This window comes from Bubalus kerabau, chromosome 1 (assembly GCF_029407905.1).
Source record: "Bubalus kerabau isolate K-KA32 ecotype Philippines breed swamp buffalo chromosome 1, PCC_UOA_SB_1v2, whole genome shotgun sequence".
NCBI classification, from domain to species: Eukaryota; Metazoa; Chordata; class Mammalia; order Artiodactyla; family Bovidae; genus Bubalus; species Bubalus kerabau.
In genome coordinates, this window is record NC_073624.1 from 167554170 (window position 1) to 167626258 (window position 72089).

The 72089-nt window shown below is 39.6% G+C and overlaps 3 protein-coding genes and 1 pseudogene across 3 annotated transcripts; 3 read left to right on the top strand and 1 right to left on the bottom strand.

Moving 5' to 3' along the window:
- The first annotated feature begins 8565 nt into the window (after window positions 1–8565).
- LOC129641875 (olfactory receptor 13A1) lies at window positions 8566–9551 on the top strand. The gene is given in 2 exon segments (XM_055566459.1): window positions 8566–8608; window positions 8611–9551. Coding segments are annotated over 2 exon segments (984 nt in total).
- Window positions 9552–22760: 13209 nt separating this feature from the next.
- LOC129641876 (olfactory receptor 6C2-like) lies at window positions 22761–23691 on the top strand (annotated as a pseudogene).
- A 22762-nt stretch (window positions 23692–46453) lies between these two features.
- Window positions 46454–47338, bottom strand: LOC129641877 (olfactory receptor 6C74-like). Its single transcript, XM_055566460.1, has one exon. The coding sequence runs from the start codon at window positions 47336–47338 to the stop codon at window positions 46454–46456; it is 885 nt and encodes a 294-aa protein (XP_055422435.1).
- A 5017-nt stretch (window positions 47339–52355) lies between these two features.
- LOC129641878 (olfactory receptor 49-like) lies at window positions 52356–55072 on the top strand. Its single transcript, XM_055566461.1, has 3 exons — window positions 52356–52421; window positions 52980–53039; window positions 53531–55072. Exons 2-3 carry the CDS (start codon window positions 53037–53039, stop codon window positions 54509–54511), a joined length of 984 nt encoding a protein of 327 aa, XP_055422436.1. The 5' UTR covers window positions 52356–52421; window positions 52980–53036; the 3' UTR covers window positions 54512–55072.
- Window positions 55073–72089: the final 17017 nt, after the last annotated feature.

The window sequence follows — 72089 nt, forward strand, 5'->3', positions numbered from 1 at the left end:
TCCATTCTGTATAAAAATCCTTTACCAGGAATGTGATTTAAACATATTTTATCTCAGTCTGGGATTTATCTTTAACAGTTTTTTGTTTTTCGAAGAGCAAAACTTATATAGTTTTGATGAAGCACAATTTATTAATTCTTTTTCTTTTATGGATCATACTTTGGATATTGCATTTAAGAAATCTTTGTCTAATCAAAAAAATTAAAAAACATTTTCCTGTATTTTCTTCTAGAAGTTCTATAGTTTTAGGTTTTTATACATTTGAGCCTCTGATTCATTTTGAGTTGATTTTTATATATAAAGTGTGGTATGAATCAAAGTTCATTTCTTTGCCTATAGATGTCCAGGTTATCCAATACCACTATGCTTGAAATGACTATCCTTTCTCGACTAGACTGCCTTTGCACATTTGGCCAAAGTCAATTGCCTGTATATGTGGTATAATTCTTCCATTCTATTGATTTATGTATTTATCTTTTCACCAATAGCACATTTTCTAAGTTGCTGAAGCTTTACAATAAGTCTTGAAGTAAGGTGGTGGTAGTTCTCTAACTTTGTTCCTTTTCAAAATTCTCTGGCAATCCTAGGTTGTTTGTAGATTTGTGTACATTTTAGATCTTATTGAGAAATATCTACAAAAACAGCCTGCTGGACCTTTGATTGGGATTATTTTAATCTGTAGATCACTTTGCAGAGAATGAATCAACACTACAGAATCTTTTTTAATCCACAAATAGCATATCTCTTCGTTTTATATTTTAAGCAATATTTTGTATTTTGGTGTATATATATATTGCATGCCTTTTGTCAGATTGATTTCTATATATTTTATATATTTAGGAAAATTATTAATTTTAATTTCTAGCTGTTCATGGCTAGCACATTGAAATACAATTAATTTGTATATACTGATCTGGTACCTGCAACACCCCTAAACTCACTTATTAATTCTAGAAGGGTTTTTATTTGCTTTCAGATCTGTAGGATTGTTTCCACATGCATTCAACTTGTCTGTGAAGGCACATATGTTTTTGTCTTTTTCCTGGTCTTCAGAGGAAAGTATATAGTCTTTCACCATTAAGTGTGATTTTAGTTGTAGGAATTTCATAGAATTCCTTTATCAGAATGAGGGTGTTTCCTTCTATTCCTTGTTTGCTGTGAGTTTTCATCACAAGTGGATGCTTCATATATTGGATTTTGTCCATTTTTTTCCTGCATCTATTGAGATGATCATGGTTTTTCTTTTTTAATTTGCTTATATGGTGAATGACACTGATTAATTTTTATTTGTTAGGACAATCCTGCATTTCTGGGATAAACCCTACCTGGTCATGATGTACCATACTGTTAATATATTGGTAGTATTTGATTGACTAAACTTTTATTTTACTTAGAATTGTTATACCTATTGTGCTTTGGGTTTACTGAACATATTAGGTCTGTGAGTTTATATTTTTCATTAAGTTTGGAGAAAATGTAGCCATTATTAATTCAAGTTTTTTACATTCTATCCTACTTTTCATCTACTTATGGGAAGTCGCTCAGTCGTGTCCGACTCATTGCGACCCCATGGACTGGAGCCCACCAGGCTCCTCCGTCCATGGGATTCTCCAGGCAAGAACACTGGAGTGGGTTGCCATTTCCTTCTCCAGCAGATTTTCCCGATCCAGAGATTGAACCCTGGTCTCCCGCGTTGCAGGCAGTCACTTTACCGTCTGAGTAAGTCCCTTATCTACTTACGGGGTTTAATCAAATACATATGAGTTTGTGTGAAGTTTTTTTTTTTTTTTTAATAACTAACTGTTGCACTAATCTTAGTCCCTGCCCCCTGATTTGTGCTTAATTTTGGTAGATTCTACTGTTAATTTTTTCAGTTCATTAATCTTTTCTCCCGTAATACCTACTATGCTGTCAATTCTATTCATTGTATTATTGATTTCTGATATTTTAGTTTACATCTCTAGAAATAAATTTGTGTCTTTTTTTACATCTATGTCTCCAGATAGTATGCTTTTCTCTAGCTTCTTGAACATATGGAATGCACTTTTAATTGTTTTAATATCTTTGTCTACTAATTTTTGTCATTTCTGAACTGATTTTGGTATGTTTTCTTTACTATGTAACCAAAAGTGGGGTCTGGCTGCTCATTTCTCAAAAGCCAATAGAGAGGCTAGGTTGGTGGAAGGGAAAGTTTGCTTTATTTTGGATGCCAGCAACCGGGGGATGGGTGGCTGCTGATGCTAAGTCGCTTCAGTCGTGTCTGACTCTGTGTGACCCCATAGATGGCAGCCCACCAGGCTCCCCCATCCTTGGGATTCTCCAGGCAAGAACACTGGAGTGGGTTGCCATTTCCTTCTCCAATGCATGAAAGTGAAAAGTGAAAGTGAAGTCCCTCAGTCGTGTCCGACTTTTCGCGACCCCATGGACTGCAGCCTACCAGGGTTCTCCGTCCATGGGATTTTCCAGGCAAGAGTACTGGAGTGGGGTGCCATTGCCTTCTCCAGGGGGATGGGTGGACACCTCTCCAAAGACTGACTCCCTGCTACTACAACCAGTGGACAAGAGCTTTTATAGGCTGAGGGAGGGGGCTACCTGCAGAAACAGCATAGTCAGTTCTGACAGTCACCTTGAAGTTAGTCATCGATGGTCTGTTCCGTTTCATCGTGATTGTTTTAAATATAGTTAATCTTCAGTTCCCGGGTCAGTTTGTTCCCATTTCCTTGAGGCCAGTTGGAATTGAGGCAGCTGATGTCATGGCTGTGATCTGGGCACCATGTAGCTAACTTCTTCCACCTGGTGGGTGTTTCAGTATCTATAAGACAGCTCCCGGGGTATGGCTCAGAATAGTAGCTATAGCCCTTGAGAAAGGACTAAATGTCCTTAACTATGGTTAATGACTAAGCTATTATTATCTAGTTTTGTTGGACTGTTTTCCTTAGTTTCTGCATTTTATTACTTCTCTGATTAAACTCATTCTTTGGCTAAAGTTTTTCCACAGACAAAAGACAGGCAGAAGACATGGAAGGCAAGGACCATAGAGTCCTGCTCCATTTCAGGAATGGGTACATGTCCCTACTTCTTGGAGTATTTGGTATGCAAATTATGACTGAGATGAGAATTATTTTAAGATTCTATGGAAATCTTTAAAAATTAACAATATTTGTCATTTTATTCTAGGGGAAAATGAGCCTTTCTTGATTCTTCGGCTGGTTTTTCATAGAACCTTGACAGAGGACAGGATTCAACAAAGACTGAGGATTAAAATGCAGAAAGATTTCAAAGTGGGAAGGAGTCTCTGCTAGGATGGAATTTCTCTTCTCAGGAAAATACGAGGCAGTAGTTGTATGGGAGGGAAAAGCAGAAGAGGAAGGACTTGAAGAGCATGAAAGGTGCTCAGGGCTATGGCTGGGTGATAAGGAATCAACCAAAAGTTAAAAATTGTATTGTTTTAAGAGCTGGTCCAACCTGAGGTTAGGCAGTGGTATTGCCAGGCAGGACTCCTCATGATGTTCTGTAGATCCCTAAGTTTGCATGAGTTTCTAAGCGTCTGCTTGGTCAGAAGGCTCCCCTGGCTACTGTCTCATAGCACAGATCCTGTTCTCATTTAGTCAGACATGCCGCACTTCTGCTTGACACTCTTCTCTATCAGATGGCAACTTCAGGAGGTCCTGCTTCACGTTTCATCACTCTAGGACTCATTCTGGATCCTGCATAAGGATGTTAGAACTACTGCATTCGCTTTCTTACTCTCCTAACTTTCATTGTGGATCCTTTGCCTCTCTACTTTCTTCACTTTTGTCCTCCTTCCTGAGTGACTGTCTAATCATTCGTTTTTCCTGTTTTCAACCTCTGTTTAGAGAGTAACATAAAATTCACTCTGACTGCCAGTCTGTTTTATAAATTTGCTATTTTCTGTCTTCTCTTGCTTATTTGTGGCAATTGTTAATTTTATACAAAAATTTATTCTCCTTTTTTTTCTGTACATATGACTTCCGAGCTTTGGCTACATTTCCCAGCTACCCTTGCAGCTAGATGAGCAAGTTACTAAATTTCTGCCAGTAAAGTGTGGCCAGAAGTTATGAGTGCAACATCTTCCTTACTTGCTTAAAATAAATTACTTTCCCTAGGCTGCCTATCTTTTCCCTTACTTCAAGCTGACTTGTAGAGGTTATGGCAACTTTCATTATAGTGAAGGGGATAACAGCTTAGGAGGTTAAGAATTATTGACCTGTGGGTCCCTTAATGACTTAATGGAGCAAGGCTACCCCATCAGTATGGAAACCACCCCATCATTCATGCACACTTCAGATTGTTGAGTGAAAGAGAAAAAATTAGGCCACCACATATTTGGGTCTCTTCATTGTAGCAGTTTACCCCTTAACTAATACACATTTATTCCCGAATGGTAGTATATCAGTAACATCATAGGAAAGGGATTCTTTGTTTATATATCTTTATTATTATTGTTATCTCTTTTTGAACATTTGAATCAGAAGTCTGAATTGGCCCTTGTATGAACAGTGATGACAGCCAAGTACCCAGCAAAGAGACATTTAATGTAATTGCTCCTTCAGGGTCCACTTAGAGAAATAACTGGGAACATCTGTCTCCAATGTCTCCCACAGGCAGTGACAAACTTTGCTAATGAATCACAAAGTCTTGCCAATATCAGCTTAAGTAGGGAAAGAAAGCTTTCATTCTGTCTAGACTGCCCTTGACTCAGATTACACACTGCCTCAGGGTTACCATGCTTCCAACCTTGATTGCAGTTGACAGAGAAGGGACACCTGTACTTAAAATCCACAAAGCTGAAAGAATTTTTTCACAATAATTCACAATATTCTGAAGGTGGTTCATTCTGCTCATAGTAAGTCTGCTTAGTTTGAATCATTAACAATGTAAAAGATCTAATTTTTTGTTCAGCTGATCCAGAGTCAGTAACATTTGTGGATTTCTCACTGTGTATAAATACCACTGAATCAATAAGTGAAATAATGGAGCAAATAGTTTGACAAAACTGGCTGAGCGTTTAGGGTTTGCATTTCCATGCCTTGCTTATAATAAATTGTCATATACATGGTTGGTTGATTTTTCTTGACTTTTTTTTTGACATTTGGCAAGATTGGATTCAGCAGGGCAACTAACAAATTACATAGCAAAAAATTCTATGCTAGAATTCCAAAGCCCTGTACTGGATATCAACTTCATCACTGCTACTCTGTGTGACTAGGATACGTCACTTAGACGCCTTTGTGATTTTATAGTAAATAGGTTGAACTGGGTCATCTTCAAACTAGCTTTCAGATTTAAACCTGAACATGTGAGATTTTGACATTTTCTGATTTTTAGTTTCTGTTCTTGGAATATGTTTATAATAAGAATATTTACCTTCCTATGTAATAGGACATTGGATTAATTATATGGTGTCTGTGAACATCTTTAAACTCCTTCAGAGATGAAAATGATGGAAATAGTCAATTTACTCTTTGTTAGTTAAATATCTTAAAATAGTAATAACTCTCCATTTGTAAAATTAAAAATAGTAAATTGAAACTAAAAGTTCACTAAAAATAAATTGCCTTCCACAGAAAATTCAATGTACCTTTTTGCTAACCCCCGCACCCCTCCCCCCAAAAAAAAAAACCTCAATGAAGTAAGTTTTTAATTTCAGGAATTCTGAGGACACTGCATACTGTTTCTTTAAAGTGATTAAATCATCCAAGATGAATTTATATTTTCATTGAAAATGGAGTGCCAAGTGGCCTGGTGAGTGTGGAAAATGACCACTGTTTAAAAGCCCTATCACCTTGCGTTTGGGGACCCATGCTGTCTGAATGTAGAATGTGTGAAAACTTGACTGCTGGTACCTGAAATCTGCTTTTCCCCTTGCATCTTTGTAATAATCTTGTGATGCTTGATGAGAATTAAAGCCAATGCCCTACGAACCTCAGGAGAGAAAAGTTTCCAGGAGAGGAAATGACCAGCTGAGGTCCAATAGAGATTTTAAGGTCATTTTCACAGAGAGAGTCTTGGTGCCCTGACTCTTTGATCTTTCTGTTAATCAGTTGGATGGAGAGGTGTCCACCTGCCTTGGAAATTACAGTAAAAGGGCAATTATCTGAGATGTCATTCGTTCTTTGAATGTGAATCAGTTTTTTTGAAACTTCCTTGTACTCAGTACCTGTTCAAAACTTCCATTTATATTGTAGTTTATTTAAATTTTTGAAATCTTGATTCTGGAGCCGAGTTCAGAGAAGGAACAGGTTTAAAGTTTCCTTCATGGTTGGCTCTCTTGGTGCTCCGCTGACGGTGTGTGATAGGCCTGCACACTGCTGCTCCATGTCTGTCTCCCCCTAGGTGTGGCCACAGCATCTTGAGTCTCTGGTTTGTGGTCTGTACTGTGGAGTGACTGAAAGTGATAACTGGAGGCATCAGATGGTTAGAATTCTAGGGAGGACACTAGTGGGAAATGCAGAAACCTTGTCTAGTGACATCCATGGGGGCAAACCCAGCGCTGTTCCTTTTCAGCCTGGATCAGCTTTTCGGGCTCATAGGAGTCCCTGGACTTAAACAGGAATCACTCACCAGATTGGTGCGGAGCAAAAACAGTTTCAGAGGAAGCAAATATTATCTCCAGATCCTCAACACAAACTGGGCAAAAGTAGTATATATTATTTTTTTGTCCCAAGAAAAAATGAAGTAAGCTGAATCACATTGTGTTTATTATATCCACCAAGCTGGTTAACTGACAGGGTACTTTGCTGCAGAGAAGAAGAGGGTGGTGCTCCATCATTTGCATCTGCTTTGAACAGACTCCACACTAGCTTAGCCTATTGCGCTGAGTCAGAGGAATTTTATTCTCGTCTTGAAAAAAGCAGTTTTCACCTTACAAAGATGGTGATATGATTCAACTGTAGGTGATATTTAGTTATTTCGTGTAAACCTTTCAATGCTTCAGAGATAATTGCATTCATTGAATTTTGATAAAAAACAGAACACTGAATTGAAAGTGAGCATCTTCCTTTAATTAACTATTTTAATGAATAAAAAGTTGAAAACAAGGAAGAAACAAATGTGGTTATACATTTCATGTTAAACAATACAGAAGGTACCCAATGTTGAGAATAGAAAGGATTCTGCTTTTACTTATACTTAACTATGTACTCAGTCACTCAGTCGTGGCTAACTCTTTGCAACCCCATGCCTGTAGCCTGCCAGGCTTCCCTGTCCATAGGATTTTCCAGGCAAGAATACTGGACTAGGTTGCCATTTCCTTCTCCATACTAGACTATTCTTCAACATTATTTCAACAAACATATCAGAGGGCCCACCTGTTCCATGCCAGGCATTGGGTTGAGTGCCCCAAAAGGATGCCCAGAGAGAAATGAGGCAGATATACCTACCATAGGGCAGATATTTGGATACCTTGATCACGCAGTGACTTGTAATGGACTCTGCAATAGAAGTGAGTTCTGGATCCTGAAGGGCTACGAAGGAGAAAATGGTCCTTTGTTTCTAGGGAAGGGATATTTGAAAAGTGTGGGGTGCTGGTAAAAGAGCTGGCTCATGAGAAGGAGGGCATTCCTGGCTGAGTGGGTTGCAAGGATGAACGCACAAAAGCCTGGTGTGGTTCATGCATTGACAGGGCTGGGAGCTGTGAGCGTGGTTGGGCTTTGAGGGGTGAGACCACTGGGAAGACATTGGCTGAAGAGGAGGTGGATCCAGGAGTAGCAGGTGGGAGCCTTTTCTCTGTCAGTGATGGGGAGCTACAGAAGAATTGTTAGAAAGAGAATTCCATGATATACATGCCTTTTAGAAATGTTAGTAAATGGAAAAATCAGAAAATACAGAGCAGCAAAAACAAGGACAGGAAATCAACTGCAATCCATCCTCACTGTTCAAATTCTAGTCTATCACTCACAAGCTGTTTTTTTTCTACAGGTACGTATACAGACATGCTTTTTTAAAACTCAAAATGATCAAAAGTTGTACACACTTATTTTGAACTTTTTTCATTTATTTTCACAAGCATCAGAGTTTCATAAGCATTCTAAAGCTTCATTCTGATAAGTACACTGCAATATCAGTGTATCATACAGACTCATCTTTAAGAGTATAGGTTACTTTAAAATTTTCGCTATTATAAATAATGCTGTAATGACAACTTGAAGATCCTCTTATTTCTTTAGGATAAATTCCCAGAAGTGAATGTTGTGGCTCAAATGAAATATGAATTGTAAGAGGCTGATATCTTGGCACCTGTGCTAATGTTAGTCAATATCATGCATTCTAATTTTGCCAAATCATGGCTGATAAAGAGTGGATTATTTATTTAGCATGCATTTCTTTGAGGTTGAGTGATGCTTCATGAGTTCAGTTGGACATTTTTACCTGATTTTTATGAATGGAATGTTCTACCCTTTGCCCATTGTTATATTTTTGTGTTTATCTTGACTGAGTCTTAATACATCTATTAATATTGCTGTGCATCATGTTGGGTATGAATGAAACGGGATAGCAGCTTTCCTCAGGACACCTTGCTTCTCTCTCTAGCCCTGAAATCACATGAAGCTGTGGTTGGAGATTCACCTCATGGTCCCGGAACCCCTTTCAGCCTGAGGACCATGAGTAACCAGACCCTGGTAACAAAGTTTGTCCTGCAGGGTTTCTCAGAGCACCCAGAGTACCATGTGCTCTTGTTCAGCTGTTTCCTCTCCCTCTACTCTGTGGCACTCACAGGAAATATTCTTATCATTTTGGCTATCGCCTTAAACCCCAGGCTCCGTACCCCCATGTACTTTTTCCTCTTCAACTTGGCAACTATGGATATTATCTGTACATCTTCCATCATGCCCAAGGCACTGGAGGGTCTAGTATTAGAGGAGAACTCCATCTCCTATGGGGGCTGCATGGCCCAGCTTTACTTCCTCACGTGGGCTGCATCTTCCGAGCTGCTCCTCCTCTCGGTCATGGCCTATGACCGGTATGCAGCCATCTGCCACCCGCTGCACTATAGCACCGTAATGAGCAAGGCATTCTGTGGCACGCTGGCCGCAGGTGTATGGGCACTGTGTGCCTTCAACACGGCCATCCACGCTGGGCTGATGCTGCGCTTGGATTTCTGTGGCCCCAATGTTGTTGCCCATTTCTTCTGTGAGGTACCTCCTCTGCTACTTCTCTCCTGTAGCTCCACCTATGTGAACAGCATCATGATTGTCCTGGCTGATGCCTTTTATGGTATATTGAACTTCCTGATGACCATCGTGTCATATGGCTTCATCATCTCCAGCATCCTAAAGATGCAGACAGCGGAGGGGAAGAAGAAAGCCTTTTCTACCTGCTCCTCACACCTTATTGTGGTGTGCATGTACTACACTGCCGTCTTCTGCGCCTACATAAGCCCTGTCTCCAGCTACAGCGCAGAGAAGAGCAAGTTGGCTGGTGTACTATACACCATGTTGAGTCCTACTCTCAACCCCCTCATCTACACTTTGAGAAACAAGGAGGTCAAAGCAGCTCTCAGGAAGCTTTTCCCCTTCTTCAGAAATTAACCTGTGTCTTTTGAAGCTCTTGTTTGAGACTGAAGTTTAAGTGAGAATTGACCTTTCTATGAAGGATCTGGTGAGTGAGCTTCTGGCCTGGAAAGTAAGTAAATTTGTCTCTTCTACCCAAAAGAATGGATGAGCTTCCAATTCTGGGGCCCTTAGGCTGGCTGACATGAAGACTGTGGTTGGATGTGAGCCTCCAGTACGTGGGGTCTCATGGTCTGACCCCGAAGTAATGATGTTACTAAGTTGGCAGGGAAACTAAGATTTCCCGGAGAAGAGAAGGCGCCTTGTCTTGTAGAATTACAGCTGTACGGAAATGTTTTCCTTTTTCTTTTTCTTTTGTTTGTACCATGTTCAGACTGTAAATCTTGCAACGACACCAAAGCTTTAGGTTTGTGGACCTTAAAAGAGTTAGGCAGCGCATGTGGGCCTTCTAGCACTTGGAGAATTTCCAGGCTGAAGAATTTCTTAAAGGTGACCACCTGCTCCTAAGGAACCTACTCCTGCTATCTCACCCCAAGTATTTCCTTCGGAGCCAATTAGACTTTAAAACAGTTTCTGATTCTAATGAAAACTGTTGCTGTTGTTTTTGTTTCTCTCTTTTCTTCTCAGTAACACTCAAAGTGAAACACACTATTCGGATCGTCACTTTGTTTCGACAGCTTTGTTGAGATATAATTTATATACAAAAACGGTGCACGCTACGATGTATACAGTTTGATGAGTATGACACACGCAATCACTACTTTGTTTTGAACGTAGAAATTTCAGCTTTAAAATCTGAGCTAAGCATTTAGAAAAATGCCTGTGATTTCTTATTCTTTCTTGTCTTTGTTCTCAAATCATGAGTACCTGACCTACCTCATTGACCTGGAGTGGGGACTACTGCTATGGTTTAGCTTTAAAAGTTACACAGCTTTGCAAGAAGGCAATGCTACCCTCCTATTGTTGCAGAATACTACTGGGTGGAAAAATCCTCTGTGTCTAATGGGACTGAAAGATCGATTCTCTCTTTTGTGCCCCATTAAAAACGATAGGAGCAAGTCATGACTATTTAGCTGAATCCTTGGGATTGAAGAAAAACACATATTTTTTGCTATTGTATATGGAGACTGAGAGTAGAATTTGATGTTGATTTATAAGGAATGAGTTGTCCATGATTCTTCATCCAGTTATTCTCATTGGCATTCAACAGAAGCACAGTGATGTGGGGCATGAAATTCAAGAATTTGATAAACCATAGGCCGACTGAAGCATTGGTACATAGGTTGGTAGGGACTGAGTCTAATCACCTCTAATGGAATTCTGACACCCAAATAGCATGTTCAGGCCCTCAGTGACTTTGCAATGAATCGGGCCTTGAAAACTACCACTAATGCCTCAGGGTGTTCACTGATTTTCAACATGCATCAAAGAACATATGTTGTGTTTTTCATCTTGGTTGCTTATTTTCTACATTTTGTAATGGATTAAAAAGCAAATTAAATGCTTAGACACTTATTGAGTGTTTAACAGAGCATTACTCATTTGACAAACAGCAATATGAGACCTGACTTACATCCTTAGAAAACTGGTAACCTAATTAAGAAGACACTAGTACCCATATTGATGAATATAAAAAGAAAAGGCGTGAAGAAAGCTGCATTACAGGGTGTAGTGTAATGGTGCTGAAGATGCACAGAGATGTGTGTCATGTAGAAAGAGCCTTGACCTGGGAGGAAGAAGATTTGGGTTCATATTCAGGCTCTTTCAGATCACTCAGTCCATCCGAGCTCTAGTTTACTTGTAAGAATAATGAGGACAATAAGTCAACCTAGAGATGGAGCCGAGACTGAATGAGAGAACTTAAGCCAGAGGTATTAAGTCCTATGTGAGTTTAAAATGTTGCTATTGATGAATGACCACCAAGGATAGGAGCGGCCAAGGAAGTCTGGATGTCACAGCTCCTCACCCCTGCCTGTCTCAGAGTGATGTTTGCAGTGGTTAGCTGGGAAGGGTGAGTGGGGGCTAAGTGGCGTGGGACCAGACAGAGAGGGGCCACTGGGCCTGCAGAGGATTTGACTGTGAAAATGACCTGGTGAGGAGAAGCAGTTGGGACGGATGAATGAGAAACCATTCAGTGGTCCCCGATGTAAAGTGGATCCTGTTTATCTCAGGAAGCCTCAGTCTCCTGAGGGACACCACCCCTACTCAGGAAAGGCCAAAAAATGGAGCTCCTTGATGGAGATAGATCAGCAACCTTTCTTTAGTCCTAGATTCTCTCCCAGCTCCCAAAGCCCATCTTCTTTCAGACCCAGTTTTTTTTTTTTTTCCTGCTCTTTAAATTCAACAGGTCCATTTTTTGTTTTCAGGCAAACTTTTCACTTTCCTGTTGAGTTGAGTCCTCTGTCTTAGGTTCTGTTATCTTATCTGTCTGAGCAACTGATCCTTCTCTCTATAGCCCTTCTGGTACAGGTAGCACATCCCTCCCTGCTGAGTGTTGTCTTGCTTGGAGTTTGCCTTCTCAGAACAAAGGATTCTTCTTCTTCTTTTTTTTTTAAACTGACCCTGCAACTGAGACTTTGTTCTTTTTGTGAGAACTGGCACCAATGTGAGAGCTTCCCAGGTGGTGCCAGTGGTAAAGGACCCACCTGCCAATGCAGGAGACATAGGTTCAATCCCTGAGTCAGGAAGATCCCCTGGAGGAGGGCATCGCAACCCACTCCAGTATCCTTGCCTGGAGAATCTCATGGACAGAGGAGCCTGTCTGGCTCTGGTGCAGAGGGTCGCAAAGAGTCGGACATGACTGAAGCAACTTAGCATGCATGCATGACACCGATGTACCTCACTTAGCTGATACAGAGAAGTGGTTCTCGCTTTCATGTGTTGTCTCTTAAAATTATTAGTCTTCGTGATTTGATGCAGATAAACTCATGATCCCACAGGCATCCAGCAGGCAAGCCCTTTCTATGACTTCACAGTATCAGTCCTTTGAAGAGTCACAGAGAGGAACTGATAGACATTGCACATCTTCCCTTTTCTCTGCTTTTTGTCTTCGATAATAAACATCAGTCAGGGGAAAAGGAGACCATGTCCTTCTTAAAAATGATTCACCAACCACGAGCCCTTGCCTTTTTGGTTTCCCCGACTCAAGCAAACCTCCTGCAAGTGATAGGAATCGGACTGGCCTACCAGCACCAGCAACCACAAAGGAGGGTCTGCTGATGAAAATAAGATATGGGCCTGTGGTCCATCCAGCTCCCTCTCTGTGGAGGCTGCTTCAGGAACTTCAGTCTGAGCCACATTCCTGACCTCTGAGCCAAGACAATATGGTAGGCACATGGTTGTGTTTTAGGTGGCTTTCATTTTTCTTTGGGGTTTGTCAACCTCAACACGATGGGCATTTGAGCTGGATCATTGCTGTGGTGGTTCTCGTGTGTGTTGTAGGATATTTAGCAACATGGCCTCTACCACCTAGATGCCAGTAAGACAAACCCCAGGCTAAGACAATTAAGAGTGTCTTTAGAGATGCCAAATCTCCTTGGGAGGTGAGCGGGGAGGAAGAAAAATTGTCCCTGGGTGAGAACCACTGAACTACAGCCAACCAGAGATGTCCTCTCTCACACTGGAAGCATTCATGACTGCTGCTCTGCTGCTTTTGCCACTATGACGACTGCAGCCAACTAATGTGAGAGTCTCTGTATGTCTGATCTGGGATGAGCTTCTCCCACAATTTGTCTCTGGTTTTCCAGCAATGCTGTAAGAGGCTAGGTAACATGGCCAAGTCACAAAATGAATGGGTGTTGGAGATAGGATTTGAAAGGAAGCTCCATGAATTAAGAGCATAAGCTCCTAAACATCAACATATATTATAGCTTATCCTGGACTCCAGCTTCTGGTACTGTCCTTGGTTGTGACAATAAGGTGTTAATAAGTAGAAAACCTATTGAAGCTCCTGGCCAACCTGACCAATGGTCCTGGAAGAGCAACCTTTTTGAAAGTTTTTGGAAAATGCTACTACACTAGCTTCTGCAAAGGACACAAGATTCAGAGCCTACTAGCTTTTGTCAGATGTATTGAGTTGGTACAGTGCTGTCTGCCACTCAGTTAACAGAGACAGCATACCTGAGCCACTTTCCCAAATGTGGATTTCTTAGAGCTCTGTGCAGCAGGAGCAGGCATTTGTTTACAGAGAAAGGGCACTCCAAAAGACTGGAGAAGTCCTATCACAGTTAATTTTCATTGCATGAAACAGATTCTTAGTTTATCTTTTCCATTTACTCTGAGAACCCCTCTTCTCTTGGAAAAGGAGGCTGGAGGGATTACTTTTATCAAAGGCAAGCAAAAGGTATTTGGCCCACTCCTCCTGGAAGAGGACAAAACCCAGAAGAATGGCTAGACCTTAGTCCACCACTGCCAGCTAGGGTGAGCCCAGTACTCTCCTCAGAGGAGAGCTCTACCCATCAACCAGCCACCACAGCTGGATTGTACTATCCGGGCAGCCTGGCTAGAGTGCTCCTGGTATTTTTTAGAGAATCATACTTGGAGGAGGGGATTTGGGCTCCTGAGAACAACATTCTTTACACTGGCTCCATGTCACATTCAAGAACTAAGTCGTGATTCTGTCTTGCTTTGTTCCTTTTGAGGGGTGAGCAAGCCTCCTGCTTTTAGCATGCTGTTATTCCATGCATCTGAGTCTCAACATGTTGGTGTTGTGACACCGAGTTGATCTGCCTCTGTGTGCTCCTATATGCTTTCTTTTCCTTTTTAAACACTTGTGCTCAGACTATGATCGACTAGTCAGAAAATTGAGGACTTTTAGAATGCTTCATTTTCCTGAATTGTAATGAATTATAATCAACAGAGACTTTCTTTTCCTTCTTTCCTTCCCTTCTTCCTTTCCTTATTTCTTTCTCTTCCTTGAATGCAGGGAGTTAACACCTTCTTCAGTTCATGAAGCATTATCATTATTCATCCATGCAAAAACTCTGTTACATTTTTTATTTATCAATATACTCAGTTTTATCCCCTTTTAGTGCATCCTTTCTCTCTTCCATATACAACCATTTTAATATAGATTTTAAAATATTTGTGTTCTTGTGAAAAGATATATTTGTTTTTTATGTATATATTATTAATTTGTGTAAATGATATTTTATTTTTCTCATTTCTTTTTTCACTTGGCACTATTTTTAATATAGTCTTGGAAATCCATAACATAGCAATCAGAGAAGAAAAAGAAATAAAATAAATCCAAATTAGAAAGGAAGAAGTAAATTGTCACTGTTTGCAGATGACATGATACTATACATAGAAAATCCTGAAGACACCAACAGAAAACTAGAGCTTATCAATGAATTCTATAAATTTTCAGAATACAAAATTAATATACAGAAATCTGTTGCATTTCTATACACTAACAATGAAATATCAGAAAGAAAAATTAAGGAAACAATTATGTTTACCATCACATCAAAAATAATAAAATACCTAGAAATGAACCTCCCTAAGGAGGCAAAAGACCTGTACTCTGAAAATTATAAGACACTGATGAGAGAAATTGAATACAACACAGACAGAAAGATATATCATGTTCTTAGACTGGAAGAATCAATATTGTTAAAATGGCCATACAACCTAAGGCAATCTACAGATTCATGCAATCTTTATCAAAATACCAATGGCATTTTTCACAGACCTAGAAAAAAGAATTTTAAATTTTGTATGGAAACACGAAGACCCAGATTAACCAAAAAAAATCTCGAAAGGGAAGAACAGAGCTGGAGAAATCATGCTCCCTGACCTCAGGCTGTTCTACAAAGCTACAATAATCAAAATAGTATGGTACTGACACAAAAATAGACATACAGATGAATGTAATATGATAGAGAACCCATAAATAAATCCATGCACTTATGGTCACTTAATCTACAACAGTTAGAACCAGACATCAAACAACAGACTGGTTCAGAATTGGGAAAGGAGTACGTCAAAGCTGTACATTGTCACCTGCTCCTTTAACTTATATGTATGGTATGTCATGTAAAATTCAGGGCTGGATGACTCACAAGCTGGAATCAAGATTCCTCGGAGAAATATCAATAACCTCAGATTCACAGATGATACTACTCTAATGACAGAAATCAAAGAAGAACTAAAGAGTCTCTTGATGAGAGTGAAAGAGGAGAGTGAAAAAGCTGGCTCAACACTCAACATTCAGAAAACTAAGATTATGGCATCCAGTTCCATCATTTAATGGCAAATAGATGGGGAAAAAGTGGAAACAGTGGCAGATTTTATTTTCTTGGGCTCCAAAATTACTGCGGATGGTGACTGCAGCCACAAAATTAAGGCTCTTGCTCCTTGGAGGAAAAGCTGTGACAAATCTAGACAGCATATTAGAAAGCAGAGACATCACTTTGCTGGCAAAGGTCCATGTAGTCAAAGCTATGGCTTTTCCAGTAGTCATGTATGGATGTGAGAGTTGGACCATAAAGAAGGCTGAGTGATGGGAAATTGATGGTTTTGAATTGTGGTGCTGGAGAAGACTCTTAAGAGTCCCTTGGGCAGCAAGGAGATCAAAGCAGTCAACCCAAAAGGAAATAAACCCTGAATATTCATTGGAAGGACTGATGCTGAAGCTGAAGCTCTAATAGTTTGGCCACCAGATGCGAAGAGCCAACTCATTAGAAAAGACCCTAATGCTGGGAAAGATTGAGGGCAGGAGGAGAAGGGAGTGACTGAGGATAAGATAGTTGGATGGCATCACTGACTCAATGAACATGAGTTTGAGCAAACTCCGGGAGATAGTGAAGGACAGGGAAGCCTGGCATGCTGCAGTTTATGGGGTCGAAAAGAGTTGGACATAACTTAGTAATTGGACAAGAGTCTACAACAAAAGAAGGAATTTATAATGGAGAAAAGACAGTTTTTTCAATAAGTGGAGCTGGGAAAATGGGACAGCTACATGTAAAAGAATGAAATTGGAACATTCTCTAATACCATATACAAAAATAAACCCAAAACGAATTAAAGACCTAAATGTAAGACTGAACACTATGTAACTCTTAGAGGAAAACATAGGCAAAACACTCTTCTGACATAAATAACAATATTTTTTGATTCATCTCCAAAAGTAAAGGAAACAAAAATAAACATATGGGACCTAAATAAAAACTTTTGCATAGTAGAGGAAACCATTGAAAAAATGAAAAGACAACCTACTGAATGGAAGAAGACATTTGCAAATGATATAACTGATATCCAACATATATAACTGCCGGGAGCCGGCATGAGGACCTCCACCCGTGGCAAAGGTCATGAGGAAGGAGGCTCGACATACACAAAGGCAGGATGGAGCCTCAGGAGTCCCCCTGGAAATTCTCGAGCATCTACCCCCAAAACCAGAGTCTGCCTACTTTACTACTTTGTGCTCTCACCTACACCTCTGACTTTATGGGGGGCTGTCCCCCACCACCTCTTTCGGAGAAGGAGTTAACTTAGAGCTCCAGTTAATAATAATTCCTGGACGTGATAGGAGTGCTTCAACCTACAAACTCCTCTGAAGGTTCTCTAGCCTGCCTGACAGGCTTGTCCGGCCACATGTGATTGCTCACAGCCTCCCAACCATGAGAGGCATGAGGTGCTTTAAACCTGCTAAAAACAGGTTCTTTAGAGAAGTTAGAAAACTATTAGCATAAGTATAGTGGGCTGATTAGAAATTGTATTGGTGAAGGGTTTTTCATTTGTTGAGCCAATGTTTACTGCTAAGTCTCCACATCTCCTGCCCTTATACACATTAATGAATATATAGAAGAAATAAGTATTAACCTTTGATATTAATCACGTTAGACCTTAGGCTAAGCAAATTCTTTCCTTAATTAAAACCCACTACACCCTCACCCTATAGGAATGTAACTTTATCTGGTACCTTCGGAAGGTGGCGTCTGTTTTAAGAATAATAACCCCTGGAGAAATAAGTGTTGACTGACCGCTGTTACAAGGAGAGGGTCATAAATTGTCAGCAGGCCCCCTGGCCAGAAGATGATGTAACACCCCTAAGACCTCTGTATACATCTTTATGAAGCACCTGACTTTAATAAAAGTCAGGACTGCTGACCCTGTATGACTTTTTGTATAACACCTCAGTGTGTAAAAACAGACCCTGGAAAATAAAGAATTGGGATCAGTTCCTCGAAAGACTGGTCTCCCCATGTCGTTCTCTCTCTCAAACTCTGGCTGAGTTTCCATCTGGAGCGCAGAGCCCGCCAAGCTTACTAATTTTGCCTGGGCTTCTAAGATCCGACCGGGGAGGCCTCAGTGTCTCCTCTCCTTCGGGAGAAAGGAAGGACGCCTGCGGCCTACGTAAGTGGTGCAAGCTTCTAGTCTTGAAGTTTTATTGGTTTCCCGCGTAAACCAAGCTACTCAGCCTCTTTTCTCCACTGAATTTACCTGCTGAGCTATCCTCATTCTATTACTCTTTATATCTCTAATTAATATCTAATTAAAACCAGTGTATTTGCTGACGCCGTCTCTCCTTTGAATTTCCCTGGATCCACCGGGGCTGGACCCTGGCATATAACCAGCTCATACAACTCAACATTAGAAAATGAAACAGCCTGATTAATAAACTGGCAGAACTGAGTAGACATTTTTCCAAAGGGGAAATGACAAATAGGCCTATCTGATGACAAATAGGCTCATGAAAAGATGGGCAACCTTGCTAATCAGAACTGAATAGACATTTTTCCAAAGGGGAAATGACAAATAGCCTATTTGATGACAAATAGCCTGTTTGATGGAGAAGGCAATGGCACCCCACTCCAGTACTCTTGCCTAGAAAATCCCATGGACAGAGGAGCCTGGTAGGCTGCAGTTCATGGGGTCTCTAGGAGTTGGACACGACTGAGTGACTTCACTTTCACTTTTCACTTTCCTACATTGGAGAAGGAAATGGCAACCCACTCCAGTGTTCTTGCCTGGAGAATCCCGGGGACAGGGGAGCCTGGTGGGCTGCCATCTCTGGGGTCGCACAGAGTCGGACATGACTGAAGCAACTTAGCAGCAACAGTAGCCTATTTGATGACAAATAGGTTCATGAAAAGATGGGCAACCTTGCTAATCATCAGGGAAATTCAAATCAGAACCACAATGAGATATTATCTCACACCTGTCAAAATGGCGATCATCAAAAAGAACACAAATAACAAATACTGGTAAGGATGTGGAGAAAAGGGAACCTTTGTACACTGTTGGTGGAAATGTACATTGGTGAGGCCACCAACGAAAACAAAACTAGTGGTTACTGGTTACCCAGCTTGAGAAAGCAGCACCAGTGATCACTGTCACCCAGGCTCTTTTCTGGGAATGGATCCCCTCTGCATTCTAAGGCTAAGCCTTTCTCCTGGCGCTGGCCACCTCAGATTCATTACATGGAGTGAGCTTGGCCAGAGTGTTTCCTCAGCTTGGGCTGGGTCATGCGGTGAGGGAGCGTGGGAAATCTAGGGACCACTAGGGCAGATGTCTCTCAACCCCACACTCCTCATGAGCTGAGTCTAGGCTTCTCTAGCTCTTCCACCTTCCCCAGTGGTCCTCCAAGAAGCCAGGAGGGTTTGTCTCGTCCATGTGGGGCCCCAGGACTGGGATGCGCAGTCTGGTGCTTGACCTGCTCAGTCCCCAGTGCAGATAAAATCTCGTTTTCTTCTGAGTCCCCTCCTGGGAACAGAGGTCCCGACTGTCTTTTCTTCTTCTCCTGCCCAGTGAAGTGTGTCTCTTTCTTTTAGTGTTGGTTGTGTAGGAGCCCTTCTGCTCGTTTCCAGTTACTTTTCCCTGGGAATTATTGTACACAGTGATGTATTCTTGATGTGCTCGTGGAGGGAAGTGAGCTCCATGTGTTCTTACTCCGCACCTTGATCTCTCCTCTCTAGTTTTCAAATGCACGAACATAGTGTATCTCTTTATTATTTTGACCTTCTTTCCTTTTCAGTAGCTTGTGGTTTTCATGACATAAGTTCTACATGTTTTATTGGATTCACACAAAAGCGTTTCATTTCTCCTGAGTGATGGTAAGTGCTTTGTACTTTGAGTTTCGATGTCCACATGTTCCTTGCTGATGTACAGAAATTCCTCACTCCTTTTCTCATCTTTTTAGACTTCAAAGATAAAATCGTTAGATCTTGTAAAAATAGTTCCACAGGCCCATGTGGCTGTATTTAGATTTTTTTCAGCCTATTTTCTTTTTGTCGCTCCTACTGAATAATTTCTACTGTTCTATCATTTCACTGATTCCCTCTTTCCCTTCCATTGTGCTGTTGAGTCCATCCATTGAATTTTTAAAAATTTTAGCTGATGTATTTTTCAGTTCCAAAATTTTCATTTGGTTACTCTTTATGCCTTCTATTTCCTGACTGAAATTTTCTAAAAAATTGTTTCAAGTATGTTTTTAATTTATTGTTGAAGCATTTCTCATAATGCCACTTTAAAGTCTTTGTCATGTAATTCTAGTATCTCTGTCATCTTGATACTGGTGTTAATTTTGTATTTTTTTTCTTTTGAGTTGAAATTGTCCTTGTTCTTGTTATGACTAGTTACTATCAACCGAAACCTGGACATTTTTTGGTATTAAGTTATGAGACCCTAGCTCTTACGGAAATGTTTTGTTTTATTTGGTATCTTTAACACTGCTATGGCAGAATAAGGGGGAATTTTACCTTATTACGGCCACGTATGGATCCAAATTCTCCATTTGACTTTACAGCTCCACCTTAGTAACATAATGCAATGGGACTTTATAAACTCCAGGAGGATTATATGTAGTCCACCACTGAAGATTTTCATGGAGGGAAATCCAAACCTTTGTGAGTCAATATTGTTATATTTGCATACATAATGAAAGACTAACTATAATGTGTGTGCTATAATTTTATATTTCCAGCAATGCCCAATTAGCAGTCACCAGGGATCCTGGAGCAGCCTTGATCTCTAGAAGGTTTTGGTCTATCTTCTTCTAATGAGGTCAGGTGTGCCCACTGGTCCTAGTGGATCCTAAGTGGGGTCAAGAGACAGTCCAGTGCTAAAATATAGATGGTAAAATTCATTTCACTTTCATCGCTGCTCCCAGAGACATGTGCATTTCCCTAAAACTGGAGAGGTGGGGAGTGGTAATGCATTTTACCTGCCCTGCAAGTCATTTTCAAGAAATTTTAGAGAAGTTTGTATACCAGGGACCAGTTTGAGAGGAGGCTGCTGTCTCCCACAATTCCCCATAAAGTTTCCCAGCAAGTGACATCTCCTGCTGGTGGTAGCTGAGGTAGGAGCAGAATGGGAGTCTGGGAAACTGGGAGCCTGCAAGGAGAGTATGATAGTTTTTTGAAATTCCTAGAGAACTCACTCCCAGATTCCAGGAGTGTGTCGAGGGCAATATGTGCTCTTCTTTCTTTCCCAGAATTTCATCAGGAAAGATTGCCATGGAACTGTCACTTTGGTTTATCCCAATTGTGGAAAACTCTGGATTCATATGAAGAAGAATGTTTAGCAGACATGATACACGTGTTGAAATTTTCTCTGGGGCAAATTAGGGTTAGTTCAAATACAGGTGTTTCCCTTTCTTCTTCCCTCCTTCCCTCCTTTCTAGTCTCTTTCCTTCCTTTCTTCTCTCTCACTCTTTCCTTCCTTCCTTTATGCCTTTCTTTCTTTTCCTTCCCTCCCTTCCTTCTGCCTAAACCAGCATCTTCCTTTGTTACAAGAGTAGAGGACAAGTCTCTGGTTATTGTTACATGTTGTTGAGTACATGACCTTAGTGTGATTGGATGATTCTGTAATTTATTTATTTTAAACTAAAGAGAAGTCTGCTTCTCTTTAAGCTGATCTTACATACTGGGCTGTATCAGATGGCTAGTTCAGAGATCAAAGATGAACATTAATTGCATGAGAAAGACTCACGTAGAGAAATTTATGGATTAAAGAGTGAAAGGTATTAACTTATTTAGGTAGACAATTGGAGAGAAAATGAATCAGAAAATAATTGCAAGAGTCAAAGCATGCACTCTCTTTTTGTCCTCACCCTGAGTGAAGTGTTTGACTCTTTGTGACCCCCACAGACTGTAGCCTGCCAGACTCCTCTATCCATGAAATTCTTCAGGCAAGAATACTGCAGTGGGTTGCCATGTCCTTCTCCAGAGATCTTCCCAACCCAGGGATCAAATCTGGGTCCCCTGCATTGCAGGCAGGTTTATTTATTTATTTATTTTTTACCATATGAGCCACCAGGGAAGCCCCAGTTTCCCCAAATATATAAACTCAAAGGGTCAAGAAATACTGAATCTCCCCTAGACTGACCACTGTGTGAGTGTTAGGTCACTTCAGTTGTGTCTGACTCTTTGCCACCCTATGGACTGTAGCCTGCAGGGTTTCACTGTCCGTGGGATTCTCTAGGGTTGCCATGCCCTCCTCCAGAGGGTCTTCCTGATTTAGGGATTCAGGGATTCAGGAAACCTGTGTCTCTTACACCCCCTGCATTGGCAGTTGAGTTCTTTACCATTAGCGTCACCTGGGAAGCCTGCACAGGGCAAAGGAAAAATTCTCCTCTTTACTAGCTAGTAGTCTCGGACTTTGTAGAAAACTGGCCTTGGTTGGATCTCCAACAATCTGATCAGAGTCTGTCTGTTAACCCTTCTAATCTGACTCACTTTAGAAAGCTGCAACTCAGACCACCAGAACTTTTCCTGAAGGTGGTGCTGTAAATACAGATGTCAAATCCTAAGTACATCAAGGGGGGATTTTTTGTGTGCAGTGAGACTCCATGACCATAAATTTTTTTAAGGCTATAATTTTCCTTTTGCCATATCCACCTTGTAGATGCATGGTATGAGAGATATCTTACCAGGAATATGTTGCATAAGTAGATACACAACTAAAAAGACTTTTTTCTTCTTGGCAATAGACTATTTAGGAAAATGGCTAGCACTGTTAAAATGATTTTATGAAAACTTGTAGCTACATGCAGTTCTTGTTTATCCAAGATTTTAGGCTGTGTCTCTGTAAACATAATCAAAGATAGAAATCACTTATATTTACTTATTAATGGACAAAACTATACATAAAATATAATGTTTAAAATAATAAACACATCTAGTCACCATGCCTACATTATTTTACATATGTAATAAAACAAGGTTCCTCATTCCTTAGTCATGACACTGCATAGCACAAAGTTTATGAAGAAATGGAAAAGTCATGAATGGGGATGCAAGAAACAGGACAGCAGCTCGGGAATTCACGTTCAAGGGGTTTCCTGCCGCCCAGCACCTGGGGAAGGTCCTCTTCTCGGTGCACCTGCTGATGTATCTGGCCTCCGTCGCAGGAAACACACTCATCATCACCATTACCCGGGCTGACCATCACCTCCAGGCACCCGTGTACTTCTTCCTCAGCAGTTTTTCCTTTTTAGAATGCTGTTTTACAACCACCGTTATTCCTAAATTGCTGGCCATCTTTCTGTTGGGGAGGCAAAAAATTTCCTTTGCTGCCTGCATCACACAAGCCTTTCCTGGGAGCAACTGTTTTCTTCCTAATGGCTGTATTATCCTTGGATCGGTATATGGTCATTTGAAAGCCTCTTTATTATCCAACCATCATGAACCCAAGGATGTGTTCCCTTCTGGTCACTGCCTGCCTAGTTTTGGGGTTCTCCCTCATGGTGGTTTCAGTTACAAAGCTTTCTCAGTTATCCTTCTGTGGCTCCCATGTCATTCCTCACTTCTGTGATTTGGGGCCCTTGATTAATCTCTCTTGTTCTGATATCAGGTCTATTGAAATGTTGGCCTTTGGCCTTGCTTTGTTTATCCTTTCAACATCCTTCATTATAACCATCATTTCATACAGCAACATAGTCGTCACAATCCTGCATCTCCCATCAGCCAAGGAGCGACAGAAAGCTTTCTCCACCTGCTCCTCTCACCTCATTGTCCTCTCTCTGATGTATGGCAGCTGTGTCTTTATATACATGAAACCAAAGGGAACAAATCAACTCGATTCCAACAAGGGGGCCTCCCTTGTGAACACAGTGGTGACTCCGCTGCTGAACCCTGTCATCTACACCCTGAGGAACAAGCAGGTCTACCAGGCTCTGAGGAACGCCCTGACCAGGATGCGATTACAGAAATAGAACCACAGACTCTTGGAGGGCAAATCCACCTTTTCCACCTAATGCAATCTCCTTCCTATTTCTGGAATCTCATATAGATTTGGAAATATGTTTTCTAAGGTTCTGCTTATTTCTTCTTATAATAGGGACTAGTTTGTCTTATGAATGTCCACTATTTGAAATTACTAATATTCTTCATATTGAGATGAAAAATCTTCCTGGACCTTCTTCTATTCATTAGTTTTTGAAGTGAATTAATTTTAATTTTGGCTCTGCTGGGTCTTCATTGCTTCATGCAGACCTTCTCCAGTTATGGTGAGTGGGGGCTGCTCTCCGGTTGTGGTGTGGGCCTCTCCTTGTGGCTGTTGCAGAGCATGAACTCTAGAGTGTACAGGCGTCAGCAGCTGGGGCACGTGAGCTCAGTACTTGCAGCTCGCGTGCCCTAGAGTGCAGGCTCACTAGCTGTGGCACATGAGCTTACTTGCCCCACAGCATGTGGAGCTTTCCTGGATCAGATATCAAATCTGTGTCCCCTGCATTGGCAGGTGGATTCTGAACAACTGGACCACCAGGGAAGTCCTATTCATTTGTTTTAGATCAATAGCATTCAGTAAATTTTAATGAAGAATCCAACATACATAATTCCATTTGATGCATGTGGAATCTCAATGTTGGGAAAATGTGGCTTTAAGTATCTACTTGTGATGAGTGCAGGGGGATGGAGAGTAAAATTCGCAAATATTAAGAATATCAAACTGGTTCAGGGATAGATGTGACATAGTCACTATATTGAGTTTTGAAGTACACATATGTACATAACTGTCATAATGGCAATAAAATTACTTAAAATGACTCAATAAAATTATTTCAATGTTGAATATGCTGTATATAAGTAGAATATAAATCTTTTATTTATTTATTTATTTATTTTGGTAGGCAAGAAGTAGATTTATTAATTTAGGATGCTTATAAGTGATGCAAGTGGACAGGTATACAATATTGTATTGGTTTTGCCATATATCAACATGAATCCGCCACAGGTATACATGTGTTCCCCATCCTGAACCCTCCTCCAGAATATAAATCTTTACAACTCTAGTTCCCACTATGATGAAAATTTATATGTCTGTAGTTGAAATTGAAAGTTCCCATTGGTTTTACTGTTTTGCCAGGTTGATTTCATTACAGAAGACCTGAAGAAGAAGGAACACAGGAAGGGAAACTACAGAAAATTTAAAGAAGTTTAATCATAGATGGAAATAAGTCTAACTGTAATTGAAAGTCTCTTCAAATAAATCTATAACAAGGATCTATATTTATGAATGAGAGATTTGATACAATAACCTCTGGGTGTCCATTGTTAGTTCTAATGTGAAATAACTATTGCTTCCTGATATGACACATGCAGCATGCTATAACAGAAACACAATTTGAGCATGGCAGACAGATGACAGGATGTTTTAATGAAAGAATTACAACTGTAATTTAATTAGTCAAGATTTTGATAGGAAATGATAGATTTGGGGACAAAACAGTGAGAAAAACCCTGGAGCTGGAATTTACCTAGCTTGGTTGGATGATAGCCACAACGCTTCTCTCTGACCATATTATTCTGTGACTGCAGATATAATAAAATTCCATGTTGTGAAGACTTTTGGTACATGATTATGTAAGAATTTGAAGAACAGATTTACTCAACTTACAGAACACATTTTTGTCCAATCTATGCATATGCACTGGGCTTCCCTAGTGGCTCAGATGGTAAAGAATCTGCCTGCAATGCGGGAGACCTGGGTTCAGTCCCTGGGTTGGAAAGATCCCTGGTTGGGCATGGCAACCCACTCCAGTATTCTTGCCTGGAGAGTCCCCATGGACAGAGGAGCCTAGTGGGCTATGGTCTATGGGGTCACAAAGAGTTGGACACGACTGAGCAACTAAACACACATGCATATGCAAAGATCCCTGTATTTTTGTGTGTAGGCATCTCTCTTTGTCTCACACTTGGGATGCTCCTTTGGCTTGAGGTATTGTGTCAACAATGATTTTCCCCAGAAAAATCAGCAACAGTAACTGTGTAGTTACTGACAGCAGGATCTCCTCACATGAGGGCACATGGCAGAGGGGGCTGGGGGGATTGAGGGCATGCAGGGGCACAGCTAGGAGGGGCAAGCTCATGAGCCTTGTGTGCAGGGCGATGAGAGGAGGCAATGCTGGGGCCATACATAGCCTTTACTGCCCCAAATACATAAAGAAAACATGCAAATCAGTGACAACCCCCAGAAATAACCCTGATAAAATAAGGGTTTTGTAAAAGACCTAAGTAGACATTTTGACAAAGAAGACACACCAATGACTAACAGGTACATGAAACAATGCTCAGCATCACTAATCAAAAGGGAAATGTAAATCAGAACTATGGTTAGATCTTGTCTCACACCTGTGAAGATGTCTGCTACCCAAAAAAATCAAAGGACAAGGAGTGTTGATTAGGATATTGAGAAAGGGGAACTGTTGTGCACTTATAAAAAGTAATTTTATGTATTTATTTTGGCTGTGCTGGGTCTTTGTTGCTTCACAGGATTTCTCTAGTTGCAGGTAGCAGAGGCTGCTCTCTAGATGTGGTATGCAGGCTTCTCGTTGCGGTGGCTTTCTTGTTATGGAAGATGGGCTCTAGGGTGTGCAGGCTTCAGTAGTTGAAGTACATGGGCTCAGTAGCTGCAGTTCCTGTGCTCTAGAGCACAGATTCAGTAGTTGTGGTGCATGGGCTTAGTTGCTCTGAGGCACATGAATCTTCCCAGGTCATGGATCAAACATGTATTTCCTGTGCTGGCAGGTGAATTCTTTACCACTGAGCCACCAGGGAAGCCCCTGCTGTACACTTTTGATGGGGATGTAAACTGGTGAAGCCAGTGTGGAAAATAGTAGGGAAGTTCATTAAAATATAAAAAATAGAACTACCATAGGATTTCCAAATCCTCTTGTGGGTATGTATTCAAGAAATTGAAATCCAGGCGCTTCCCTGGTGGTTTAGTGATTAAGAATCTGCCTGCAGACATGGTTTCAATCTCTGCTCTGGGAAGATCCCACATGCTGCTAAGTAACTGAGCCCATGTACCACAACTACTGAAGCCCGCGTACCTAGAGCCTGTGCTCTGCAACCAGAGGCCACCGCAATGAGAAGCCCTCACGTCGCAATGAAGAGTAGCTCCTGCTCTTTGCAACTAGAAAAAGTTCACACACAGCAATGAAGACTCGGTGCAGCCAAGAATACATAAATAAGAAATTGAAATCCCGATATTGAAGAGACATCTACACTCCCAGATTCCTTGCAATATTATTCATAATAGCCATGATATAGAAACAACTTGTGCCCATTGAAGGATGAATGGATAAAAACACGTGGTATATACATCAGTAGAATGTTATTGAACTGTAAAAGAAGGAAATCCTAAAATACATGACAACATGAATGGACCTAGAGAACACAGTACTGAATAAAACAAGCCGGACTCAGAAAGACAAATATGATCTCTTTTTTTATGAGGAATCTGAAATATCCAAACTCAAAGGATAGAGAGTAGAACAGTGGTTTAAGAGGGTCTGAGGTGAGCCAGCGGAGAAGGCAATGGCGCCCCACTCCAGTACTCTTGCCTGGAAAATCCCATGGACGGAGGAGCCTGGTGGGCTGCAGTCTATGGGGTCGCTAAGAGTCAGATACGACTGAGCTACTTCACTTTCACTTTTCACTTTCATGCATTGGAGAAGGAAATGGCAACCCACTCCAGTGTTCTTTCTTGGAGAATCCCAGGGATGGGGGAGCCTGGTGGGCTGCCGTCTCTGGGGTTGCACAGAGTCGGACACGACTGAAGTGACTTAGCAGCAGCAGCAGCAGCAGAAGTGAGCCAGACAGGGGGAGGTAGGTGTCAGTCAAAATATACAAATTTCAGCACTGCAAGATGAGTAGGTTTCAGACTCTACCGTACAACATGGGGCCTAGTGTTATGATACTGTACTGTGTTGTTAAATGTTTGGTTAGTGGGCAGATCTTATGTTGTGTTCTAAACTACAAAAGCAAACAAAACTAAAGGGATTGGGAGAAACTTTTGGAGGTGATGTATAGATTTATGGCCTTGATTGTGATGATGGTTTCATGAGTGCATACTTATCTCCAATGTCATAAAATTGTGCACATTAAGTATGCACAGCTTGTAATATGTCAATCATACCTCAATATGGGGGCTTTTAAAATGCAAAGTGCACCTTCTTTTAGTCAAAACAACATGCCTCAGATGAAAATTTTATTGGATGGGATGAACAGCATATTGGACATTACAGATGACAGAATAGCAAATTTGAGAATGTAATTATAGAAAAATTTAAAAATAAAACACATACAAAAATCATTCATTTAAGTTGAAAAGAGCATCAGTGAAGTTTGGTCCTTGGAAGAAAAGTTATGACCAACCTAGACAGCATATTAGAAAGCAGAGACATTACTTTGCCAACAAAAGTCCATCTAGTCAAGGCTATGGTTTTTCCAGTGGTCATGTATGGATGTAAGAATTGGACTATAAAGAAAGCTGAGTGCAGAAGAATTGATGCTTTTGAACTGTGGTGTTGGAGAAGACTCTTGAGAGTCCCTTGGACTGCAAAGAGATCCAACCAGTCCATCCTAAAGGAGATCAGTCCTGGGTGTTCATTGGAGGGACTGATGTTGAAGCTGAAACTCCAATACTTTGGCCACCTGATGTGAAGAGCTGACTCATTTGAAAAGACCCTGATGCTGGGAAAGATAGAGGGCAGGAGGAGAAGGGGATGACAGAGGACAGGAAGGGGATGACAGAAGGGGATGAGATGGTTGGGTGGCATCACTGATTCAATGGACACGAGTTTGAGTAAACTCCAGGGGTTGGTGATGGACAGGGAGGCCTGGCGTGCTGCAGTTCATGGAGTTTCAAAGAGTCAGACACAACTGAGAGACTGAACTGAACTGAATCCAAGAGGATGGGGCATCTCTCCATTTCCTTGAATAATCTTCAATTTTCTTTATCAATTTTTACAGTTTTCAGCTTATAAGTCTTTTACCTCCTTGGTTAAGTTTATTCCTAGGTATTTTTTGGTGTAATTTTAAATGGGATTTTTTTCTTTACTTTTTCTTTGTGATATTTTGTTCATACGAAACTATCTAATTGTACTTTCACACACATAGTGCTGTGTGGTACTTTGTACACCCTAGGGTAATTATGACTAATTGTATTTGAAGATGCTACAAGGATAATATAGACTTTAAGAGCACATATTACTGTTTTCATTCACAATTCATGCAATCCCTGTTAATATGACAATGTTTTGTTTCCAACAGCAACCAATGAACTTCCTTAGACTTACGTAGTATGTTCAGCATCTATCCAACTGTATTTGTAAACTAATGAGACCTACCTAGGTATCTTTACGGTTTGCTCATAGTCTCTGTTGCATCAACATTGATAAAAATTCCATATGTCACTTGAGTTTCCCTTTCAGACTGCAATAGTGTATATTTCAAGAAATTGAAATATGGATTTCAAAGAGATAGCTGTACTGTTGTTCAGTGCAGCATTTTTTAATAGCTGAGATATATAAATAACCTAAATGTGCATCTACAGAGGAACAGATAAACAATTTGTGGCATATATATATATATATATATATATATATATATATAGTGTGATATTTTTAAGCATTAAAATTAGAAAAAACTCCTGTTATTTGCCACAACATGGATGTAACTGGGGGATATTATCTAAGTAAAATATTCTAGCTGCAAAAAGACAAAGGCTATTTGATCTCAGATATATGTGGAATCTAATCAAACACATAGAAGCAGAAAATTGAGTGTTGGTTTTCAGAAGCAGGGGGAAGGAGAAAATAGAAAGGTATTAGTAGAGGAACAAAGTTTTAGAAATAAAGGGGTTCTGGACAGCTGTATGACATCGAGCCTATCATTAACAATGCTCTGTTGTCTATTTAAAATTTTTCTAAGAGGGTAGATCTTATATTAAGTGCTGTTCCCATATGAGGAAAAAACAACAGCCAAGGCAAGAGGACAAAACTCTCAACGGCGATAGATAGGTTTATGGCATTACCGTGACGACAGTTTCACAAGTGCATCCTTGTCTCCAAACACATCAAGTTGCATACATTAAATATCTACAGCTTTTCGTGTTTTAATCTTATCGCCTTGAAATGTTTTAATGTTTTAAAAATTATTATTGGATTTTTTTTGGTGTAAAATTAACTCAGGAATCTGTCTCAAGAAAATATTTTAAATCCCCAGGATCTAATGTATTAATCCTCATATTAGAATTCGTCCTTCACTGGGTATTTATTACCTGTGGTGGGCCATGACCAGCCTGGATCCATAAATTCAATCTGAGATTTCTGTGCTTCAATTTTCTATTTATCAGGCTCATCCTTTAATCATAGGTCTGTCTCAAGTAAATGAAAAGTACAACTGATTAAATTAAGTAAATTATTATAAAATCTTGATTAAAATCTTGGCTTACCCCTTTTTCAATAGATTTATTATGATTTGTTCCTAAAATACTAGACCTCGACAACTTCAATACATTTTCCAGTAATTCGCCTCTCACAGTGGCACTTATTAACAATTTCCAGATTCTTGCAGCATCTGGAATCTATCTCCAGGGTATTTTCAAATGGACTCTAGAGATTATCTAGCCCAAACTTCACATTTGCTGGATAAGGTACCTGATGAGTTTTGGGAACTTGAGGAGTTAATAGCAAGCTTAGAACCCAGGCTTGTCCAAAGCAGAATGATCCAGAATTTACTAATGGTCTCTGTATATTCCATTCCCACTGTTACTTCCTAAACTATCGTTCTCTTTCTCCCAATTTCTGTAACTCTCTGTGCCCACTTTCCTACTTTGAGCTTGGCATTTCCAATCTGTTTTTAATACAACATCCATAGCTATAGCATATAATATGTAGCTAATTATAACACATATGTGATTTTTTTAAGAGAAAGTTTAGTACTTTTTGATTGTCAATAAGATGAAATATAAATTCTGTAACAGGACCTTCAAAATGAGTATGATCCAATCATGACGTGGGATGTATTTCATAAAATGTATTTATGATTATCTAAGTTCAGACATTGATTTAAAAAACAAACAAAAGAAAAATATGTCAATCTTTTTTGTGGTGTTTCTTCTGAAGGGAAAATAGGCACATTTCTACCCTGGCAAAAATGACCAACTTTTGGAAATTTCAAGCACATGGTTTATGACAGAGGGAAGAGTAAAAATTCATTAAAGGATTTGGCAATTAAAATCGGCTGTCATCAATATGTGATATATTTAGGAAGAAATACCATGATAAATGTGGTCTTGAGAACACAGAGATTTCCGTTTTCCTGAGGATGGGTGAACAGATTAAGTGAGGTCTGCAAGAGACTCTCTATTTTTTGGGGGGGGGGAGTGCAGTTTATTACACCAGCAGGCCCAAGGCAGAGTCTCCTCTTAGCCAAGGACCTCAACCAGTTTTTGTGAAAACCTTATATACCCTAAGTGTACTTGCTCAAACCCACCTCCCCAAATTCCTTGAAACTAGTCTGGACAAGGTAAAAGAGAGATACAATCAAAGTTAACCCATGATTCATGTGTCATAAGACTAGATAAACAGTGGACATTTATCAATAGGACTGTGGTCATATCCCGATAAACATAATGGAATTTACGACTTTGTTCTGTTACAGAGATAATTAGCATATTTTTTAGGCAACGGAGAGTCCAAGTACAAGTTCTGAGGCTCTTTTATTGGGGGGCGGTCTGGTTTTCCTTTGGTATGCCATTTCTATAGACACCGGGCACAAAGTTCAGAGTCCATTGGGAGGGTGATCATGCATGTAGCCTAATGTTTGCAGCCTGGCCTAAGATGGACTCCAGCTCTGTCTGTTTCCTTCTTCAAAACCACAGAACTCAGATGGGATTCAAACCCAGCCAAAACTCTGATTGGGACTTATTGAAGCTCAATTTCTTTTTTTTTGTTGTTGTTATTATTTTTTAAAATAAATTTATTAATTTTAATTGGAGGTTAATTACTTTACAGTATTGTATTGGTTTTGCCATACATCAACATGAATCCACCACGGGTGTACACGTGTTCCCCATCCTGAACCCCCCTCCCACCTCCCTCCCCGTACCATCCCTCTGGGTCATCCCAGTGCACCAGCCCCAAGCATCCTGTATCATGCATCGAACCTGGACTGGCGATTAATTTCATATATGATATTATACATGTTTCAATGCCATTCTCCCAAATCATCCCACCCTCTCCCTCTCCCACAGAGTCCAAAAGACTGTTCTATACATCAGTGTCTCTTTTGCTGTCTCGTACACAGGGTTATTGTTACCATCGTTCTAAATTCCATATACATGTGTTAGTATACTGTATTGGTGTTTTTCTTTCTGGCTTACTTCACTCTGTATAATAGGCTCCAGTTTCATCCACCTCATTAGAACTGATTCAAATGTATTCTTTTTAATGGCTGAGTAATACTGCACTGTGTATAAGTACCACAGCTTTCTTATCCATTCATCTGCTGATGGACATCTAGGTTGCTTCCCAAGTCCTGGCTATTATAAACAGTGCTGCGATGAACATTGGGGTACACATGTCTCTTTCCCTTCTGGTTTCCACAGTGTGTATGCCCAGCAGCAGGATTGCTGGGTCATAAGGCAGTTCTTTTTTTTTTTTTTTTAATTTTATTTTATTTTTAAACTTTACATAATTGTATTAGTTTTGCCAAATATCAAAATGAATCCGCCACAGGTATACATGTGTTCCCCATCCTGAACCCTCCTCCCTCCTCCCTCCCCATTCCATCCCTCTGGGTCGTCCCAGTGCACCAGCCCCAAGCATCCAGTATTGTGCATCGAACCTGGACTGGCAACTCGTTTCATACATGATATTATACATGTTTCAATGCCATTCTCCCAAATCTTCCCACCCTCTCCCTCTCCCACAGAGTCCATAAGACTGTTCTATACATCAGTGTCTCTTTTGCTGTCTCGTACACAGGGTTATTGTTACCATCTTTCTAAATTCCATATATATGCGTTAGTATACTGTATCGGTGTCTTTCTTTCTGGCTTACTTCACTCTGTATAATAGGCTCCAGTTTCATCCACCTCATTAGAACTGATTCAAATGTATTCTTTTTAATGGCTGAGTAATACTCCATTGTGTATAAGTACCACAGTTTTCTTATCCATTCATCTGCTGATGGACATCTAGGTTGCTTCCATGTCCTGGCTATTTTAAAGAGTGCTGCGATGAACATTGGGGTACATGTGTCTCTTTCCCTTCTGGTTTCCTCAGTGTGTATGCCCAGCAGTGGGATTGCTGGATCATAAGGCAGTTCTATTTCCAGTTTTTAAAGGAATCTCCACACTGTTCTCCATAGTGGCTGTACTAGTTTGCATTCCCACCAACAGTGTAAGAGGGTTCGCTTTTCTCCACACCCTCTCCAGCATTTATTACTTGTAGACTTTTGGATCGCAGCCATTCTGACTGGTGTGAAATGGTACCTCATAGTGGTTTTGATTTGCATTTCTCTGATAATGAGTGATGTTGAGCATCTTTTCATGTGTTTGTTAGCCATCTGTATGTCTTCTTTGGAGAAATGTCTATTTAGTTCTTTGGCCCATTTTTTGATTGGGTCATTTGTTTTTCTGGAGTTGAGCTGTAGGAGTTGCTTGTATATTCTCGAGATTAGTTGTTGGTCAGTTGCTTCATTTGCTATTATCTTCTCCCATTCTGAAGGCTGTCTTTTCACCTTGCTAATAGTTTCCTTTGATGTGCAGAAGCTTTTAAGGTTAATTAGGTCCCATTTGTTTATTTTTGCTTTTATTTCCAATATTCTGGGAAGTGGGTCATAGAGGATCCTGCTGTGATGTATGTCAGAGAGTGTTTTGCCTATATTCTCCTCTAGGAGTTTTATAGTTTCTGGTCTTACGTTTAGATCTTTAATCCATTTTGAGTTTATTTTTGTGTATGGTGTTAGAAAGTGTTCTAGTTTCATTCTTTTACAAGTGGTTGACCAGATTTCCCAGCACCACTTGTTAAAGAGATTGTCTTTAATCCATTGTATATTCATATCTCCTTTGTCAAAGATAAGGTGTCCATATGTGCGTGGATTTATCTCTGGGCTTTCTATTTTGTTCCATTGATCTATATTTCTGTCTTTGTGCCAGTACCATACTGTCTTGATAACTGTGGCTTTGTAGTAGAGCCTGAAGTCAGGTAGGTTGATTCCTCCAGTTCCATTCTTCTTTCTCAAGATCGCTTTGGCTATTCGAGGTTTTTTGTATTTCCATACAAATTGTGAAATTATTTGTTCTAGCTCTGTGAAGAATGCTGTTGGTAGCTTGATAGGGATTGCATTGAATCTATAGATTGCTTTGGGTAGTATACTCATTTTCACTATATTGATTCTTCCAATCCATGAACATGGTATATTTCTCCATCTGTTAGTGTCCTCTTTGATTTCTTTCACCAGTGTTTTATAGTTTTCTATATATAGGTCTTTAGTTTCTTTAGGTAGATATATTCCTAAGTATTTTATTCTTTCCGTTGCAATGGTGAATGGAATTGTTTCCTTAATTTCTCTTTCTATTTTTTCATTATTAGTGTATAGGAATGCAAGGGATTTCTGTGTGTTGATTTTATATCCTGCAACTTTACTATAGTCATTGATTAGTTCCAGTAATTTTCTGGTGGACTCTTTAGGGTTTTCTATGTAGAGAATCATGTCATCTGCAAACAGTGAGAGTTTTACTTCTTCTTTTCCAATTTGGATTCCTTTTATTTCTTTTTCTGCTCTGATTGCTGTGGCCAAAACTTCCAAAACTATGTTGAATAGTAATGGTGAAAGTGGACACCCTTGTCTTGTTCCTGACTTTAGGGGCAATGCTTTCAATTTTTCACCATTGAGGATAATGTTTGCTGTGAGTTTGTCATATATAGCTTTTATTATGTTGAGGTATGTTCCTTCTATTCCTGCTTTCTGGAGAGTTTTTTTCATAAATGGATGTTGAATTTTGTCAAAGGCTTTCTCTGCATCTATTGAGATAATCATATGGTTTTTATTTTTCAACTTGTTAATGTGGTGTATTACATTGATTGATTTGCGGATACTGAAGAATCCTTGCATCCCTGGGATAAAGCCCACTTGGTCATGGTGTATGATCTTTTTAATGTGTTGTTGGATTCTGATTGCTAGAATTTTGTTAAGGATTTTTGCATCTATGTTCATCAGTGATATTGGCCTGTAGTTTTCTTTTTTTGTGGCATCTTTGTCAGGTTTTGGTATTAGGGTGATGGTGGCCTCATAGAATGAGTTTGGAGGTTTACCATCCTCTGCAATTTTCTGGAAGAGTTTGAGCAGGATAGGTGTTAGCTCTTCTCTAAATTTTTGGTAGAATTCAGCTGTGAAACCGTTTGGACCTGGGCTTTTGTTTGCTGGAAGAGTTCTGATTACAGTTTCAATTTCCGTGCTTGTGATGGGTCTGTTAAGATTTTCTATTTCTTCCTGGTCCAGTTTTGGAAAGTTGTACTTTTCTAAGAATTTGTCCATTTTTTCCACGTTGTCCATTTTATTGGCATATAATTGCTGATAGTACTCTCTTATGATCCTTTGTATTTCTGTGTTGTCTGTTGTGATCTCTCCATTTTCCTTTCTAATTTTATTGATTTGATTTTTCTCCCTTTGTTTCTTGATGAGTCTGGCTAATGGTTTGTCAATTTTATCTATCCTTTCAAAAAACCAGCTTTTGGTTTTGTTGATTTTTGCTATGATCTCTTTTGTTTCTTTTGCAGTTATTTCTGCTCTAAGTTTTAAGATTTCTTTCCTTCTACTAACCCTGGGGTTCTTCATTTCTTCCTTTTCTAGTTGCTTTAGGTGTAGAGTTAGGTTATTTATTTGACTTTTTTCTTGTTTCTTGAGGTGTGCCTGTATTGCTATGAACTTTCCCCTTAGGACTGCTTTTACCGTGTCCCACAGGTTTTGGGTTGTTGTGTTTTCATTTTCATTCGTTTCTATGCATATTTTGATTTCTTTTTTGATTTCTTCTGTGATTTGTTGGTTATTCAGCAGCGTGTTGTTCAGCCTCCATATGTTGGAATTTTTTAATAGTTTTTCTCTTGTAATTGAGATCTAATCTTACTGCATTGTGTTCAGAAAAGATGCTTGGAATGATTTCTATTTTTTTGAATTTACCAAGGCTAGCTTTATGGCCCAGGAAATTTGATCTATCCTGGAGAAGGTTCCATGTGCATTTGAGAAAAAGGTGAAATTCATTGTTTTGGGATGAAGTGTCCTATAGATATCAATTAGGTCTAACTGGTCTATTGTATCATTTAAAGCTTGTGTTTCCTTGTTAATTTTCTGTTTAGTTGATCTATCCATAGGTGTGAGTGGGGTATTAAAGTCTCCCACTATTATTTGTTATTGTTAATTTCTCCTTTCATACTTGTTAGCATTTGTCTTACATACTGTGGTGCTCCCGTGTTGCGTGCATATATATTTATAATTGTTATATCTTCTTCTTGGATTGATCCTTTGATCATTATGTAGTGACCTTCTTTGTCTCTTTTCACAGTCTTTGTTTTAAAGTCTATTTTATCTGATATGAGCATTGCTACTCCTGCTTTCTTTTGGTCCCTATTTGCATGGAAAATCTTTTTCCAGCCCTTCACTTTCAGTCTGTATGTGTCCCATGTTTTGAGGTGGGTCTCTTGTAGACAACATATGTAGGGGTCTTGTTTTTGTATCCATTCAGCCAGTCTTTGTCTTTTGGTTGGGGCATTCAACCCTTTTACATTTAAGGTAATTACTGATAAGTATGATCCCGTTGCCATTTACTTTATTGTTTTGGGTTCGAATTTATACACCCTTTTTGTGTTTTCTGTCTAGAGAATATCCTTTAGTATTTGTTGGAGAGCTGGTTTGGTGGTGAAGAATTCTCTCAGCTTTTGCTTGTCTGAAAAGCTTTTGATTTCTCCTTCATACTTGAATGAGATCCTTGCTGGGTACAATAATCTGGGCTGTAGTTATTTTCTTTCATCATTTTAAGTATGTCTTGCCATTCCCTCCTGGCTTGAAGAGTTTCTATGGAAAGATCAGCTGTTATCCTTATGGGTATTCCCTTGTGTGTTATTTGTTGTTTTTCCCTTGCTGCTTTTAATATTTGTTCTTTGTGTTTGATCTTTGTTAATTTGATTAATATGTGTCTTGGGGTGTTTCACCTTGGGTTTATCCTGTTTGGGACTCTGGGTTTCTTGGACTTGGGTGATTATTTCCTTCCCCATTTTAGGGAAGTTTTCAACTATTATCTCCTCAAGTATTTTCTCATGGTCTTTCTTTTTGTCTTCTTCTTCTGGGACCCCTATGATTCGAATGTTGTAGCATTTAATATTGTCCTGGAGGTCTCTGAGATTGTCCTCATTTCTTTTAATTCGTTTTTCTTTTATCCTCTCTGATTCATTTATTTCTACCATTCTATCTTCTAATTCACTAATCCTATCTTCTGCCTCTGTTATTCTACTATTTGTTGCCTCCAGAGTGTTTTTGATCTCATTTATTGCATTATTCATTATATATTAACTCTTTTTTATTTCTTCTAAGTCCTTGTTAAACCTTTCTTGCATCTTCTCAATCCTTGCCTCCAGGCTCTTTATCTGTGATTCCATTTTAATTTCAAGATTTTGGATCAATTTCACTATCATTATTCAGAATTCTTTATCAGGTAGATTCCGTATTTCTTCCTCTTTTGTTTGGTTTGGTGGGCATTTATCCTGTTCCTTTATCTGCTGGATATTCCTCTGTCTCCTCATCTTGTTTAAATTCAGCAATTTAAACAATTTGGAATTTGGGGTGTCCTTTCTGTATTCTGGCAGTTTGTGGAGTTCTCTTTATTGTGGCGTTTCCTCACTGTGTGTGGGTTTGTACAGGTGGCTTGTCACGGTTTCCTGGTTAGGGAAGCTTGTATCGATGTTCTGGTGAATGGAGCTGTATTTCTTCTCTCTGGAGTGTAATGAAATGTCCAGTAATGAGTTATGAGATGTCTATGGTTTTGGGGTGACTTTGGGCAGCCTGTATCTTGAAGCTCATGGCTGTGTTCCTTTGTTGCTGGAGAATTTGCTTGGTATGTCTTGCCCTGGAACTTGTTGGCCCTTGTGTGGTGCTTGGTTTCAGTGTCGGTATGGAGGCGTTTGATGAGCTCCTGTCAATTAATGTTCCTTGGAGTCAGGAGTTCCCTGGAGTCAGGGTTTGGACTTAAGCCTCCTACTTCCAGTTATCGGTCTTATTTTTACAGTAGTTTCAAAACTTCTCCTTCTATACAGCACCATTGATAAAACATCTACATTAAAGATGAAAAGTTTCTCTACTGTGAGGGTCACTCAGAGAGGTTCACAGCGTTACATGGAGAAGAGAAGTGGGAGGAGGGAGTTAGAGGTGACCCAAATGAGATGAGGTGGAATCAATAGTGGAGAGAGTGGGCTAGCCAGTAGTCACTTCCTTATGTGCACTCCACAACTGGACCGCTCAGAGATGTTCACGGAGTTACACAGAGAAGAGAAGAAGGAGGCAGGAGACAGAGGTGACCAGAAGGATAAAAGGGGGAAATGAAAAGGAGGGAGACAGATCCAGCCAGTAATCAGTTCCCTAAGTGTTCTCCACCATCTGGAACACACAGAGATTCACAGAGTTGGGTAGAGTACAGAGGGGTTAGGGAGGAGACACAGGCGACCTGGTGGAGAAAACAGAGAGTCCAAAGGGTGAGAGAGCAGTCAAGCCAGTAATCTCGTTCCCTAGTGAAAAATGGGTCCTGAAGATTGTGTTCTTAAAGGTACAAAATTGGTAACAAATACATAAAAGCAAAAATTAAAAATCTAGAGTAGAGTTTGGAATTTCAAAAATGTGATGTTAATGAAAAGAAGAAGGAAAAGAAAGAAAAAACGAACAAAGAAAAACAAACAAGGTTGTGAAAATTATAAAGAAACTACAGGTACAAAATTGATAACCAATACCAAAAAGCCAAAATTAAAAATCTAGAGTAGAGTTTGGAATTTCAAAAATACAATGTTTAAAAAAAAAAAGAAGAAGAATAAAAATAAAGAGAGAAAACAAACAAACCAACAAAAACAATGTCGCAAAAATTATAAAGAAAATACAGGTACAAAATTGATATCAAATACCAAAAAGCATAAATTAAAAATCTTGAGTAGAGTTTGGAATTGCAGATATATGATGTTATATAAAAGAAGAAGAGAAAGAAACAGAGGGGAAAAAAAAAGAAAAAAAAAAGTCACAGAAATTATATAAAAAAACTATATGTACAAAATTGATAACATATACCAAAAGGCTAAAATTAAAAATCTAGAGTAGAGTTTGGAATTTCAAAAATACGATGTTAAAGAAAAGAAGAAGGAAAAGAAAGAGAGAAAAAACGAACAAAGAAAAACAAACAAGGTCGCGAAAATTATAAAGAAACTACAGGTACAAAATTGATAACTAATACCAAAAAGCAAAAGTTAAAAATCTAGAGTAGAGTTTGGAATTTCAAAAATACAATGTTAAAAAAAAGAAGAAGAAAAATAAAGAGAGAAAACAAACAAACCAACAAAAACAATGTCGCAAAAATTATAAAGAAAATACAGGTACAAAATTGATATCAAATACCAAAAAGCATAAATTAAAAATCTTGAGTAGAGTTTGGAATTGCAGATATACGATGTTATACAAAAGAAGAGGAGAAAGAAACAGAGGAAAAAAAAAAGTCACCGAAATTATGAAAAAAACTATAGGTACAAAATTGATAACATATACCAAAAGGCTAAAATTAAAAATCTAGAGTAGAGTTTGGAATTTCAAAAATACAATGTTAAAGAAAAGAAGAAAAAGAACAAAACAAAACAAAACACGGTCAAAAATTATAAAAAATATATATGAAGTTTGCTGAAGAAGAAAAAAAAGGGGGCTTTTTTTTTTGCAAAGTAATAGTTATAAAAGTGAAAATTAAAGGACAATAGAGGACTTAAAATTTTTAAAAAAAAAAATTAAAAAAAAAAGAAAAAAAAGAAAGAAAGATTGATCGTAAAAATAGTAAAAATATATCTAGGTCTTTCTCTGGTTTTCTTGTGAGTATTGTGGGTTCAGTTCATTTTTGGCTAGTTCCTTGGTCTGACTTATATTTCTCAAGATCTATAGGCCCCTTCCTATGCAGTCCGTAGTAACCACAGGGTTTTAATCTATGGCCTGTAGCTTCCAAGGCGTTTCCCTCTGTTATAGCTTCTTCTGTTTGCTGGTCTCTTCAGTGCCTGGTTTCCGCCCTGACACAAAGGGGACGGTGGAGGACACTATTTTTTTTTTTTTTTTATTTAGGCTCACTTGTTCAGCCGCGCTGTGGGGAGGGAGGGAGGGATGCTGCAAACAGATAACACTGGCGTGCGCTCGCAGTGCCTCAGCCACACTGGGTCTGCCCCCGCTCACGGCGCGTGTAGCCTCCGTGCCCACACTGCTCGGGCTCTAGGTTGTTCCGCCGGGAACAATCAGAGGCCGGCCCTGGGCTGAGCTCCCAGGTCCAAGCCGCTCAGGTTCAGGCACTCAGGTAGTCCTCAGAGGCGCAGACTCGGTTGGGCCTGTGTTTTGTGTTCTTCCCAGATCCGAGCAGCTCTGGTGATGTGTTTGGCGGGTGCCAATGCTGCGACTTATCGCCTCCCCGCCACTCAGTTATCTGGGTGTAAAACCGGTGCACCTTCTCAGGCAGATGTTGACCGTCCAGACCCCCAAGAAGTTTTAGTTAGCAAAGAAGCCTGCTTACAGTTTTATAGATAGTGTCTCTCTTGGGCTGCGATTGCCCCCTTATGGCTCTGGCTGCCTGTCACCGGAGGGGGAAGGTCTGCAGCCGGCTATCTCTGTTCAGTCCTTTGTTCTGTGCGCGGGCCTGGCGGTCTCTTAGGTTAGGGCTGGCTTTTCGCGTGGTAGATATCCCACAGTCTGGTTTGCTAGCCCAAATTATTTCGCTCAGATAGCGCTCAGGACATTTGGGCCAATTCTTACTCTAAGGGACACAGCCCGCGCCGCGCTTCCCTGCCCAGCCCCCGCTTGCTAATGCCGTGTGCAGGCGTCTGCGCTGCTTCTCCGCTGGGGGAGTTACCGTAGGGCTCACAATCTGCGATTTTTAATTGTTTATTTATTTTTTTTCTCCCTTTTATGTTGCCCTCTGTGCTTCCAAAGCTCGGCACAGATTCGGCAGTGAGAAGGTTTCCTGGTGTTTGGAAACTTCTCTCTTTTTTAAGACTCCCTTCCCGGACGGAACTCTGTCCCTCCCTCTTTTGTCTCTTTTTTTGTCTTTTATATTTTTTCCTACCTGCTTTCGAAGAGTTGGGTTGCTTTTCTGGGTGCCTGATGTCCTCTGCCGGCATTCAGAAGTTGTTTTGTGGAATTTGCTCGATGTTTAAATGCTCTTTTGATGAATTTGTGGGGGAGAAAGTGTTCTCCCCATCCTACTCCTCTGCCATCTTGGCTCCTCCCATAAGGCAGTTCTATTTCCAGTTTTTTAAGGAATCTCCACACTGTTCTCCATAGTGGCTGTACTAGTTTGCATTCCCACCAACAGTGTAAGAGGGTTCCCTTTTCTCCACACCCTCTCCAGCATTTATTGCTTGTAGACTTTTGGATCACAGCCATTCTGACTGGCGTGAAATGGTACCTCATTGTGGTTTTGATTTGCATTTCTCTGATAATGAGTGATGTTGAGCATCTTTTCATGTATTTGTTAGCCATCTGTATGTCTTCTTTGGAGAAATGTCTATTTAGTTCTTTGGCCCATTTTTTGATTGGGTTATTTATTTCTCTGGAATTGAGCTGCAGGAGTTTCTCGTATATTTTTGAGATTAGTTGTTTGTCAGTTACTTCATTTGCTATTATTTTCTCCCATTCTGAAGGCTGTCTTTTCACCTTGCTTATAGTTTCCTTTGTGGTGCAGAAGCTTTTAAGTTTATCTAGGTCCCATTTGTTTACTTTTGCTTTTATTTCCAATATTCTGGGAGGTGGGTCCTAGAGGATCCTGCGGTGATGTATGTCAGAGAGTGTTTTGCCTATATTCTCCTCTAGGAGTTTTATAGTTTCTGGTCTTATGTTTAGATCTTTAATCCATTTTGAGTTTATTTTTGTGTATGGTGTTAGAAAGTGTTCTAGTTTCATTCTTTTACAAGTGGTTGACCAGTTTTCCCAGCACCACTTGTTAAAGAGATTGTCTTTAATCCATTGTATATTCTTACCTCCTTTGTCAAAGATAAGGTGTCCATAGGTGCGTGGATTTATCTCTGGGCTTTCTATTTTGTTCCATTGATCTATATTTCTGTCTTTGTGCCAGTACCATACTGTCTTGATGACCATGGCTTTGTAGTAGAGCCTGAAGTCAGGCAGATTGATTCCTCCAGTTCCATTCTTCTTTCTCAAGATTGCTTTGGCTATTCGAGGTTTTTTGTATTTCCATACAAATTGTGAACTTATTTGTTCTAGCTCTGTGAAAAATACCATTGGTAGCTTGATAGGGATTGCATTGAATCTATAGATTGCTTTGGGTAGTATACTCATTTTCACTATATTGATTCTTCCAATCCATGAACATGGTATATTTCTCCATCTATTAGTGTCCAGATGGAGGATCCTGATAGGCTGCAGTCCATGGGGTCTCTCAGAGTCGGACAAGACTCAGCGACTTCACTTTTACTTTTCACTTTCATGCATTGGAGAAGGAAATGGCAACCCAATCCAGTGTTCTTGTCTGGAGAATCCCAGGGACGGGGGAACCTGGTGGGCTGCCATCTATGGGGTTGCACAGAGTTGGACATGACTGAAGCGACTTAGCAGCAGCAGTTGATTTTTTTCACCAGTGTTTTATAGTTTTCTATATATAGGTCTTTAGTTTCTTTAGGTAGATATATTCCTAAGTATTTTATTCTTTCCGTTGCAATGGTGAATGGAATTGTTTCCTTAATTTCTCTTTCTATTTTTTCATTATTAGTGTATAGGAATGCAAGGGATTTCTGTGTGTTGATTTTATATCCTGAAACTTTACTATATTCATTTATTAGCTCTAGTAATTTTCTGGTGGTGTCTTTAGGGTTTTCTATGTAGAGGATCATGTCATCTGCAAATGGTGAGAGTTTTGCTTTTTCTTTTCCAATTTCGATTCCTTTTATTTATTTTTCTGCTCTGATTTCTGTGGCCAAAACTTCCAAATCTATGTTGAATAGTAGTGATGAAAGTGGGCACCCATGTCTTGTTCCTGACTTTAGGGGCAATGCTTTCAATTTTTCACCATTGAGGATAATGTTTGCTGTGGGTTTGTCATATATAGCTTTTATTATGTTGAGGTATGTTCCTTCTATTCCTGCTTTCTGGAGAGTTTTTATCATAAATAGATGTTGAATTTTGTCAAAGGCTTTCTCTGCATCTATTGAGATAATCATTTGGCTTTTATTTTTCAATTTGTTAATGTGATGTATTACATTGATTGATTTGTGGATATTGAAGAATCCTTGCATCCCTGGGATAAAGCCCACTTGGTCATGGTGTATGATCTTTTTAATGTGTTGTTGGATTCTGATTGCTAGAATTTTGTTAAAGATTTTTTCATTTATGTTCATCAGTGATATTGGCCTCGGTTTTCTTTTTTTGTGGCATCTTTGTCAGGTTTTGGTGTTAGGGTGATGGTGGCCTCATAGAATGAGTTTGGAAGTTTACCTTTCTCTGCAATATTGTGGAAGAATTTGAGTAGGATAGGTGTCAACTCTTCTCTAAATTTTTGGTAGAATTCAGCTGCGAAGCCGTCTGGACCTGGGCTTTTGTTTGCTGGAAGATTTCTGATTACAGTTTCAATTTCCTTGCTCGTGATGGGTCTGTTAAGATTTTCTATTTCTTCCTGGGTCATTTTTGGAAAGTTGTACTTTTCTAAGAATTTGTTCATTTCTTCCACGTTGTCCATTTTATTGGCATATAATTGCTGATAGTAGTCTCTTATGATCCTTTGTATTTCTGTGTTGTCTTTTGTGATCTCTCCATTTTCCTTTCTAATTTTATTGATTTGATTTTTCTCCCTTTGTTTCTTGATGAGTCTAGCTAATGGTTTGCCAATTTTATTTATCCTTTCAAAGAACCAGGTTTTGGCTCTGTTGATTTTTGCTATGGTATCCTTTGTTTCTGTTGCATTTATTTCTGCCCTAATTTTTAAGATTTCTTTCCTTCTACTAACCCTGGGGTTCTTCATTTCTTCCTTTTCTAGTTGCTTTAGGTGTAAGGTTATTTATTTGACTTTTGTCCTGTTTCTTGAGGTATGCCTGTATTGCTATGAACTTTCCCCTTAGCACTGCTTTTACAGTGGTTTTGTATGGTTTTGTCCCACAGGTTTTGGGTTGTTGTGTTTTCATTTTCATTTGTTTCTATGCATATTTTGATTTCTTTTTTGATTTCTTCTGTGATTTGTTGGTTATTCAGCAGCGTGTTGTTCAGCCTCCATATGTTGGCATTTTAATAGTTTTTCTCCTGTAATTGAGATCTAATCTTACTGCATTGTGGTCAGAAAAGATGCTTGTAATGATTTCAATTTTTTTGAATTTACCAAGGCTAGATTTATGGCCCAGGATGTGATCTATCCTGGAAAAGCTTCTGTGTGCGCTTGAGAAAAAGGTGAAATTCATTGTTTTGGGATGAAATGTCCTATAGATATCAATTAGGCCTAACTGGATTATTGTATCATTTAAAGTTTGTGTTTCCTTGTTAATATTCTGTTTAGTTGATCTATCCATAGGTGTGAGTGGGGTATTAAAGTCTCCTACTATTATTGTGTTGTTAATTTCCCCTTTCATACTTGTTAGCATTTGTCTTACATATTGTGGTCCTCTTATGTTGGGTGCATATATATTTATTATTGTTATATCTTCTTCTTGGATTGATCCTTTGATCATTATGCAGTGTCCTTCTTTGTCTCTTTTTACAGCCTTTGTTTTAAAGTCTATTTTATCTGATATGAGTATTGCTACTCCTGCTTTCTTTTGGCCTCTATTTGCATGGAAAATCTTTTTCCAGCCCTTCACTTTCAATCTGTATGTGTCCTCTGTTTTGAGGTGGGTCTCTTATAGACAACATATATAGGGGTCTTGTTTTTGTATCCATTCAGCCAGTCTTTGTCTTTTGGTTGGGGCATTCAACCCTTTTACGTTTAAGGTAATTATTGATAAGTATGATCCCATTGCCATTTGCTTTATTGTTTTGGGTTCAAGTTTATACATGGTTTTTGTGTCTCCTGTCTAGAGAATATCCTTTAGCATTTGTTGGAGAGCTGGTTTGGTGGTGCTGAATTCTCTCAGCTTTTGCTTGTCTGTAAAGCTTTTGACTTCTCCTTCATATTTGAATGAGATCCTTGCTGGGTACAGTAATCTGGGCTGTAGGTTATTTTCTTTCATCACTTTAAGTATGTCTTGCCATTCCCTCCTGGCTTGAAGAGTTTCTATTGAAAGATCAGCTGTTATCCTTATGGGAATCCCTTGTGTGTTATTTGTTGTTTTTTCCTTGCTGCTTTTAATATTTGTTCTTTGTGTTTGATCTTTGTTAATTTGATTACTATGTGTCTTGGGGTGTTTTGCGTTGGGTTTATCCTTTTTGGACTCTCTGGGTTTCTTGGACTTGGGTGATTATTTCCTTCCCCATTTTAGGGAAGTTTTCAACTATTATCTCCTCAAGTATTTTCTCATGGTCTTTCTTTTTGTCTTCTTTTTCTGGAACTCCTACGATTCGAATGTTGGGGCGTTAACACTGTCCTGGAGGTCTCTGAGATTGTCCTCATTTCTTTTAATTCATTTTTCTTTTTTCCTCTCTGATTCATTTATTTCTACCATTCTATCTTCTATTTCACTAATCCTATCTCCTGCCTCCGTTATTCTACTATTTGTTGCCTCCAGAGTGTTTTTGATCTCATTTATCACATTATTCATTATATATTGACTCTTTTTTATTTCTTCTAGGTCCTTGTTAAACCTTTCTTGTATCTTCTCAATCCTTGTCTCCAGGCTATTTATCTGTGATTCCATTTTGATTTCAAGATTTTAGATCATTTTCACTATCATTATTTGGAATTATCAGGTAGATTCCCTATCGCTTCCTCTTTTGTTTGGTTTGATGGGCATTTATCCTGTTCCTTTATCTGTTGGGTATTCCTCTGTCTCTTCATCTTTTTTATATTGCTGAGTTTGGCATGTCCTTTCTGTATTCTGGCAGTTTGTATAGTTCTTTTTATTGTGGAGTTTCCTTGCTGTGGATGGGGCTGTACAGGTGGCTTGTCAAGGTTTCTTGTTTAGGGAAGCTTGTGTTGGTGTTGTGGTGGGTGGAGCTGGATTTCTTCTCTCTCCTTTCGAAGACAATGGGCTGCTTTTCTGGGTGCCTGATGTCCTCTTCCAGCATTCAGAAGTTGTTTTGTGGAGTCTACTCAGAGTTTAAATGTTCTTTTGATGAATTTGTGGGGATAAAGTGGTCTCCCCATCCTATTCCTTTGCCATCTTAGGACTGCCCCCAACAGACTCTCAATTATGAACTCTGGAATGAAGATGGATGGTTTTTAGAAGCCTTCCACTCCAAGGCTAGATGACTTTTTTCTTTTTTTAATCTTGATAGTTTCATTCTTCTCATGGTCTCCCTCAGAGCCTGGCAGGCCTGCTAGTTCCTCAGCGTGTAGGTGACAGGGTTCAGCAGGGGAGTCACCACCGTGTTCACAAGGGCAGCCTCCTTGTTAGAGTCCAGCCTGTTCACCTGCTTTCGTTTCATGTATATAAACACACAACTGGCATACATCAGAGAAAGGACAATGAGGTGAGAGGAGCAGGTGGAGAAAGCTTTCTGTCGCTCCTTGGCTGATGGGAGTCCAATAATTGTGATGACTATGTTGCTGCATGCAGTGATGGTTATGATGAGGGGAGTCAAAAGGACACACAAAGCAAGGACAAGGAGCAATATTTCGAGAGACCTGCTGTCAGAGCAGGAGAGATGGATCAGGGGGCCGAGGTCACAGAAGAAGTGAGGTATGACATGGGGGCCACAGAAGCATAACTGGGACACCATCACCACCAGACCGGCAATGAGAGTGAAGCCCAAAGCCGAGCAGGCTGTGACCAGGAGGCAGCAAGCCCTCAGGTTCATGATGGTCGTGTAATGAAGAGGCTTGCAAATGGCCAGGTACTGATCCAGAGACATCACTGCTAGGAGGAGGAAACCTGCTGCTCCCAGAAATACAAAGACACAGGCTTGTAAGAAACAGGCAGCAAAGGAAATCGTTTGCTTTCCTAAAAGAAAGATGACCAGCAATTTAGGAATAATAGCACTTGTGAAGCAACACTCAAAGAAAGAGAAAATGCTTAGGAAGAAGTACACAGGCGTCTGTAGCCTTGAGTCAGCACAGGTGGTGGTGACTATAACCGTTTTGCCTGCAATGGACGCCAGGTATGCCAGAGAGTGCACCAGGAAGAGAATTTTCCCCAGGCGCTGGACAGCAGGGAAGCCCTCCAAGGTGAATTCTTGGACACTTGTCCCATTCTTCATTTCCATGGACGTCTTTTCCCACTCAGCATCACCTGCTGATCTTAAACTAAAGACATTACAATGAGCTCAAAAGTTTTAGAGAAGCATAAGAACAAGTATTTGGCTCCTTAGCAAGGAGTTAGGCACATAGCAGAGTGGCTCAGTGAATGGACTCTTGACCCGGAAGAAGCTGAGTTCCATACTATTTCAATACTGAGTCCACCTTTGTAGAGACAGATCAGCTTTGGAATGTTTGTTCTCTTGTGGACTTCATTTTCACCTTCTGATGCTTGTTCATGTTCTTAAAAGAATTAAGATAAAACATGTAACTCACTTGACATGTAATGTCCACATTTCCTATGTGTCCCTTAATGTCTAATTTCAATATTCGATTCTTAGCGACCGCATGGACTGCAGCCTACCAGGCTCCTCCGTCCATGGGATTTTCCAGGCAAGAGTACTGGAGTGGGTTGCCATTGCCTTCTCCGATTAGGGTCATTATTATACTCTTAAATATAGTTGGATCAGTAGATGGACTTCTTGATATTTATTTATTATCCAACCCAGGAACTGTCCATGGGGTTGCAAAGAGTCGGACACAACTGAGCGACTTCACTTCACTTCACTTCCAGGGACTGAACCCAGGTTTCCCACACTGTAGGCAGATTCTTTACCATATGAGCTACCAGGGAAGCCCTTATTGACATTGGCATATTTTAAAACCACTTTGTATGTTATACAGTATTATCAGTTTATAAATAAGTGCAACAGTAATAGTAACACTTCCTTTAAATATCCAATTTAAAATATACAACATACTCTATGGTCCAAATCATCATTTGATGAGGACTTTACCATTGCCTGATACTTTGCTGGTTGCCAAAATACAGTATTTCTGTTTCTATTCACCATAATCATGTTAGGTATTATGTTTTCCTCACCTGTTCTTCTATAAAAAAGAAATTGAGAATTAAGAGAGTTCCAGGGGGTTATGTCACCTAGGTGAGATTTTAGCTCTATCTCCTAGAATCCAGAGCTCCTGCTGTTTCCAAATGCTGTGACCAAAATATTTTAAAATAGGAAGAAATATATTGTTGATGATTACAAGCTTAGGTGAAAGCTTAGGTGTATTTATCTTAAGTTTTCCATCATCCTGTTAGTATCATTAATTAATTGTGCATTAGTCACTCAGTCGTGTCCAACTCTTTGCAACTCCAAGGACGGTAACCTGCCAGGCTCCTCTGTTCATGGAGTGCTCCAGGCAAGAATACTGGAGTGGGTTGTCATTTCCTTCTCCAATCATTGATTAATGCTGACCAACAAAAAACACAGGCCTTAGAGATGGTCTTCTTCAGAACAGTCAATTTATAGAAGAGACTGGAAGCCAGAGATATTGGGGGTTGATCAACAGCATGATATAAGTTATAAATCCAGGATGGACTTGCCATTCTGAGGCTCCTGCTGGCATGTAAGTGAGATGAAGAGTAACAGCAGTTCACAAGATTGGCCAATTTAGGAAGGATGGTCTGGGAACATGGCACCAGTATGGCATCGCTCATATCAATGATCAATGAGCATTCTCTTTCTCTCTCCAGTCTCCTCAGTAAATTCTATCTATTTTGAGAGTGTTGGGCTCTAGAATCTTTATAATAAGCTGAAAGCCTTCAACATGGAGTGAATCTTTCTTTCTAACCTCTCATGGGTCAAGTTGTGAGAAGTGGTGCTTGTACAACCACACTGCTCACCCCAGACTGGCAGTGCCCACAGGGTAGTCTGGAGGAGCAACTGCATGTCTTCCATTAACTGCAGCAGATCCTCCAAGGTACCACTGTCTCTGAGGCCAGGAATATACTCATCAGCTCACGAGGGGTAAGGCTTTCTCCTCCCGCAGTGATTCTCTTCCAAGAAATCCCGTGCTTGCTCTGGGCTGAGCAGAAAGCAGAGGGAAAGGAAGCTCAGTTGCCACAGTCTGTTGTCACAGAGTGAGGTGAATATGCATCCCATGTTCCCAGTGTCCCTGACCGAGGAAATCTTATTTCTCAAGCCCAGGTTCTTTCATACCACAACAAGGCTTCACAGAGCCTTGACCACTGCAGTCCCAGAAAGGAGCAGAATTGAATAAAACAACCACATTTCATGGCCTGCAATTCTGGGTGAGAACTTGACTCTGGGGCTACTTAGGGTTCTGACAGTAGGTCTGGACTTGCCTCCCTCAGTTAACAGAGCATCTGACATGCAACATTGCTGCCTCATCCTGTATCAGCTGATAAGAGCAGGGGTCTTCTTCTGAACCCAGCCCTGGGTGATGCTGAGACAAAGATTCTTATACTGAAGCACATGTCTGACATGTATGCTCCAAGTCACCTTCTGTTACACTGGCCTCCTCCACCATATGCTTACCTTTCCATGTGCAGAAGCCTGCTTAGTCCACTGCATTAATGTCAAGATGCTCCCGACATGCACATCTGGGGCCTCTGTGATAGTTTTCCAACAAGATTGTGTTTGGTCACTAAGCAGGATGTATTCAGCCAGTGAGTAGTGAGGACAGGCTCCCTTGCTGGGAGCTGAAAGGACATGGGCCGGAAGTAAAGGCAAGGCCAGTGCCCTGGGTACAGCCAATTGGTCACCATTGAGAATACTAGTTATTTGCACAAACCTTATATTTATCTTCTTTGGTCTGATATGACACTGGCTCCCATATGTTCAGAGTTCTCTGCCAAAATAGTTTCAAAGAAAACGCATGACTTCATTTCCCAAGGGCTCTTAAATCCCAATTTGAATGTTGCTGCTGACGTGAAGTAGAATTCCAGACTAAAATTTCTGCACATGATGTGTATGTACACTGAGGCCGAGAATTGGAGTTTAAAAAACAAAAACAAAAACAAATTTTATTGTGAGAAAGAGTTGAATTGACAGAGATGTGAGAAAGGCTTTTGGGAAATATACTGGTTACTGAGAAAGGAGATGGTAGAAGTCTACTTACCCCTCTCAACCATCTTCCTGCCTCTGCCAACGTTATGATATTATGACTCTTTTCACTGGCTATTTTTATCTGAAGAATATTTTTGTTGCTGTCCTGAATTGTCTTGAAAAAATAAGATGTCTTCCTCTTTCACACATCTTCCTCTTTCAGGAAGAAAAGGGAACACTAGTTGCTTTCTGTGGCATATCTAACCTGTCCAGATTCTCTCTTTTTAAAGAATCTGTAAAGTGGGTTTTGAAATTCTTCAAGATACATACAAGGAGAATGAGATGCAAGACTCAAGGTGGAGAAAGTGTGAAAGCGTTAGTTGTTCAGTTGTGCCTGACTCTTTGCAAGCCTGGGGACTGTAGCCCGTCAGTCTCCTCTGTCCATGGGATTCTCCAGGCAAGAATACTGGAGTGGGTAGCCATTCCCTTCTTCAGAGGATCTTCCCAACCCAGGGATAAAACCCAGTTCCCCTGCATTGCAGGCAGGTTCTTTGTCGTTTGAGCCAACAGGAAGTTGTTGCCATAGTAATCACTGGCTTGGAAGGCTACTTTTCTTACTGGGTACCTCAGTTGGGCTACTGTGGCCTGAGTGACCAATTTTTCTGTGGCTTCTGGCCTCAAAACCATAATGAGGTATCAGCGAACACATGTCAGGTCTACAAATAACAAAATTTGGAAAGGATGTGAAGAAAAGGGAACCCTCATACACTGTTGGTAGGACTGTAAATAGGTGTATCCACTATGGAAAATGGAGAAGGCAATGGCAACCCACTCCAGTACTCTTGCCTGGAAAATCCCTTGGGCGGAGGAGCCTGGTAGGCTGCAGTCCATGGGGTCGCTAAAATCAGACACAACCGAGCGACTTCACTTTGACTTTTCACTTTCATGCATTGGAGAAGGAAATGGCAACCCACTCCAGTGTTCTTGCCTGGAGAATCCCAGGGACAGGGGAGCCTGGTGGGCTGCCATCTATGGGGTCGCAGAGAGTCGGACACTACTGAAGTGACTTAGCAGCAGCAGCAGCAGCCTATGGAAAACAGTATGGAGGTTCCTTAAAAAACTAAAAATAGAATGACCAAGAAAGTGGAAGTCGCTCAGTCCATGGAATTCTCCAGGCCAGAATACTGGAGTGGGTAGGCTTTCCATTCTTCAGGGGATCTTCCCAACCCAGGGATCAAACCCAATAAAGAAAATACCAGGTTAAAAAGATAAAAAAGCAAAGATAATTCTAATGTAAAAAAGAGTTTCTGTTGCTTAAGCCTTTCTTGATATATGTAATTTGTGATTCTGTAAATTTTACAACTCTAGGGCAGTTGTGCAAAATCTACCTTTAAGGACTTTCACAGAGGACTGTGCAGCCTATTGAGAAAGATAGTAGATATGCAGTGAAAGGGTAATTATAACATATGTCAGCTGGAATTTTCCATTTCCAAATATGAAGCAATTAACTGTCCTCTGGGACTCTTTTGTGATTGTAGCTCCTATTCTATTTAAAAAAAATCCCCTCTAAAGAATTTGAAAGTTCCAAAGATGTGTCCATTGGACGCTGAGCATCCTCACTAGTGATGGTTAATAAGCCTGTGATAATTATATCATAAGGGCATTTGAATATGTTCTCGCTTATGACTGCTGTGATCCTTCCCTATATGAAGTGGGGTGTCTGGTTGATGGAAAAGTGACTGATAACAGGACCATGAAACAAGAAATTGTCCTTTGTTGTTTCATCTTTTTGACTCTGTTCTGGGATGGATACACATGCAAAGAAGTTTGATGTTCACGATGTGTTGTAGAATGGAAATAAATATGTCCAGGTATTCCAAACACAGAAAGTGCGAGTGGATGATTGGGGCAGCTTGTTGTCTTAATGGTCCAGAATTTATCAGGTTGTCATGGGGAAAAACTATGATGTAGGTTACTCCAGAGTTTGGAAATGTGTCTTTTAAAAAAATGGAGCCTTAGTAGTTTCCTATTAATTTAGGACACTAGGCATCCATTAATTTTGTATGAGGTCCAAGAAAGGTATATCTCAACTAAAAGTGTTTTTTACCCTTTTCCATTAGCCTCGGAAAAACATCCTGGTTTGTTTTAAGAAGAGAAGCACATTGTCAACAAAACACTGTTTCCTGTGAGCTGCTTCGTGGTGAGTACTTGATCATGGGACTAGGTTGAAATCTAGTAGGTCAGATATTTTAACCAGAGACTGGCTATGTTTAAGTTTCTAATGTGGATCATGCATAGTTAAAGTAATAGATCTGGCCAAAAGGAATTAAGTAAAATACAATTAAATTATGGTTACTTATTTATTCAAGCACTGACCCCTTCCCCAAAGATTATATCAATATACTTGGATTCTAGTTAGGCATTGGCATTTTTTTAAGAAAAAAATAGAATATTCCTCTTGTGACTGTAATGAAAACAGGTTTAATTCTGCCATACTGAATACTTACAATGTGAAAAAATACTCCCAGAAAAAGGAATGTTGAAGACTAATCTATAACTAATAGCAGAATGAAAGACTACCATTCTGCTAGTTGGTAGAGTGTGAGGGAATCTGATTCACCCATTATATGTGTGTTCATTGAATCTGAATAAGCAAGCCATGAAACCATTTCCCTCTCAAATTTAGATATGGTTTCTCTAAACCCACAGACTAGGTGGTTCTGATAGTATAATATACTACCTTTATTGCTCACCCTAGGGCCTTGAAAAAAGAACTCAGGCTGAACAGACTTCAGGAAAAGAACAGATTTGAAACATGGTAATAAGAAAATGGCTCTTTCACATTTTCTATTTTCAAAGGGCTAACATCAGTGCACAGGAGGGTTCCTACATTGCTTGTCTTGCTGAAGCATAGAATGAACAAACTGAGTCCATGAGATGTATTTCTGCAGGATGATAGCTTTTGTTGCTAAACCATTAATTGTGTATGTGTCTGCAAAAAAATCATTTTCATTTTGTGTTGTTTATTTTGTGGACTGTTATTTACAGATATTATTTTCCAAAAAAAGTTAAGTGACACATTAAAATTTATTAGCAAAAACAAAAATGAATCTTTAATTTTATAATTTAATTATTATTATTATTAATATAATAATGTAATGATAATAGAATACCATTTATAGTAAAATATTTCAAAATATGAAATGATCTCATTCAAAAATGTAGCATAAAGTAGTGTTTTTATATTATTTAATAGTTGACATCATTTAAATTCTTTATTCTTCAGTAATAGTATTTTCTGCTTCACAGATTAGCCAGAGAATGATGACAATCAGAGAACCAGAGAGAACTGTGGGGGTGAAAAATGAGTCCACCGTCCAGGAGTTCATTCTGGAGGCGTTTCCTGCCGCCCAGCACTTGGGGAGCCTCATCTTTCTGGCGCACCTGCTTGCATACCTGGCCTCTATCGTGGGAAACGCGGTCATAATCCTCATCACCTGGGCTGACCATCGCCTCCCGACGCCAATGTATGTTTTGCTGAGCACTTTCTCCTTCTGTGAATGCTGTTTCATCACCACAGTCATTCCTAAACTGCTGTCCATCTTCCTCTCAGGAAGGCAAACAATTCCCTTTCCTGCTTGCCTCACACAAGCCTTCTTCTTTTTATTTATTGGGGCAGGAATTTTCTTTCTCATTGCAGTGATGTCGTTGGATCGATACCTGGCCATCTGCAAGCCTCTGCACTATGCACCCATCATGAACCTGAGGGTTAGTTTCCTCCTGATTTTCTTGTGCTATTCCTTGTCCTTCATCTTCTTCACTGGTCTGATGCTCAAAGTTTCCCAGTTATCATTCTGTGGCCCCAATATCATCTCTCATTTCTTCTGTGACCTTGGCTCCTTAATTCACCTCTCCTGCTCCGACACCAGCTCTGTTGAAATGTATTTCTTCTTTGTTACTTCGTTTGCCATTCTGCTATCCCTCATTGTAACCATCACTGCCTACAGCAACATAGTGGTCACAATCCTGCGACTCCCATCAGCCAAGGAGCGACAGAAAGCTTTCTCCACCTGCTCCTCTCACCTCATTGTCCTTTCTCTGATGTACGGCAGCTGTGTGTTTATATACGTGAAACCGAAGCAGGCGAACAGGCTGGACTCCAACAAGGAGGCTGCCCTTGTGAACACAGTGGTGACCCCAGTGCTGAACCCTGTCATCTACACCCTGAGGAACAAGCAGGTCCACCAGGCTCTGAGGGACACGCTGTCTAGGATGAGGTTGCAGAAGTAGAGTTTGGAGGCTAAGTGGATCCTCTTGATCCTCCAGTTCAGTTTCCCACCATTGGCAAAGTCTGTTCTCGAGAAGTTCTCCATATGGTGATCTATCTTGTGCTACTTTTAAGCTGGATGGGTACTGTCTTATTTTGCAAATCAATACCTTCTTCTATTTGAAAATTTCACTTGTTCTCTATATTCTGCTAAAGCTATGTTGCTTGATTTTTCTATTGATTGGTCTTAAATGAATTCAATTAAAGCAATATTGTGAAGCAACTATTATACATCAGTCATAAGCTACTAAGTCTTTAATGCAATAATAAAAATGTTGCAAGACTTTATCATTTCTATCCATGATACATTTTTATGCTCAAAGTTTATGATACCTCAGAAAAGATAGATAACTTTCCTTACCATTTGATACTCAAGGTTTGAAAATTACAGTTACAAATTACTTCTGAAAATTATATAAAGTCATAGTACAACTTAATGGTGTTTTATCATTTGAATCTACTTATGTGAATGCTCACTAGGTCTTCTTCATGTCTAGTTCTTCTTCGTGTGTATTGGTTTTAGCGTACAAACAGCTCAGTGTAACTCCAGAGTTTTAGATGAGCTCTTTCAGTGTATCGTCTTCCAGATGTATCAAATTTTATCAATAACATTTTCTTTAATTCTTTCTTGAAATATAAACAAACTGAAAAGCTTTCAAATTATGTCATTTATTTTTTCTGTAATTGATGTTGCCAAGTCCTAGTAGTAAAAATTGCTCAAAGGTAGGTAATCCCAGTAGCAAATTATTTCCTCCCATCTAAGGTATTTTCAGTTTAGTGTGATATTGGGTGTAGGAGATGCCAGTGTCATCTATGTTAAGCTCATTTATGGTTAACATTTTGTGTAGCAAAAACTAATAGAAATCATAAGGAAAATGAGTGTATCAATAATAAAAAAGGGAGATCAAAATGGAGTCACTTACTGTTTGAACTTTCATTGAGGAAGTGGCTTCCACCTGAACGTAATTGGCCCTAAAGGGACATGGATCCCATCACATCTAGCACTGCATGTGCATAGCATGCATTTGATTTTTGCTGTGTCTGAGGTGAGTCCATATTTCCTTTTTAGCTTGATTTGAAAATTACTTCTAATTTAAGGCATAATATTATTAGGAAGAGTTTTAGATTGTCAGGAATACTGGGTGACTTAGATTTTTATGTTTGGGAGTCATTTGATGATAAGTTGTCCTAGGAATTACAGTCTTCCAAGGACATCTGTGCGTTTGTCTCTCACTTTTCCAAAATAGAAGTTAAATGAGTAGTTTTTGAATCTGAAAAAAGTTGGGAAGTCCTGAGAGTCCTCTGTGTTGGTTTCTGTCCATTAGATAAAAGAACCAATCTTCACAGCCTAGCCCAGACTAGTGCCGGAGATGGACATCACCAATCACCCAGAGTGACCCAAACTTCACCCTCCTCTAAACCAGTCTCTGCTTTAGTGTGTCCCAAGAGACTGAGGCGTGTCATCCCTATTACCCCAGACCTAAGACAGGTAGTTAGAATCCAATCCTTCCATTAACAGCTGGGAAAGTTGGGGTACTATAAATGTTGTCCAGTTCCTTCTATATTCAAGGAGAAACTAAGAATTGATATGCTTGTCTGTTCATACTGTACTGACCATGGGGGCAGAGCTGTGAGAGGTGATCCTTTACTGCTTAGGAGAAGCTGGAAGTTGGGAGTTCTGATCAGATTGTAAGGTGCTGTGTTGGGTTAGAACTCTCAGCTTCTCCTTGTTTAAGACTGGTGTGTGTGGGGGCGGTCCTAAGATGGCGGAGGAATAGGACGGGGAGACCACTTTCTCCCCAACAAATTCATCAAAAGAACATTTAAACGCTGAGTAAAATCCACAAAACAACTTCTGAATGCTGGCAGAGGACATCAGGCACCCAGAAAAGCAACCCATTGTCTTCGAAAGGAGGTAGGAAAAATATAAAAGACAAAAAAAGAGACAAAAGAGGTAGGGACGGAGCTCAGTCCCAGGAAGGGAGTCTTAAAAAGAGAGAAGTTTCCAAACACCAGGAAACACTCTCACTGCCAAGTCTGTGGCGAGCCTTGGAAGCACAGAGGGCAACATAACAGGGAGGAAAAATAAGTAAATAATTAAAACCCACAGATTATGAGCCCAACGGTAACTCCCACAGCAGAGAAGCAGCGCAGTCGCTTGCACCCGCCACTAGCAAGCGGGGGTTGGGCAGGGAGGCGCAGGCTGCATTGCTTAGAGTAAGGATTGGGCTGGAATGCCCAGAGCACTATCTGAGCGAACTAACTTGGGCTAGCAAACCAGACTGTGGGATAACTATCACGCGAAAAGCCAGCCCTAACCTAAGACACCACCAGGCCCGCGCACAGAACAAAGGACTGAACAGAGATAGAAGGCTGCAGACCATTCCCCTCCAGTGACAGACAGCCAGAGCCAGAAGGGGGCAATCGCAGCCCCAGAGAGACATTATCTACCTAACTGCAAGCAGGCTTCTTTGCTAACTAAGACTAATTGCGATTCTGGACAGTCATCTGCCTGAGAAGGTGCGCCAGTTGTACATCCAGAAAACCGAGCGGCAGGGACGGGAGAGGTGATAAGTTGCTGTGACCACGCTCGCCAAACACCTCATCACCCAAGCTGCTCGGAGCTGGGAAGGGCACAAAACGCAGGCCCAATGGAATCTGCGCCTCTGAGGACTACCTGAGTGCCTGAACCTGAGTGGCTTAGACCTGGGAGGTGCATGCAGCCCAGGGCCGGCCTCGGACGGTTCCCGGCAGAGCAACCTAGAGCCTGAGCAGTGTGGGCAGGGAGGGTACATGCGCCATGAGCAGGGGCAGGCCCAGTGTGGCTGAGACACTGCGAGCACAGGCCAGTGTTATTTGTCTGCAGCGTCCCTCCCTCCCCACAGTGCGACTGAACAAGTGAGCCTAAAAAAGTGTCCACCACCGCCCCCTGTGTCAGGGCAGAAATCAGACACTGAAGAGACCAGCAAACAGAAGCTAAAACCGAGGGAACCGCCTTGGAAGTGACTGATGCAATAGATTAAAACCCTGTGGTTAGTACCGACTACATAGGAAGGGGCCTATAGATCTTGAGAAATATAAGCCGGACCAAGGAACTATCCGAAAATGAACTGACCCCACACTGCCCACAACACCACCAGAGAAAGTCCTAGATATATTTTTACTATTTTTATGATCATTCTTTTTTTTTTTTGGTCTCTCTCTTTCTTTTTTTAACTTCTTTTTTAATTTTTAAGTCCTCTATTACTCCTTTAATTTTCATTTTTATAACCTACTATTACTTAAAAAAAGACTATTTTTTAAAGCAAACTTCATATATATATATATTTTAATAACTTTTGTGACTTTGTTTTTTCCTTCTTCTTCTTTTCTTTAATATTGTATTTTTGAAAATCCAACCTCTACTCTAGAATTTTAATCTTTGCTTTTTGGTATTTGTTATCAATTTTGTAGCTTTAAGAACCCAATCTTCAGTACCCATTTTTACTTGGGAGCGAGATTACTGGCTTGACTGCTCTCTCTCCCTTTGGACTCTCCTTTTTCTCCACTAGGTCGCCTCTGTCTCCTCCCTCCCCCTTCTCTTCTCTACCCAGCTCTCTGAATCTCTGTGTGTTCCAGACGGTGGAGGACACTTAGGGAACTGATTACTGGCTGGATCTGTCTCTCTCCTTTCATTCCCCCCTTTTATCCTCCTGACCACCTCTGTCTCCTTCCTCCCTCTTCTCTTCTCTGTATAACTCCATGAACATCTCTGAGTGATCCAGACTGTGGAGTGCACATAATGAAATGATTGCTGGCTAGCTTGCTCTCTCCTCTTTTGATTCCATCTCATCTAATTTGGGTCACCTCTAACTCCCTCCTCTCTCTTCTCTTCTCCATGTAACTCTGTGAACCTCTCTGGGTGTCCCTCACTGTGGAGAAACTTTTTATCTTTAACCTAGATGTTTTATCAATGGTGCTGTATAGAAGGAGAAGTCTTGAGACTACTGTAAAAATAAGATTGAAAACCAGAAACAAGAGGCTTAAGTCCAAATCCTGAGAACAGCATAGAACACCTGACTCCAGGGAACATTAATCAATAGGAGCTCATCAAATGCCTCCATACCTACACTGAAACCAAGCACCACCCAAGGGCCAACAAGTTCCAGAGAAAGACATACTACGCAAATTCTCCTGCAACACAGGAACACAGCCCTGAGCTTCAATATACAGGCTGCCCAAAGTTACTTCAAAACCATTGACATCTCATAACTCGTTACTAGTCACTTTATTGCACTCCAGAGAGAAGAAATCCAGCTCCACCCACCAGAACACTGACACAAACTTCCCTAACCAAGAAACTTTGACAAGCCACCGATACAACCCCACCCACAGCAGGGAAACTCCATAATAAAGAGAACTCCACAAACTGCCAGAATATAGAAAGCCCACCCCAAACTCAGCAATATAAACAAGATGAAGAGACAGAGGAATACCCAGCAGGTAAAGGAACAGGATAAATGCCTACCAAACCAAACAAAAGAGGAAGCGATAGGGAATCTACCTGATAAAGAATTCCGAATAATGATAGTGAAAATGATCCAAAATCTTGAAATCAAAATGGAATCACAGATAAATAGCCTGGAGACAAGGATTGAGAAGATGCAAGAAAGGTTTAACAAGGACTTAGAAGAAATATAAAAGAGTCAATATATAATGAATAATGCAATAAATGAGATAAAAAACACTCTGGAGGCAACAAATAGTAGAATAACGGAGGCAGGAGATAGGATTAGTGAAATAGAAGATAGAATGGTAAAAATAAATGAATTAAAGAGGAAAAAAGAAAAATGAATTAAAAGAAATGAGGACAATCTCAGAGACCTCCAGGATAGTGTTAAACGCCCCAACATTCGAATCATAGGAGTCCCAGAAAAAGAAGACAAAAAGAAAGACCATGAGAAAATACTTGAGGAGATAATAGTTGAAAACTTCCCTAAAATGGGGAAGGAAATAATCACCCAAGTCCAAGAAACCCAGAGAGTCCAAAACAGGGTAAACCCAACGTGAAACACCCCAAGACACATATTAATCAAATTAACAAAGATCAAACACAAAGAACAAATATTAAAAGCAGCAAGGGAAAAACAACAAATAACACACAAGGGATTCCCATAAGGATAACAACTGATCTTTCCATAGAAACTCTTCAAGCCAGGAGGGAATGGCAAGACATACTTAAAGTGATGAAAGAAAATAACCTACAGCCCAGATTACTGTACCCAGCAAGGATCTCATTCAAATATGAAGGAAAGTCAAAAGCTTTACCGGCAAGCAAAAGCTGAGAGAATTCAACACCACCAAACCAGCTCTCCAACAAATGCTAAAGGATATTCTCTAGACAGGAGACACAAAAACGGTGTATAAACTCGAACCCAAAACAAAAAAGCAAATGGCAATGGGATCATACTTATCAATAATTACCTTAAACGTAAAAGGGTTGAATGCCCCAACCAAAAGACAAAGACTGGCTGAATGGATACAAAAACAAGACCCCTATATATGTTGTCTACAAGAGACCCACCTCAAAACAGGGGACACATACAGACTGAAGGTGAAGGGCTGGAAAAAGATTTTCCATGCAAATAGAGACCAAAAATAAGAAGGAGTAGCAATACTCATATCAGATAAAATAGACTTTAAAACAAAGGCTGTGAAAAGAGACAAAGAAGGACACTACATAATGATCAAAGGATCAATCCAAGAAGAAGATTCAACAATTATAAATATATATGCACCCAACAGAGGAGCCAAAAGTCATATGCCAAAGCCTTTGACTGTGTGGATCACAATAAACTGTGGAAAATTCTGAAAGAGATGGGAATACCAGACCACCTGACCTGCCTCTTGAGAAATCTGTATGCAGGTCAGGAAGCAACAGTTAGAACTGGACATGGAACAACAGACTGGTTCCAAATAGGGAAAGGAGTATGTCAAGGCTGTATATTGTCACCCTGCTTATTTAAATTCTATGAAGAGTACATCATGAGAAACTCTGGACTGGAAGAAACACCAGCTGGAATCAAGATTGCCGGGAGAAATAATAACCTCAGATATGCAGATGACACCACCCTTATGGCAGAAAGTGAAGAGGAACTCAAAAGCCTCTTGATGAAAGTGAAAGTAGAGAGTGAAAAAATTGGCTTAAAACTCAACATTCAGAAAACGAAGATCATGGCATCTGGTCCCATCACTTCATGGGAAATAGATGGGAAAAGAGTGGAAATAGTGGCAGACTCTATTTTTTTGGGCTCCAAAATCACTGCAGATGGTGACTGCAGCCACAAAATTAAAAGACGCTTACTCTTTGGAAGGAAAGTTATGACCAACCTAGATAGCATATTGAAAAGCAGAGACATTACTTTGCCAACAAAGGTCCGTCTAGTCAAGGCTATGGTTTTTCCTGTGGTCATGTATGGCTGTGAGAGTTGGACTGTGAAGAAGGCTGAGCACTGAAGAATTGATGCTTTTGAACTGTGGTGTTGGAGAAGACTCTTGAGAGTCCCTTGGACTGCAAGGAGATCCAACCAGTCCATTCTGAAGGAGATCAGCCCTGGGATTTCTTTGGAAGGAATGATGCTGAAGCTGAAACTCCAGTACTTTGGCCACCTCATGCGAAGAGTTGACTCATTGGAAAAGACTCTGATGTTGGGAGGGATTGGGGGCAGGACAAGAAGGGGATGGCAGAGGATGAGATGGCTGGATGGCATTACTGACTCGATGGACATGAGTCTGAGTGAACTCCGGGAGTTGGTGATGGACAGCAAGGCCTGGCGTGCTGCGATTCATGGGGTTGCAAAGAGTCGGACATGACTGAGCGACTGAACTGAATTGAACATAGGAGCACCACAATATGTAAGACAAATGCTAACAAGTATGAAAGGGGAAATTAACAATAACACAATAATAGTGGGAGACTTTAATACCCCACTCACACCTTTGGATAGATCAACTAAACAGAAAATTAACAAGGAAACACAAACTTTAAATGAAACAATAAACGAGTTAGACCCAATTGATATCTATATGGCATTTCACCACAAAACAATGAATTTCACCTTTTTCTCAAATACACACGGAACCTTCTCCAGGATAGATCACATCCTGGGCCATAAGTCCAGCCTTGGTAAATTCAAAAAAATTTAAATCATGCCAAGCATCTTTTCTGACCACAATGTAGTAAGATTAGATCTCAATTACAGAAGAAAAACTATTACAAATTCCAACATATGGAGGCTGAACAACACGCTGCTGAATAACCAACGAATCACAGAAGAAATCAAAAAATAAATCAAAATATGCATAGAAATGAATGAAAATGAAAACAAAACAACCCAAAACCTATGGGACACTGTAAAAGCAGTGCTAAGGGGAAAGTTCATAGCAATACAGGCATACCTCAAGAAACAGGAAAAAAGTCAAATAAATAACCTAACTCTACACCTAAAGCAATTAGAAAAGGAAGAAATGAAGAACCCCAGGGTTAGTAGAAGGAAAGAAATCTTAAAAATTAGGGTAGTAATAAATGCAAAAGAAAAAGGAGACCATAGCAAAAATCAATAAAGCCAAAAGCTGGTTCTTTAAGAGAATAAATAAAATTGACAAACCATTAGTCAGACTCATCAAGAAACAAAGGGAGAAAAATCAAATCAATAAAATTAGAAATGGAAATGGAGAGATCACAACAGACAACACAGAAATACAAAGGATCATGAGACTACTATCAGCAATTATATTCCAATAAAATGGACAACGTGGAAGAAATGGACAAATGCTTAGAAAAGTACAACTTTCCAAAACTGACCCAGGAAGAAATAGAAAATTTTAACAGACCCATCACAAGCATGAAAATTGAAACTGTAATCAGAAATCTTCCAGCAAACAAAACCCCAGGTCCAGACGGCTTCACAGCTGAATTCTACCAAAAATTTAGAGAAGAGCTGACACCTATCCTACTCAAACTCTTCCAGAAAATTGCAGAGGAAGGTAAACTTCCAAACTCATTCTATGAGGCCACCATCACCCTAACACCAAAACCTGACAAAGATGCCACAAAAAAAGAAAACTACAGGCCAATATCACTGATGAACATAGATGCAAAAATCCTTAACAAAATTCTAGCAATCAGAATCCAACAACACATTAAAAAGATCATACACCATGACCAAGTGGGCTTTATCCCAGGGATGTAAGGATTCTTCAATATCCACAAATCACTCAATGTAATACACCACATTAACAAATTGAAAAAAAAAAAAACTCATATGATTATCTCAATAGATGCAGAGAAAGCCTTTGACAAAATTCAACATCCATTTATGAAAAAAACTCTCCAGAAAGCAGGAATAGAAGGAACATACCTCCACATAATAGAAGCTATATATGACAAACCTACAGCAAACATTATCCTCAATGGTGAAAAATTGAAAGCATTTCCCCTAAAGTCAGGAACAAGACAAGGGTGCCCACTCTCACCACTACTCCATCAACATAGTTTTGGAAGTTTTGGCCACAGCAATCAGAGCAGAAAAATAAATAAAAGGAATCGAAATTGGAAAAGAAGAAGTAAAACTCTCACTGTTTGCAGATGACATGATCCTCTACATAGAACCCTAAAGACTCAACCAGACAATTACTAGAGCTAATCAATGAATATAGTAAAGTTGCAGTATATAGAAACAACACACAGCAATCGCTTGCATTCCTATACACTAATAATGAGAAAATAGAAAGAGAAATTAAGGAAACAATTCCATTCACCATTGCAACGAAAAGAATAAAATAGTTAGGAATATATCTACCTAAAGAAACTAAAGACCTATATATAGAACACTACAAAACACTGGTGAAAGAAATCAAAGAGGACACAAATAGATGGAGAAATATACCATGTTCATGGATTGGAAGAATCAATATAGTGAAAATGAGTATACAACTCAAAGCAATCTATAGATTCAATGCAATCCCTATCAAGCTACCAACGGTATTTTTCACAGAGCTAGAACAAATAACTTCACAATTTGTATGGAAAAACAAAAAACCTCGAATAGCCAAAGCAATCTTGAGAAAGAAGAATGGAACTGGAGGAATCAATCTGCCTGACTTCAGGCTGTACTACAAAGCCACAGTCATCAAAACAGTATGGTACTGGCACAAAGACAGAAATATAGATCAATGGAACAAAATAGAAAGCCCAGAGATAAACCCACGCACCTATGGACACCTTATCTTTGACAAAGGAGGTAAGAATATACAATGGAGAAAAGGCAATCTCTTTAACAAGTGGTGCTGGGAAAACTGGTCACCACTTGTAAAAGAATAAAACTAGAACACTTTCTAACACCATACACAAAAATAAACTCAAAATGGATTAAATATCTAAACATAAGACCAGAAACTATAAAACTCCTAGAGGAGAACATAGGCAAAACACTCTCCAACATAAATCACAGCAGGATCCTCTAGGACCCACCTCCCAGAATATTGGAAATAAAAGCAAAGGTAAACAAATAGGATCTAATTAAAATTAAAAGCTTCTGCACAACAAAAGAAACTATAAGCAAGGTGAAAAAACAGCCTTCAGAATGGGAGAAAATTATAGCAAATTAAGCAACTGACAAACAACTAATCTCAAAAATATACAAGCAACTCCTGCAGCTCAATTCCAGAAAAATAAATGACCCAATCAAAAAATGGGCCAAAGAACTAAATAGACATTTCTCCAAAGAAGACATACAGATGGCTAACAAACACATGAAAAGATGCTCAACATCACTCATTATCAGAGAAATGCAAATCAAAACCACAATGAGGTACCATTTCATGCAGTCAGAATGGCTGTGATCCAAAAATCTACAAGCAATAAATGCTGGAGAGGGTGTGGAGGAAAGGGAACCCTCTTACACTGTTGGTGGGAATGCAAACTAGTACAGCCACTATGGAGAACAGTGTGGAGATTCCTTAAAAAAACTGGAAATAGAACTGCCATATGACCCAGAAATCCCACTGCTAGGCATACACACTGAGAAAATCAGAATTGCAAGAGACATGTGTACCCCAATGTTCATCACAGCACTGTTTATAATAGCCAGGACATGGAAGCAACCTAGGTGTCCATCAGCAGATGAACGGATAAGAAAGCAGTGGTACATATACACAATGGAGTATTATGCAGCCATTAAAAAGAATACATTTGAATCAATTCTAATGAGGTGGATGAAACTGGAGCATTTTATATAGAGTGAGGTAAGCCAGAAAGAAAAACACTAATACAGTATACTAATGCATATATATGGAATTTAGAAAGATGGTAATGATAACCCTGTATGTGAGACAGCAAAAGAGACACAGATGTATAGAACAGACTTTTGGACTCTGTGGGAGAGGGAGGGGGTGATGATTTGGGGGAATGGCATTGAAACATGTATAATATCATATAAGAAATGAATCGGCAGTCCAGGTTCAATGCAGAATACAGGAAGCTTGGGGCTGTGCACTGGGATGACCCAGAGGGATGGTATGGGGAGGAAGGTGGGAGGGGGATTCAGGATTGGGAACACGTGTACACCCGTGGTGGATTCATGTTGATGTATGACAAAACCAGTACAATATCGTAAAGTAAAAAAAGAAAAAAGACTGGTGTGCGTTTAACCCAGCTGCTGTGGACCAGAATAAGTCAGAATGAATATGTTCAGGAGTTCCATCAATAAGTTTATGTCACCAGCATGAGTTCAAACTGTTTCCTGTGTTAGCCAAGACTTTCTTAGGAATAAAACTTTGGCTTCCTCATGTGTTAGAAAGTTCCAAGTACACAAAAAATACAGGCATTTCTTACTGTGGGATCTTTTGAGGCTATTATATGAATATAGAATTTTAAGCTGAAACAAACATCTCCAGTTAAAAAAATTTCTTCCTTTAAAGCATAATTTTATTATTTTAGAGAGGACAAAAACCAGAACAAAGTTCAAATTCTGTGAAATACATCTAGCTGAGTATGTGACTTCGATGTGATTGATCAACTAGTAGTGTTATAAACTAAAGCCAGCTTTGTGTGACACAAATTGACCTGGAATGAGTTTGGCCACATCACATAACCGGTGTAGACAACTAAGCCCTAAACAGCTGAGATTTCCATGGTAAAGGAGAACTTTAAGGAAGAAAAGAAGGGAAGATTTTTTTTCAGCTAGGTGCAAGAGAGTGATAAGAATCAGCAATAACATCAGTGACTTGACAAAAACATTTCTAGGAAAGCACAAACTAACTCAAGAAGAAATAGAAAATACAAATAGGTAAATAACAATTAAAAAATATATTCGTGATCAAAAAGTTCCCACAAAAAAGCCCAGGAACAGATGCATTTACTAATGATTTCTGTGAAACATTTAAAAAAGAATTAGCTCCAGTTCGTCACAAGCTTTTAAAATACAAATGAAAAATCACTTTCCAGCACTTTCTAAGAGGTCAGTATTACCCTGATATCAAGACCAAACAAAGATATCACAAGAAAAGAAGACTAAACACCAATGTCTCTGATAAAAATAGGGATACCAGAATACCCAAGAAGATGCTGAGAAAACTGTATCAGGAACATTTTACAAAGGATAACCCCACCAAGTGGGGTTTATCCCAGAAATGCAAGGGTACTTTAACAGATAAAAGTCAATCAATAGTGTACACATATTAATAAAATAAAGGACAGCAAACACATGATGATCTCAATAGATGCAGAAAAAGCATTTGAAAAATCTAAGCTACCTATGACAAACATTCGGAAAACTAAAAATGAAAGGGAAATTTCTCAACCTGATCAAGTGTATATATTAAAAATCATGGGTTTATATCATTCTTGACAGGGAAAGAATGAAAACTTCCTCCCTAAGGTAAAAAACAAAAGAAGGATGTCTCTGTTTAACATTGTCCTAGAAGTTGGTACAAGAGCAATTAAACAAGAAAAACAAATGAAAGCCTTTCAGATTGGAAAATAAGAAATAAAATTATCTTATTCACAGATGCCATAATTTTTACATAGAGAATTCTAAGGAATACACAGTAAAATTTTCAGAGCTATTAAATGAGTCAAAGAAGGTTTCAGAATTAAAAATTTAAAGTTCTTTCTTTAATTTTATTTTTATTGCAGTAGAGGTGATTTACAATAGTACATAAATTTCATAGGTACAACATAGTTTGACTTTTAAAAAGTAACTTTCTTTATATTTTATTTATTCATTTTTATGTTTGGTTATACTAGTCTTCATTGTATGTGCAGGCTTCATCTAGTTGTGGCGCGTGGTGGCTACTCTTCACTGTAGTGTGTGAGATTTTTATTGCAGTAACTTTTATTGAGGAGGAGCGCAGGATTAGTTGCTCCGAGGTATGAGGAATCTTCAAGGATCAGGGATCAAAGCTGTGTTCCCTGTGTAGGCAGGCAGATTCTTAACCACTGAAACACCAAGGAAGCCTCAGTGATTCACATTTTAAAAATATTATACACCATTTAGAGTTTTTAGTACTGTACAATGTATCATTTTTTCTGTGTTGTACAATGTATCATTGTAGTTTATTATTTTATATAATAGTACCTACCTCATTTTTAACCCTAGTCTTGCCCTTCCCTTTTCCCTTTATGCACTGTAACTACTAGTATTTTTTTCTATGTCTGTGAGTCTATTTTTTTTAGTTTATTTTAATTAGAGGCTAATTACTTTACAATATTGTATTGGTTTTGCAATACATCAACATGAATCCGCCACGGGTGTACATGTATTCCCAATCCTGAATCCCCCCTCCCACCTCCCTCCCCATACCATCCCTCTGGGTCATCCCAGTGCACCAGCCCCGAGCATCCTGTATCCTGCATCGAACCTGGATTGGCAATTTGATTCTTATATGATACTATACATGTTTCAATGCCATTCTCCCAAATCATACCCCCCTCCCTCTCCCACAGAGTCCAAAAGACTGTTCTGTACATCTATGTCTCTTTTGGTGTCTCGCATACAGGGTTATCATTACCATCTTTCTAAATTCCATATATATGCGTTAGTATACTGTATTGGTGTTTTTCTTTTTGGCTTACGTCATTCTGTATAATTGGCTGCAGTTTCATCCACCTCATTAGAATTGATTCAAATGCATTCTTTTTAATGGCTGCGTAATACTCCATTGTGTATATGTACCACAGCTTTCTTATCCATTCACCTGCTGATGGACACCTAGGTTGCTTCCACGTCCTGGCTATTATAAACAGTGCTGCGATGAACATTGGGGTACATGTGTCTCTTTCCCTTCTGGTTTCCTCAGTGTGTATGCCCAGCAGTGGGATTTCTGGGTCGTATGGCAGTTCTATTTCAAGTTTTTAAAGGAATCTCCACACTGTTCTCCATAGTGGCTGTACTAGTTTGCATTCCCACCAACAGTGTAAGAGGGTTCGCTTTTCTCCACACCCTCTCCAGCATTTATTGCTTGTAGACTTTTGGATCACAGCCATTCTGACTGGCGTGAAATGGTACCTCATTGTGGTTTTGATTTGCATTTCTCTGATAATGAGTGATGTTGAGCATCCTTTCATGTGTTTGTTAGCCATCTGTATGTCTTCTTTGGAGAAATGTCTATTTAGTTCTTTGGCCCATTTTTTGATTGGGTCATTTATTTTTCTGGAATTGAGCTGCAGGAGTTGCTTGTTTATTTTTGAGATTAGTTGTTTGTCAGTTGCTTAATTTGCTATAATTTTCTCCCATTCTGAAGGCTGTTTTTTCACCTTGCTTATAGTTTCTTTTGTTGTGCAGAAGCTTTTAATTTTAATTAGGTCCCATTTGTATATTTTTGCTTTTATTTCCAATATCGTGGGAGGTGGGTCCTAGAGGATCCTGCTGTGATGTATGTCGAAGAGTGTTTTGCCTATGTTCTCCTCTAAGAGTTTTATAGTTTCTGGTCTTACGTTTAGATCTTTTATCCATTTTGAGTTTATTTTTGTGTATGGTGTTAGAAAGTGTTCTAGTTTCATTCTTTTACAAGTGATTGACCACTTTTCCCAGCACCACTTGTTAAAGAGATTGTCTTTAATCCATTGTATATTCTTACCTCCTTTGTCAAAGATAAGGTGTCCATAGGTGCATGGGTTTATCTCTGGGCTTTCTATTTTGTTCCATTGATCTATATTTCTGTCTTTGTGCCAGTACCATACTGTCTTGAGGACTGTGGCTTTGTAGTAGAGCCTGAAGTCAGGCAGATTTATTCCTCCAGTTCCATTCTTCTTTCTCAAGATTTCTTTGGCTATTCAAGGTTTTTTGTTTTTCCATACAAATTGTGAAAGTTATTTGTTCTAGCTCTGTGAAAAATACCGTTGGTAGCTTGATAGGGATTGCATTGAATCTATAGATTGCTTTGAGTTGTATACTCATTTTCACTATATTGATTCTTCTGATCCATGAACATGGTATATTTCTCCATCTATTTGTGTCCTCTTTGATTTCTTTCACCAGTGTTTTATAGTTCCCTATATATAGGTCTTTAGTTTCTTTAGGTAGATATATTCCTAACTATTTTATTCTTTTCGTTGCAATGGTGAATGGAATTGTTTCCTTAATTTCTCTTTCTATTTTCTCATTATTAGTGTATAGGAATGCAAGCGATTGCTGTGTGTTGTTTCTATATACTGCAACTTTACTATATTCATTGATTAGCTCTAGTAATTGTCTGGTGGAGTCTTCAGGGTTTTCTATGCAGAGGATCATGTCATCTGCAAACAGTGAGAGTTTTACTTCTTCTTTTCCAATTTCGATTCCTTTTATTTATTTTTCTGCTCTGATTGCTGTGGCCAAAACTTCCAAAACTATGTTGATGGAGTAGTGGTGAGAGTGGGCACCCTTGTCTTGTTCCTGACTTTAGGGGAAATGCTTTCAATTTTTCACCATTGAGGATAATGTTTGCTGTAGGTTTGTCATATATAGCTTCTATTATGTGGAGGTATGTTCCTTCTATTCCTGCTTTCTGGAGAGTTTTTTTCATAAATGGATGTTGAATTTTGTCAAAGGCTTTCTCTGCATCTATTGAGATAATCATATGAGTTTTTTTTTCAATTTGTTAATGTGGTGTATTACATTGATTGATTTGCGGATACTGAAGAATCCTTGCATCCCTGGGATAAAGCCCACTTGGTCATGGTGTATGATCTTTTTAATGTGTTGTTGGATTCTGATTGCTAGAATTTTGTTAAGGATTTTTGCATCTATGTTCATCAGTGATATTGGCCTGTAGTTTTCTTTTTTTGTGGCATCTTTGTCAGGTTTTGGTGTTAGGGTGATGGTGGCCTCATAGAATGAGTTTGGAAGTTTACCTTCCTCTGCAATTTTCTGGAAGAGTTTGAGTAGGATAGGTGTCAGCTCTTCTCTAAATTTTTGGTAGAATTCAGCTGTGAAGCCGTCTGGACCTGGGGTTTTGTTTGCTGGAAGATTTCTGATTACAGTTTCAATTTCCGTGCTTGTGATGCATCTGTTAAGATTTCCTACTTCTTCCTGGGTCAGTTTTGGAAAGTTGTACTTTTCTAAGAATTTGTCCATTTTTTCCATGTTGTCCATTTTATTGGCATATAATTGCTGAAAGTAGTCTCTTTTGATCCTTTGTATTTGTGTTGTCTATTTTGATCTCTCATTTTCATTTCTAATTTTATTGATTTGATTTTTCTCCCTTTGTTTCTTGATGAGTCTGGCTAATGGTTTGTCAGTTTTATTTATCCTCTAAATAACCAGCTTTGGCTCTGTTGATTTTTGCTATGGTATCCTTTGTTTCTGTTGCATTTATTTCTGCCCTAATTTTTAAGATTTCTTTCCTTCTACTAACCCTGGGGTTCTTCATGTCTTCCTTTTCTAGTTGCTTTAGGTGTAGAGTTAGGTTATTTATTTGACTTTTTTCCTGTTTCTTGAGGTATGCCTGTATTGTTATGAACTTTCCCCTTAGCACTGCTTTTACAGTGTCCCATAGGTTTTGGGTTGTTGTGTTTTCATTTTCATTCATTTCTATGCATATTTTGATTTATTTTTTGATTTCTTCTGTGATTTGTTGGTTATTCAGCAGTGTGTTGTTTGGCCTCCGTATGTAGGAATTTTTAATAGTTTTTCTCCTGTAATTGAGATCTAATCTTACTGCATTGTGGTCAGAAAAGATGCTTGGCATGATTTCAATTTTTTTGAATTTACCAAGGCTAGATATATGGCCCAGGAAGTGATCTATCCTGCAGAAAGTTCCATGTGTGTTTGAGAAAAAGGTGAAATTCATTGTTTTGGGGTGAAATGTCCTATAGATATCAACTAGGTCTAACTGGTCTATTGTATCATTTAAAGTAATATTCACTAGTTTCTTTCATTTTTAGAATCCACATATAAGAGAGACCAAATGGGTGCTTGTGGGTGCTTAATTGCTCAGTTGTGTCCAACTCTTTGCAACCCTTTGGACTGTAGTCCATCAGGCTCCTCTGTCCATGCGATTTTTCAGGCAAGAATACTGGAGTGGATTGCCATTTCCTCCTCCAGGGGATCTTCCAGACCCAGGGATCTAGCCCACACCTCCTGTGGCTCCTGCACTGGAGGTGGATTCTTTACCTGCTGGGCCATCAGGGAAGCCCAAGAGATAACATATAGTATTTATCTTTCCCTGACTTATTTCACTAAGCATGGTGGTGGTGGTGGTTGTGGTTTAGTCTCTAAGGCAAACCTGACTCTTTACGACTTCATGGACTGTAGCTCGCCAGGACCCTCTGTCCACGGGATTTCCCAGGCAAGAATATGAGAGTGGGTTGCCATTTTCTTCTCCAGGGATTCTGCCTGGCCCAGAAATTGAACCCGCTTCTTTTTCATTGTAGGTGGGTTGTTTTTTTTTTTTAAAACCACTGAGCCACTTGGGAAGTCCTATAGAGTTAACATTCCCTGTTGAAAATATACAAAAACTAGAAGTTAGCAAGAATTTTACAAAGAATACTTTGCTTGGCAGTTGAAAACCTTCCTATACAAATTCACGTCTTCCGAGGTGGCACAGTGGTAAGAATCCTTCTGCCAATACAGGAGACAGGAGACCCGAGTTCAATTCCTGGGTCGGGAAGATCTCCTGGAGAAGAAATGGCAACACACTCTTGTCTTCTTGCCTGGGAAGTCGCATGGAAAGAGAAGCCTGGCGGGCTATGGTCTATGGGGTCACAGAAGAGTTGGACACACCTAGGCAACTAAACAACAGGAAATTGTGCAGAATGTACCTTTGAGGACTATCAGAGGACTGTGTAGCCTATTAAGAGTGAAAGTAGTATCTTACCATATGCAGTGAAGGGGTAATTATGATACATGTCAGCTGGAATTTCCTATTTCCAAATATGAAGCAATTAAATGTCATCTGAGACTCTGTTCTGATTATACTTCCTATCCCATTAAGAAAAAAAATCCCCTGTAATGAATTCTAAAGTTCCAGAGGTGTGTCCTTTGGATCCAATGCATCCTCACTGGTGATGATAAATAAGCC

What these genes read in the sequence shown, in the direction of transcription:
- LOC129641877 (XM_055566460.1), bottom strand. Translation starts at nt 47,338, where the DNA reads ATGGAAATGAAGAATGGGACAAGTGTCCAAGAATTCACCTTGGAGGGC.